The sequence below is a fragment of the Ailuropoda melanoleuca genome, chromosome 2 (genome assembly GCF_002007445.2).
Source record: "Ailuropoda melanoleuca isolate Jingjing chromosome 2, ASM200744v2, whole genome shotgun sequence".
Lineage (NCBI taxonomy): Eukaryota > Metazoa > Chordata > Mammalia > Carnivora > Ursidae > Ailuropoda > Ailuropoda melanoleuca.
The window spans coordinates 60,936,659-61,008,430 of record NC_048219.1 but is presented as its reverse complement, the minus strand read 5'-3'; the positions used below and the strand labels follow the sequence as shown (position 1 = coordinate 61,008,430).

The 71,772-nt window shown below is 42.6% G+C and overlaps 1 protein-coding gene and 1 pseudogene across 1 annotated transcript; one reads left to right on the top strand and one right to left on the bottom strand.

The window, feature by feature from the left end:
* The first annotated feature begins 4,151 nt into the window (after positions 1-4,151).
* BARHL2 (BarH like homeobox 2) lies at positions 4,152-9,921 on the top strand. The gene is made up of 3 exons (XM_002927858.4): positions 4,152-5,434; positions 7,279-7,504; positions 9,274-9,921. Exons 1-3 carry the CDS (start codon positions 4,816-4,818, stop codon positions 9,584-9,586), a joined length of 1,158 nt encoding a protein of 385 aa, XP_002927904.3. The 5' UTR covers positions 4,152-4,815; the 3' UTR covers positions 9,587-9,921.
* A 4,942-nt stretch (positions 9,922-14,863) lies between these two features.
* Positions 14,864-50,695, bottom strand: LOC100477254 (annotated as a pseudogene).
* Between the last annotated feature and the right edge of the window lie 21,077 nt (positions 50,696-71,772).

Sequence of the window (71,772 nt, the reverse complement as noted above, 5' to 3'; positions counted from 1 at the left end):
TCTACTTTACCTTCCTCTCTCCACTCCCAATCTCCACTCCCCTGGTTTCTGTCTATTTAAGGGACTCAATTTCAGTATTTTCATATCTTTCTCTTTGCTACATTATGTCTCTAAGCAAATATGCATCAAGTCCTTAAGCAGTTGGAAATACATTTATATACTGAAAAGAAAAAATAAAGAAAACTTCCGACGTTTCCGTAGCTTTGAAATGTTGAGAGGTCACGCTACCATCAGGGAGCCAGCCTTAGAAGAGGGAGAGCTTATTTGTGCATCTTGCATCTTTTATAGAAAGAAACAATAGCCGGCTTTCTCGGCTCGGGGCTCTTGGCGCCGCCCAGTGGAGGGAAGCGCCTTTGCACTTCATTCCCGTCAGTTGGCATTGTCATCATGGGGACACTCACAAACGTTCAAAATAAATATGATAGGAAGAAACACCAATTCCATATTCTTCGTAATCTATAAGTGCATTTCTTCAAAGTTCACTTCCTTTAAAAAACTGATGCTCCAGTTTAAATGCAACCCCAAATATCGCTTGTTAAAGTGAACGAAGGAGAATATATGTATTAAGGAACAAAACTTGTTAAAATAAATGAATGTTTGAATCATTATTTGTGGTGGGGAGGGAGCACCTTAAGTGGTAATCAGGACTGATGTGTCCTTCAAAGCAGAAGGGAAAGTTTGTTCTCTATTATCCACATTTGGCAAATAACTGCTTTCTGTGCAAGAATTCCAAAAACTTCCAAAAATTAAAGACTTTCTTTCTTCACGTGTCTTTTTTTTTTTAAGGAAATGAAGGCCTGAAAGTGGAAGATCATTTTCAAACTTATGTCGCTTTAGAGACTATATTGTATCTTAAATTCAGTGGTAAAATCCGACATTAAATCCAGTTAATGCATTTCTTTCCCCTACATGAGAATTGAAAATGTGAGTAGTCTACACCCTATTCTATTTCCGAATTTATATTTTTTAATAAAAAGTTAATTATGTTTGCTCCGCTAGAAAGTATCTGACTTCTTGGGCATATAGATTATATATACTCTCGGGGGAAAAAAATGGCAAAAGAGGAATGGAGAAAAAAGAATTCAGAAAAGTTACGAAACAAAAGCCCAGCTCTGAAGAATTTGTTTTTCATTAAGTTTGTGATCTGGTCTTTGAGTCTCTCTTTTGGATATTCAGGCCACCACTGCACATTCTCTCTAGTAGGGACCCAAAGATCGGAGCCTTGATGAAAGTCAAGGTTATATTATCCCCTCACAATTGAGATGCGGAAATCTTTTCTCCTAACATCCCACCCAAAGAAACCTCCTATGATCTTAACCTTTTCTTAAGAAAACATGATCTGAGACCTTTACAAGGTGGGGCCTACTGAGCTTCCGTTTTCTTTGCTTTAGAGTTTTCATAAAAGGAACACTACTCTTCTAAAACTTCACCTTTCTCCCACCCTTTCTTTTTAGATTTCATTTTTTTTTCGCAGGGTCATATTTCTATCTCCCCTGCTAATGTTGTGAATTATTCTAAGCAAAAAATCCTGTTAAACTGCCCAACACAAGCTGTGCGATCAGCCTTTTGAGCTCTTGAGTCATTTTAGGCGTCGGAACAAAACAAAAACGGGCTTAAATGAATTATTTATCAAGGTCGAGAATAACTGATTTGTGCAGTGCTGGATCTTAAATTTGTTTTCTCCTCCTCCCCACTTCCCACCCAGAATAGTCAGCGAGGAACGTGCGGGTGGAACCTCAGGTTTGGGAGGAAACGCACTCCACTTAGGGAGTGGTAGGTGATGTCAGAATGAGAAGAACCCTAACTGACATTTGAAGGCAGAATAACGTGTAGCATACACCTGTAGTCTCGGGCGGTCCCAGCGCCCTTCCCACAGAAGCCAGCTGTGCTAGGGGTGCGCGAAGGTGTTCGTTCGGCTCCGCGGGCTTGAGGGTGGGACACTTCGGCCTTCTGGAAGATAGATGCCCGCGCAAGTCCCGGGCCGGTGGTTCCGAAACACCCGCCCGCTGGCAGGCGGAGGCCGAGTTGGCAGGCTCCCAGGAGGGTCTGGTCAGTGAGCAGTTGCCGCTCCAAGGGCGGCCGACTCAAGCCCTCTCCAGGCATCATCCAGGCCCTCTGCGGCTTCCCAGGCCAAAGGAGCTCAACCCCAGCCGGCGGGCCCACGGCGCGCTCCCGAGGGGCTCCCCGCACGCCCTCCGGCCCCCTACGGCCTTTGCCCGCAGCTCGCCCCGCGTCCCCGCCTCGGCTCACCAACCCCGGCTCCTCCGCCAAACTCCCCTCGCCTTATGAGAAAGGCGGGAGCTGCCCGGATTGTACATCTCCTCGCCTTGGTCTTTTCTCTCCCTGCTGTTCTCCTCAGAGACAGACCCGTGAAAAAACGGCACAAAGATAAGAAACAGCTCAACACATCCTTGAAATAGCGCGGGCTTTTTCTGGGTCAAACACAGAGAGTTCCCTAGGAAAGGGCAGGCAGGATGACTCTCCTACCCCCACCTACCCCCTCCCGGACCGAGGGCTCGCACGGGTGCAGTTCGGACAGAAAGGCAGTATCTTGTCCCAGGAGGTCTTCTGCCTCCCTGACAGCACCCGGTCCTCCGTCCTCAACGGAAAAAATCTGTTCCGCAGAAAGGGACCTTCAGAACTGCAACTAAACCCCAGATTTCGGCCCAGCCCTTGGAGACTGTACAGGCCATTTTCTACCATCATTCTGCACCTAGTCACGGAAGCGATGCCAGCCACTCAGATTCATAGGGTTCTTAAAATGGTAATTTGGAGTAAAATGTAACTCAAAGAACTTTGAATCATTCATTAGCACCTTATAATTACTCTGCTAATTAGGTTGACACGGCACTTAATCAGGAGTAATACGCCGTCTTGTCACTGGCACTTCCCATTACTCTGACATTCAACAAGAGACAGGTTGGAGACGTCCTAGAGAAAATAATGTAAGTTGATACCCTCCGACGAAGCGTCACAGTCATGCCACGCTCCAGGTCCCAAGTGGATCCACAGTTGCTGTTGCCTTTCCAAATGAGCGGCCGGATGGGGAGGGGGAGGAAGAGGAGAGGGAGAGAAGGAGAAAGGGAGAGAGAGAGAGAGAGAGAAGGAGAGAACTGGCTGGTGGTGAGGCGGAGTGCGCGCGGCGGGCCCGCCACCTGGGTTCCTGAGCCCCGTGCCAGCCTGACAGTGCCGCGGACCATCGCCGCTCTTGCCATAGAGAACGCCTCGGGGCATTATTTACCCCGCTCGGGAGAAAGTGTCTGGCCGGGCATTTCTTCCAACACGGGCCCTGATTGGTGACCAGACTGGGTCCGCGGTTTGAAGCAGCAGGCCCCTTTCTCCCCACGCTTCCCGCGAGTGCCGGGTGGATACGCTCCTTCCCCCCTCAGGGACCCGCCGCCTAGAGGGCCACAGCTCGGGGGTCTGAGCTATTTGGGGGAGAAATCAGAGCTCGGAGTCCGCCCGCCCACCCACCCAGAGGTCCGGCTGCTGGAGTTACACACTTTCCCGTGGATTCCTTCAGGGATCCCCTTCCTCTGCTCTGTGTCCTTGGACCATACAAGCACGTGTTAGGGGATGCTGCGAGGGCGGCCGCGCTGGAGTCGAAAGGTAAGGCGGCCAGATTCCTTTCCCCTTACTGTCCTCTTTCTCCTCCCTCCTCGGACTTCTTAGGAAAAGGGACAAATCTTTACTTCGTGGATTTTTTGTTTTTAATTCTACCCCCTCGGTTCCCTTCTCTAGTCTACCTCTGCTCTCCTCTCCTCCCTGCCTTTGCCGTCACGCGTGATTGTGGACACCGGGAATCACTGTAGGACTAGGCGCTCGGCTTTGGGCTGCAGGCAAAGCGTTGAGCAGGTTCTCAAAAGAGCAGCGGGGCTCGAGCCGCGCTCGCTGACGGGCTCGCGAGTCGCGCGTCCATTGGCTCCCAGTACGTCGGCGTCGCTCGCTCGCGCGGGCGCGGCCAATGGGAGCGCGGGGCCCGGCGCGCGGCCTCGGTGGCGGGGGCGCGGGCCCCGCGCGGCGCGGAGAGCGGCGGCAGTGGCCGTGACGTCACGTGAGGGGGTCGGCGCCGCCCGCTAGCAGCCGGATTACAAGCGAACGCGCCCGGCAGCGGCCGGAGTCGCTCGGCGCCGCGTCTCCGCCGCCTCCTCCGCCTGCGCCAGCTCCTTCATTTCCTCCTCTTCCACTCCGTCTCGTGTTGCCGCGACCACCGCGGCGGTGTCTGCCCCGCAACTTTCCAAGAAAGTTCAGAAACTCGGCTCCAGGGCGGCCGAGTCGCGCGCAGCAGCCACCTCAGGGAGCGGCCCGGGAGCTCCGAGGGCGCGCGACCGCCTGGGCTTCGCGGTAGCTGTACCTGCCAGGTCCGCTGCCGCCGCTGCCGCCTGGTGCCAGGCTGTGGGCAGACCCAAGCGGCGGCGGCAGCGGCAGCGGCGGCGGCGTCGGGGTCACCTCCCGCCGCCTGCGTCTTCGTCTGAGTCCCCTGCGCCGCCACCGCCGCCCCCACGTGCGCGGTCGTTTCTGGAGCGCAAGCTCCGTTCTTTCTCAACAATTTTTTGTAACTTTCCGGAACCCTCTCTCTTCCTTTCTCCCCTTCTCCCCATCCCTGCTTTATGAATAAGGAAAACAAAAAGTGTCAAAAGTGTCCACCGATTGCCACCCCCCGCTTATCCTTCCTTCCCTTCCCGCCCCACTTTTTTTGTTTTTTTAAAGCCGCGACAACATTGTTTCGTGTTTATTTTGTTTTACGATCGATAGCTTCCTTTGCTTGGTCGGGGCGGCTGCTGAGCGGCGAAGTGGCGTGGACCTCATGTAGAAATGACAACAATGGAAGGGGCCAGCGGGTCGAGTTTTGGAATAGACACGATTTTGTCCAGTGCCAGTTCGGGCAGCCCCGGCATGATGAATGGAGATTTCCGCCCGCTCGGCGAGGCCAGGACCGCGGATTTTAGGAGTCAGGCCACTCCGTCCCCCTGTTCGGAGATTGATACCGTAGGAACGGCGCCTTCTTCTCCCATCTCGGTCACCATGGAGCCCCCGGAGCCGCATCTGGTGGCAGAAGGGCCCCAGCATCACCACCACCTCCACCACAGCCAACAGCCACCGCCGGCCGCGGCAGCCCCCACGCAAAGTTTGCAGCCTTCTCCCCAACAGCAGCCGCCGCCGCCGCCGCAGCAACCACCCGCCCAGCAGCTGGGCTCGGCCGCCTCGGCCCCCAGGACTTCCACATCTTCGTTTTTAATTAAGGACATCTTGGGCGACAGCAAACCTCTGGCGGCGTGTGCACCCTACAGCACCAGCGTGTCCTCTCCCCACCACACCCCGAAGCAGGAGAGCAACGCAGCACACGAGAGCTTCAGGCCAAAGCTCGAGCAGGAGGACAGCAAAACCAAACTCGACAAGCGGGAAGATTCCCAGAGCGACATCAAATGCCACGGTGAGTCGCGCCGCGTCGGCCGCCTGAGCCATCTAGCTGCTTCTCGTTCTCTGGTTCTCGGTCTCCCCTTCAGACTCCCGCGAATCTCTGCTGCGGAGTTATTCCGGGAGCTTCTGGGCCGATCGCTCCGCGGTCAAAACCTGCAAGCGGGAGGGAGGCCTGGGCGTGCGACACGAGGACTGGTCCGAAGTTCGGCTTATTGTTACATTGCCACCTCTCAACCTTCACCGCCATCCTGCTCCTTTCTTTGTTTTACTTAATTTCAATTTATTAGCAATAGGGCGGAGGCGGAGGGGATCCGACCGGAATACTTTCGTTGATAAAAGGGAAGGACTGGAGATTTTTCTAGCTGAGACCTGGGGGGTGGGAAGGAGGGGAGGTGGGAGAGAGAAACGGGCTTAGCTAGTGTGGTGTCTAGGGGTGTGTTCACAACGTGGCGTTTATTCTTTAATGCAAATTATTACAGTCCCCCTACGCACCGCATTTTCTAAACACCATCACAGGAATCATCAGATTTAATGAGGAAAAAATTTCCGAGTTGATTAACGAAGCAACTTTTTTAAAAATTAGATTGTAGCTAATATAGGGAAGCCCCTGTGGTAAAAATTTATAATCAGTTTTTCAGTTTTTAAAATACCCTTCTTGCTCCATGACCCCAACCGAATATTTGTATTTCAGTATGATTTTGCTTCCCTACAAGTAATTGGGAAATAGCATTTATGAAAGTAAAATCTTATGGAGTTGGATTTATTTATTTTTGCAAAATCAGAAGATAGCAGTTGAAACTGTGCGTCAACTCCCTTTTTCCATTTTCTCCACAATTTCATAAGGAAGTGTTCTGCTTAAAAGAGTTTTAACATACCAGGAGAATTCTTTTTTTCTTTTACTAATAAGTTTATTACTATTATTAGTATTAACCTTTGCCATTTCTGGGAAAGATGTGTGCTGACTATCTGAAAGGTAGGATATTGGCTCCTCATTTTACTATTATAACATTAGCATAATAGTGCCCAAAACAGATGTACAGTCTGGTCTGGCGATTTTTTGTGCACCAACCTCCCCAGTGGGTCAATTAGAGAGATTATTGTTCTTCCTGCAGGGAAGATCAAGGAGCGCAGCAAAAACGGGTACAAACAGAGAGGGATTGACATATCGATTTCCCAGCATTTCAGTAAAAAACCAAAGTTGACAAATAGAATCCGGAAATCTCTGGGCTGTCACCTGGATGGGCTCAGTGATTTTGAGCTCTACTTGGTGTCTGGGTGACATATTCTTTCTGAAGCTTTCAAAGACTTGACGCAAGCAACTTCGGAGAACTTGATTCCACCATTTCCCAAGTGCATCTAAAAAGGGAAAGCAAATGCCTGTAACTTCCAGCGAACAGAAAAAGCAAAATGAAAAGGGTGCCCCTTCCTCGAAACGAAAAACAAAAAACAAACCAACAACGGAGTAGAAAGATCTTTTGAAAAGTACCAAATCAGAAAAAATAAAGTCATAGTGAAAACAGTAAAGGAGTGGGACAGGATCTCCACCCCCCCCAGTGAAGGACACAATAACAAAAGGACCCTATATTGTAAAATATTTTTTATCTTTTTAACTTCCAAATATGAGATCAGACAACCTTTGAGAACACTTTTAGGAGCTCTGCACAAAGTTTCAGACTCCTTGGCCAGAAATTGGTCCTCTTCCTCCATATTGGCTAAGGTCTAAGTATGTGTGTGATGAGGGTGGCGGAGTATGGTCCCCCAAGACCCGCAGCTGGCTTGGGAATGTGGAAGTGTGTGGAGGAGGACATGCCACCCTTCCTGTTCCATACTATCTTAAGGCTGTGGTTTCTGCCGTAGGAACAAAGGAGGAAGGAGACCGGGAGATTACGAGTAGCCGAGAGAGTCCCCCAGTGAGAGCCAAAAAGCCTCGCAAAGCCAGAACAGCTTTCTCTGACCACCAACTCAATCAACTGGAGCGTAGCTTTGAGCGGCAGAAGTATCTGAGTGTGCAGGACCGCATGGACCTGGCAGCTGCACTCAACCTCACGGACACCCAAGTCAAGACCTGGTACCAAAACCGCAGGTAAGGGATGTTGTGTGGGGAGCAGAGGCATCTGGCCTCCAGGTCAGGACCACCGTGCCACTCTTCCCCTCTCCTGGCCCGGGGAGACTCTAGGGACTAGTGGGCCCCACAGTGGGCCCCCGGGGGCTTTCGGGCTGGAGCAGGGATTAACCACACCCCCAAGGTGAGAGGGACTGTAGGCAGCTGGAGTTTGGAACATTTTGCACTTCTGAGTGTCTTAGCATATGCTACTTTTCTTCTCAAACCCGAGTGGCTGGAATCCTTCCCCCCACTTTGCCCCCAAATCGATCAAGCCACACCTTCTCAAATTGAGACATCTGTGCAGCTGACACTCAGGTCTGGAGAGCCTGTGCCATGCACCCTCTGGGCCTGCCCCCGGCTGGTTCCGAATGTCTACAGCTGGCCACACAGCCTGGCTGTTTCGATCCAGGAGGAGCTGCCCCACTGGCCTCAGCTTAAATGTCCTTGCCTTGGCTTCTGAGGCAGCCAGCCAGACATCCAGACTGAGGGTCTGTCCCCTATATTTGTCACCTCAGAGCCTGCCAGGAACCACTGCCTCCATTGAAAGGAAATTCGGAAAGGGGTTGGCAGCTCTTGTAGCCCCCCCAACTGTAGAGCGAACCCAGGCCAGTTGAGGCTGAAGTTGTGCTGTGTTTCCAAGCCTGGCAGTAGACACCCTTGTCTCGATTTTTTCTCCCCCTCCTTTTCTCTCATTTGTCTTCTAATCGTCCATAAGTGCGGTTGGAAATGCCCATCCAGTTGTCATCTTTACCATAATTTTCTGTCTCATTACATACGGTTTCAGCCACCCTAATTCTGTCGGAAAACATTAGTGTCATTTGTAGCCAATTTAAAATGGGTGACATGTTTATTAATTTGGCTGAAGCTGCTGGGTATGGATGGCCCACCAGCCCTGAGTTCCTTCATGGGGCATTTGAGCAAAGGCCTGTTCGCCTCTTCTTTCTAGCGGGGTACCTTGGGGGAAGGAGGAGACCGAGAAAAGCTGATCACAGGTTTTAATTGTTACCCTCTCAGAGGAGAAAATAGCTTGAAATGCATTCCCCCCTCCCTGAAATGGCCCCGAGGTGCTGTCACCTTGGGAGAGCCCTCCCTCAAACGAATTCCATTTTGAAACCTTGGTGTCTTTCTTGCCCCAACCCCCCCACCTGCTGTAAGGTCCTGTCAGGCTGAGGAGAGGGACGTGTCTACACAGCTCTGGGGACTGAGAGGGACAGGGTCCAGGGCCTAGGAATCTCTATGTCCTTTTGTTTATGGTTTCTTCTCACTCAGCCTGGAGGAAAGAGGGAGGGGCAGAGAGTGGACACTGCGGGATTGTGGGGGCCACTTGGGGAAAGGAATTAGAGGAGGAGGAAGAAGACCGCCTATAGAAAGAGTAGTCTCCGTTGGTCTTCAGGAAAGTTCCAGGATGTAGCCCAATTATAAGGGGGCAACAGCAGAACAGAGGATCAGGAAAAGGCAGCAAAGCTTATGGAATTTCACTTATGAATGTCTCAGACATTAAGGGTGTAATTTATGAAATTGACTTGAATTTGGGCCATTCCAGAGTGGGGAGGAGGACTAGCAGATGTGGTTCATTCCTGGTTCTCAGAACTCTCGCAGTCTTCCTGTCGAGAGAGAGAGAGAGAGAGAGAGAGAGAGAGAGAGAGAGAGAGAGAGAGAGAAGTCAGGAGAGGGCGAGAGAAGAAGAGGTCTGGGTGCCTGGAGTGTGCCTACAGCCGCGGAGTGCGTGCATGCCCGCTTTTTTTCAGGACCAAGTGGAAGCGGCAGACCGCGGTGGGCCTGGAGCTGCTGGCCGAGGCGGGGAACTACTCGGCACTGCAGAGGATGTTTCCATCGCCTTATTTCTACCACCCAAGCCTGCTGGGCAGCATGGACAGCACTACGGCCGCCGCGGCTGCCGCAGCCATGTACAGCAGCATGTACCGGACTCCTCCCGCGCCCCATCCCCAGCTGCAGCGGCCCCTGGTGCCCCGCGTGCTCATCCACGGCCTGGGGCCTGGGGGACAGCCGGCCCTCAATCCCTTGTCCAACCCCATCCCAGGCACCCCGCACCCTCGGTGAAGAATGAACGACTGACAGCGCTGCAGTCCCTTCCCGTCCCGTCCCCTCCCCGACTGACCGGACAGCTCCCCCTCCTCTCCCCGCACGAGGCCGCAGGGCCTCTCTCGGGAGTGACCCCGGGAAGCGGAGAAGTAAGAGAAGAAGCCGCTCACCAATGGGAGGGGGGGCCCCCAAAGAGGAACCAGCCCTCAGCTCTCTAGCTCCCCACCCCCAGAAACAGGGCTGGAAAGCGCCCCACAGCAGTGTGACTGGCGAAAACGCTGACCCCATTCAAAGTGCGACCAGTAAGTGAAAGCATCAACAAAAACAGACCTCAAGCTCTTTTTAAAAATGACTTTAGGGACAAGCAGGAGGGAGGGGGGGAGGGGTAAGGAGGGAAGAATGAAGGGCACGGAGAGAAAGCCGTAGAGGCAGAGAGAATTGTAGATGGACAGACAGCCTCAAATTCTGAGGCACAGGGTGTTGCTGTGGACATTCCGTCTGCCCCAGAGAAAAGAGGAGGGTAACTGAGAACTTTGCACTGATTTCTCATGACCTTTTTTCTTTTGGAAAAGTGGCATGCTCCATAATATGAAAAAAATGTACATTTGAAAGACTGAGTGATAAGTGATATATCATATTTATTATATGTTGTCCAAAAAAGAGTCACTTATATACGTTAGTAAAACATGATTTTTCTTTTCATGTCTTTTTGATTCAGTAAAATAAATGCTTAGACAAAAATATAGATTTTTTTGTGATTGAAAATTACAAAATAAAGTTTATCTTTTTTTAACAAGCGATGAAATTCAAGGGAGCTGATTTTACTATGTACTATGATAAAATGCCTGACTTGGTTTAGGGAAAAAAATCCCTCCGATAATATTAGGAATTTATAAAATCTATAAAGACTTTGGGTTGACTTGTATAAAAACAGCTCCAGTTTTCATGCTGGCCTCTTCTGAGCCGCTATTTGATGTGTGAATTCCTTTCTTTTTAAATGGATGGTTTCGGAGCAGCCCTCCAAGCCAGGGGTGAAAAAGTCTCTGGTTGTACGCTGTTCGTGCCGGCTAAGTGGGCGGCCAACTTTCCCTGCTCCTGGCTTTCCTGGCAGCCCCAGCTAAACCGGGTCTGTCTGCCCTTCCTCCTCCTAGGTCTCTTCCCCGGGGCAGTGAGGGTCCCCAGCGCTGGGCAGTGGGCGGGTGGACGCTCCTCGGGCGTCACAGCTGTTCTGCAGCGCGCAGCCCGGCGCCCACGCGGCTGGACAGCCTGCGAGCGGGCGGCGGCAGGAAGCGCAATTAGGACGCCCGGGGGACTCGGAGAGGCCCGGCTTACTAACCCTCCTCGCGTCTTTGATCCCTGCCTTTTCATTCCCCAGCGGGCACCCGACCCCCAGCTCCGGCCGAACCTCTTGTCTAGTGAGTTCGTTGTGCTGGGATGCCTTGGAGCAGGAATCCGAGTCTGGCCGCGCCGTGCCAAGCTTTTTATCAGCATCCTTGCAGGAGTTGGGACCGCAAAATGGAAGGCCCTGCCCAGAGGGTGGAGGAGGTCCACTGCCTGCTCTAGGAGTGTGTGTGTGACTGGGTGTATAAATACTCATAGCACCTCTGCCAGGGCTGCAGGTGCACCCCACCAGACTGGCTCCCCACTAGGCTCAGCGTTCAAGACTACATAAAGAAACAACTGAACAGGGGTTCAGTTCTGGGGCTGCTTCTATCTTCTCCAGCCCCAGGGTCATTTCCTGAAGAGCCAGCGTCAGATCCCCCGTCTGGGTATTCTCATATCTCTAGCCTCACTCCTGCCCTAGTACAGTGTCAAAGGGATAAAACACACAGCTAAAACACATCCAGACCCATCCTCCAACTTTCTCTGATGTGGAAACTTTTAGAGTTAAAAACATTTTTTTAAAAAGTGGAGTGCTGTGGGAGTGTGTATTGGGGAAGGGTGGGAAGGAGGAAGGGAAGAAAGAGGTGAAATCCAGGAAGAAATTGCCTCGGGCACCTTGATCAGAACTTGGCTAATTAGGGAGTGGTTTGCAGATTTCTATCTAGCTCATCAATTTGCTTTAAAAGTGGTCTTGGTCTTGTTTGATTCTAACAAAAGGGTCTGGATTGGCCCTTCTCATTTTCTTCCTGCTGAGCCGGGCAAACTCAGCTGTGTTGGTCTGGAACCTGGGCACCGCTGTGTCCAGCAGGGAATGCCCAATGCCTGGGCACTCTAGCAGACTCACCTTCTTCCATCTTAGCTGCTACTGGGTTTTACAGTCACGTTTAAATAGTTCAAAAATGGTCTGCCTGGGCCTAAAAAGGCACTCTCCAGGGCTGGGGGGAGGGGGCGGCTACTGCTTTTGTCTGCACTTGTCCCAGAGCCAGTCAGCTTTGAGCACAAGAGGGACCTGGGAAGTCACTGGAGTTCACACATCACATATTCCCTGTGAAGAATGACCTCAGGTCCAGTTGGGAAAAACACATAAACAAACCTACAAATACAAACAAGGCCATAGAATCCATCTGCTACCAGCAGCCAGCCAGCAGCTCACCAGCCACTCTGGGGGAGCCTGCCTGCTGTCCCTTCATTCTCAAGGCTGAACTTGGACTCCCTAGATGGACAATGCAGGGGGAAGCACTGTGTCTATAGAGACTAAGCTTTCTTAATTAGCCTTATATTCCACTTATCCACTAGAGTCCGCCTAAATTTGCTTTTCTTCAAAGTCATGTTTTCCTCAGCCCCCTAAATTGGGCAGCTAAAAGTGTGGATTCCCCTCTAAATGTGTTTTGGTTATTTCCTGTTGCATAGAAGTTGGCAAATTGGCTGTTGGGGGTGGGTGTTGTTTCAGGAGGAAAATTGAGCGGCCGAATTTTTTTTTCATTCTTTTCTTTCTGCTGCAGTACTGCGAAGGGCACCTCAGCAGGTGCCCTTCTGTTCAAACGTCCCCAAACTACTGCTTAAAAGTCAAATGCAAACACATCATTTTCCTCAAAAGGGGTCCCGAGGAGTGCAACCCCAGGTTTCCTGAAAAGCACGGAACAAAGATTACAGGCAAAGGTCTTTTCTCATGGGAGATGTGGAGTCAGATGTGGAGGCCCAGAGGACAGCTGTCCCTGGGAGCTGTGCTCCTTTTCTTTTCCCCTAGTTTCACTTGGCGTCTGACGGGCACTCCACGGTTAGACTTTATTTGGATTGCTCCTGTGATTAAGTTGGGGACTGGCAAAACAGGGTCTTGGAGTGGCAATCTGCTTCCTACAGAAACCCAGGAAAACGAACTTGTTTCAGAGAGGTGTTTGAACACCCACAATGACCCCCTTAGATTTGCCCACCCCAGTGTCAGCTTCGGGACCTCAACTAACCTAAGAGAAATCTGTAGTGAGCGTGAAGTGAAAAGTCGACTCCCTGGCCAGCAGCCAGCCAGTCTAGTCCAAACCAGCAATTTTCAATGAGTTGTAAAGTAACGATTGCAGCTTGTCTCTAGCCTCCAGCAAATATACTACCACCTTGTATCAGTTTGTTTTTGCTCCACCCCTTAAAATGAAAGCCCACACGGTGGCAAATTAGGCAGCGGATTTCCTCTGTTGCAAATAAAACCCACTTACCCTCAAACCAAGACTTCCCTCCTCCTTTCTCCCTGCCATCTGACTCCTTGCCTAGGCAGCCCTTCCCCAGGAGTCTGCTGAATCCCACCTCCCCTCTTTAAACGGGTGGCTTGTGAGTAGTTTGTTTTGTTACATTTTTAACTTTCTAAAAATATTTGGAAAAGCTCTCCCCAGGGCTAAGGAAACTTTAGTTCCTGTTAAGCCACGTGGTTACAAAAATATACTGGAAGAGAGCTACTTAGTTTTCTAAAAAAGCCAGGCACGGCTTCAAGTCAACATGCTTGAGAAGAGACTGACTTTTCACTACTGGTGGGAATGGGCAAGGGCAGGGTGGAGACTCCAAGGCGACTGATGTTTCCTGCATAGCTCTGAATCCTTAGTGAGGGAAAGCTGGCTGTTGCCTTGGCTGTTGGCTACAGAGGTGTGGGCAGAAGGATGAGTGGGGGCTTTCCCAGGTTTTACCCCATGGACCCTGGAAAGTGCCTCTAGGCTCATTGAGTCTCCCACTAGGTCTTTGTCTGGTCCCACTTTCTTGGACAGTTCCCAGCCTGCTTGATCCTTTCCCTGGAGTTGGGGCGCATGGCTAGGGCCCACTGGACCTCCCTTCTTCTGGCAGGCTGAACACCCCCAGGGCTGAGTAGGGGTAAGTGTGTAGGGTTGAGGGTGTGTGCTTTCAGAGAAAGGGAGGTGTCATTGGCCTCTTGCATTGGAAAAACAGGTCAGCTGCCTCAGGATGATGCGATGACCCAGAAGGGACTTTTTTCTTCCCCTCCTTCCGGCTGAATTTTGAAGGTCTTTATCGGTCTGAGCGTTGCTGGGTGGACCGTCTTGGCCAGCACGGCATTCTCAGTTTCTTTCTTCTCTGTCTCTCCCGGTTTCTTCCCCGGGGCCTTCGTCCCCCGAGTTCTCTCTCCTAGCACCACAGACAGCTCCCAGGGCGCGCGGTGGAGCGGAGCTCCGGGGGCTGCCGGGTTCCCTGCAAAGCCTAGGCGACCGCGAGGGGCGCACCGGGGAAGGGTCGACGGCGCCCGCGGGGGAGGTCCGCAAGGTGATTACAAAGAGCCCTCCCTGGCAGCGTTTCCTGATTAGCTCTAAGTACGGACAGGGTCACATTCCAAAGAAGAAAATCTTCAGATCAATAAAGTAATTCAAAAACCCAAAGATCTCGGGGTAAGTAGTGCTCAGTGACAGATCAACTCTAAACCGTCCCTATTTAATAAGTTCTTAGTGGAAGCCGACTGGGGAGGAGCGGGGCCTCAGGTCTGCGGCTTCGAAGCCCTTGCGCCGCGGCCGCAGAGAGGTCGCCAGTGGAATCGCTCTAAATGGCACTTTTTACTTCCTCCGCTCGCGTTGCCCGGACTGCTCCGCGAACCGCCGCCTCGGCGGACGGAAGCTCAAGAGAAGCGCTCCCAGCGCGGGTGGAGCGGAGGCCGAGATCCTCACCGCTGCTCCCAACCCGGTCCTCCTCCCCGCAGTCCCGGGAGTCTCCCGGTTGCCGCCACTACCCGGTCCAGGGCAGCGGTCGCCTCCGCGGGAGCTCCAAAGAAAGAAGAGTGCCTTCCAGCGCGCGAGATTGAACTTGATTTACGATAAAAGGCCTTTGTCACTTTGTGGAGCTGATGGTTCCCGCCCCCCACCCGCCCCTATCTCTGGCCGCCAGACTTGATTCTTCAGTGCAAAGTCCCTAGATGTGGCGGTCCTCCCGCTTTCAGCTAACGATTGGCGCACACTGCAGCCGCGGTTTGAGCCGAGGCTCCCAGGGCCCGCCGCAGCGCTCGGGCTCCAAGCGGGGTCTCCCACGGTGCGCGCCCCAGCCGAGACTCTGCGCTCCTCCGCCCCAGGACAGCCCCGCGGCCACAAGTCCCCGCACCCGGTTACCTACCGTGTTTCAGGGAGGTATGCATGCATTAGGACAGGGACCCTATAGAACAGGGACAGGAGTCCATATGCTTTCACGATCGGTGCTAGGACTGGGTCTACAGAGCAGGGCCCCTCTCTCACATCTCAGTGGGCTCGGGAGAGAATATGAAGGCTTCTCCTTCTCCGATAACGATAATAAATCTTTGCCCAGGTGGATGCCCATATCTGCATTCCGCTCCATTTCCACCTCCCCTCAAAAGGCCTCCTGGCTGCAAATGACTGCCTTCTTCAGATTTTCCCCCAGTTCTTGAAGCCATCTCCTCTTTGTTGATTACTTGCCCCATCTCCTTTACAGTTGCAGGGTGGAAATGCTAAGTGGAATTTAGGAGCTGAGAGAGACTTGCAGTGTCATGGATTTCCTACATTTTGAAGGTTCTGGCGCCACTGGGGAGCCCCCAAAGCGTCAGGGGCCTGGAGGAAGAAGTGTTCCAGGGTGTGCAGCTTTACCTGAAATGGGAGGGAAAGTTTTCTATAGAGCAATATGTATTTATAATGCCGCCTCAGGAGAGAGGAGTTAGGCATGGGTGGTACTTTGTTTCTCCACTCCTATGCGACAAAATCAGAGTGCTCATCCTGAAAAACTAGTCTACCTAATGTCGACGTTAAAAAAAAAAAGGAAAAAAAAGAGGCAAGCTCAAAATTGTCAAAAAGATGACTTTGGGAGTAGCAGAGGAATTGCAGTTTGGGACATGCTAACTGTAGCAAGCCGCAGGCAAGTGTATTGAGGGTTTGGGGCAGGCCATATTTATGCGCAGAGAATGTAAAGAGGGGAGAGCACAGTTAGCATCTGTTAAAATAAAAACAAAACCAAAAAAAANAAAACCAAAAAAAAAAAAAAAAAACAACGGAGACCAGCTTTGAAAATTTCCTGAGCAGACAAAACCGGTCCAGTCATACACATAAAGCTCAATCCAGCTTATTTTGTGAGATCAACGGTACCTGGGTCATTTCTTGTTCATGTCCCTGGAAACCGTAAGCAAAAATTTCCCAAGGTTGATAATGAAGCAACTCCTGACCAACTCCTTATCAACTTAAGAAAATTCCAACATTATCAGTTTTTTATAAATCAGGAGATTAAGGGAAATTGGTCTCTCAGCCCCTAAATTTTGTTTTCCTGAGCCCACATATATAAGATTTTACATTTTATTTTATCTTTTTAAAGATTTTATTTATTTATTTGACAGAGAGAGAGACAGCCAGTGAGAGAGGGAACACAAGCAGGGGGAGTGGGAGAGGAAGAAGCAGGATCATAGCGGAGGAAGGAGCCGATTTCAGGGCTCGATCCCAGGACCCTGGGGTCAGGCCCTGAGCGGAAGGCAGACGCTTAACGAGCGAGCCACCCAGGCGCCCCAAGATTTTACATTTTATATCCTTTGGTTCCATGTTAGATTGAAATTCTTTTACATCCCCCCCCCTTTTTTAAAGATTTTATTTATTTGGCAGAGAGAGACAGCCAGCAAGAGAGGGAACACAAGCAGGGGGAGTGGGAGAGGAAGAAGCAGGCTCTTAGTGGAGGAGCCTGATGTGGGGCTCGAACCCAGAACGCTGGGATCACGCCCTGAGCTGAAGGCAGATGCTTAACCACTGCGCTACCCAGGCGCCCCAACATTTCCCCCTTTTGATCAAGATCTTTCATAGAAAGTACCACTGATCAATTATGTCATTCAGGTGTTGCTTGTTAATTTCTGTCAGAAGTATAGTACTTTACAGGTGGATTGTATTGTATGTCCTATGAAGGTGAGAAGGACCATCCTCAGGTGTCTTGTCTCATGGAGGAAGGAAATGATATGGAATTTCTTTGGGCTCATTTGAACAAGAGGATTGAAATGAAAAATCTCAGTTATGTCCCTCTAAGGTGGACCATTTAGTTTCCATGGTCAGTTGAGTTTCAGTAAGGGTCAAAGGAAAATAATTTTATTTTGTACATACATTTGGGAAGAAGGCATTTGTTTACTAATACAAACCAGTAGAAATTTAATTAAAAAGATCAGACTGAGGACCAAAAGCCCAATGATAGTTATTGATTGAAATATACCTCTCAGGGCACCTGGGTGGCTCAGTCGGTTAACTGTCTGCCTTCAGGCTCCGGTTGTGATCCCAGGTTCCTGGGATCCAGCCACATTGGGCTCCCCGCTCAGTGGGGAGTCTGCTTCTCCCCCTTCCCCTGCCCCTCCCTAAGCATGTGCTCCTGGGTGCATGCGCTCTCTCTCTCAAGTAAATAAATAAAAATCTTAAAAAGACAAAAGAAATATGCCTCTCAACCAGTTTCCCAATTGTCTATGTTAAATAGATTGAACATGTCCCAAGTTCTGGGAGGTTGGCCAACTTCTGCTAGCAGCTTGATACTGTCTTTTGTTATTTTTAGTTCTTGTGTTATTTTCCATGATTTATTGACATAAAAATAACATTCTTCTCCAAGTAAGGTGAAGGATCCCCCCTGTGGAGCAGTGAGGAGGTTTAGGGCTCTGTGGTTTTGTAGGATTACTTCCGCAAGGCTATCTATTTGTGTTTGTTGATATTCAAAAGCTTGAATAGAAACATTGGAAGTGGTAGACATGACTGTAGAAGGATTGTGAATTGCTTTTTCAAGGTTTGCTATTCTGATCTAAGGAAAAAAAGCTCTGACAAAAGCATGCCCCAAATCCTTTCTGTCGACCATAGGGTTATAGCTAGGCAGCCACCCAAAATTATAACATTCCCAGTTCCAACATGCCCTTTTAAGTTGCTAAGAGAAAGACCCCAGAGTAGGTATTTAAGCAGCAGAAGGAAGAGTTTTTCTAATTTTGTCATTAAGGGTGAGGGTAATGATCCTATAACCTCTGTGCCAATGAAGGGGAAGGGTAGAATATATGTTTCTTCCACATAAAAGAAACACCCAGTGTCTTCTAAGAGTAAGGCCTAGTTGGGTNGATCACGCCCTGAGCTGAAGGCAGACGCTTAACCGCTGTGCCACCCAGGCGCCCCCCTTTGTCCAGATTCTTATTCCTGGAATGAAAGAGGAAATTTCATGATCAGAAATAAAATCATTTATATAGAACACATGATAATCTGGTTTATGAACATTACGGGAATGGTTACATGGGCATCTTAAATATCTGTAGAAGTGGAAGAATGTATATTTGAAATAACAAGTAAACTGATCTAGTATGAGCAAGGTTTTGGTGGAGGGCTGGGAGATATCTAGGGAAAAAGTAAGTTAAGTTTCCACCATTCATCAGACTTTTGGTCAATTCCCAATGAAGTACCATTGAGTGAGAACATATTAGCTTCCCATTTTGTGGTATTATTATGTTTTTCATTGCCTCACCATAGAGATATATTAATGGAAGAGATGATATGGTCTTCTGGATTCCAATTAGGAAGTGAATTCATGTTCATTTGGATCATTTAAAATACTATAGTCACAAATATTTAATGGGAGATATCCTAGAATATTGCCATTTCTGTCATTGTTTTCGAAACATGAAGAAAAAATTGGGATAAGAGTCCAGACCTGAGTGAGAGATAATCCTTTATGGGTGAAGGCACCCAAGGGAAAGCCATAGTATTTGGTACCAGTCTTCTAGAAGGAAGGACATGTGTGGCTCCGAAGTTACCAAAGGAAAACCCTACATCTTTACCAGATTGATTTTGTCATCCTTCTAAACATAGTGGCCAGGCCACCAATTCAAATTTATCATGGGTAATATTTGCTCTGGCACAAATTAAAAAATCAGTAATTTTAGCAGAATCAGAGAGTTTTTGTAATGTGGGGATGAAAGGATGTGTTAAACTTCTAGTAAAGGACAGTAGAAAAACTAAAAGAACAAAGTCCTGAAAGACATGATTTAACTAAACATAGAGTAATTTTAAAAAGAACAGGAAAGTTTTATAGGTCTGGTCCAGATATCTTGAGTAAGCTGTCTATTCCAGATGCCATCTGCTTTAGTTCCTAGAAATTTTCAGTTCCAGGTCACCACGTTGGTGTATAAGTTCATTCAGATTTGGGGGCTTTCTTTACATGTGATACATGAATCCCAGGCAACTATTCCTTGAAATCTGGCTGCACAGGGATTAGTTAATAATACAAGGTAGGGACATTTTCAGCAAGGTTGAAGAGTCTTTTTGGAGATGTCTTTTCCAATAGACAAAATCTCCAGGCTATAAGGTGTGATGTTTGATGTCTTCGTCTCCAGGGAGTGCACTGTTGAAAGATTGTTCTACCAGAATGTGATTATTCTCTATGGACTTGATCGGGTCTTTGCAAAATTAACATATACCCTCCTCCTTTGTTAGTTGTGGGTTAAAAGAAGCAGGGGCTAAGTGCATTGGCTATCCCGTAATTATTTTATTTTATTTTAGATTTATTTGTTTTTAGAGAGAGAGAATGAGAGAGAGAGAACATGCGGGGGCAGGAGCAGAGGGAGAGGGAGAATCTCAAACAGGCTCTGCTCACAGAGTCCGACTCGGGGCTCAACCCCATGACCCTGAGATCATGACCTGAGCCAAAATCAAGAGCTGAAGGCTTAATCAACTGAGCCGCCCAGGCGCTCCCTGTAATTATTTTAAAAGGTGAAAGTTTATGCATACTAAAGGAAGTAGATCTAAGATTTAGAAGAACGAATGATAATGCTTTTCTCAAGAAACATCAAGTATTTTGATGGTTTCCATTAATTTAGCAGAGTCAATAATTCCATTTGTATGTTAGACCAGTCCTGAAGATTGAAGACGATAAACACAATGAAAGTATTGCAGAACTGGCCGGACAGCACAGGTTTGTCAAAGTATTTGACCATAAAATGGATTTCCTGGTCTCTTTGAAGACCAAGGGGGAATAATCTTTTCCAACAGCATTTTAGGTACAGAAAAGTTACCTGCCTACACGGGAAATCTTCAGTCCAATATGAAAACATACAAACCATTACTGGAACTGGAATATATTTATATGCATGAGATGGGGGCAATTGTATGATATCCATTTGCCAAACCTCGAATGGTTCATTGGGTAAACTAAAATATTGGGGGGCAGTATAGATGAGTTTCCTTCAGTTAAATTTAGGACAGATGGAACAAGCAAAATAAATACTTTTTTGTGTCTTGCAGATGTTTTCCACCAATGTGGATTCATGATCATTATCATTTTATTAGTTGACCAGTGATTTAATTCATGTACAGTAGTTATTAATGGAAATTTTAGGTTTTCAGGCAGGACTAGAAGTCAGAACCAGAGTTTCTTTTCTTGATGACACCAACAGCCTTTAGATCTCCAATTTTGTTTTTCTTTTTTTAGGGGCCAATTGTTGTATATCTTTGGTTAATTCTCTTAGGTCATCACCAGGGGAAGTAGTTTTGTGGACCATGATGGGGGTTTGGTCTATGGATCCCATAAGAGCAGCATTTTTTGCGAAGACATTGTGTGTGGTTTCCTTTGGTTTCCAGAGAATCAGACTTAGAATGCCCAGGGACTTTAATAATAGCCAGAGCTGCTGGCAGGGGTATAGCATCTAATAAGTCTTGGACACAAGGACCATTTTTAATTTTGTCTCTGCGGGAAGTAAGGAAAGTTTGTTGTTTCCATAACATTCCAAAATCATGGGCTACTCTAAAAGTATATTGACTACTAGTATAGATGTTCGTGGTTTTACCTTTAGCTAGAATACATGCTTGAGTAAGAGTGTGTTAGTCAGCTTGTTGGGCTGAAGCTGCCAACGGTAAGTGTGCAGCCTCAATGACCTCCAAGGGAGTTGATATCGCACATCCAGCACACTACTTACCATTTTCATTCATCCGGTAAGAGCTATCAGTAAATCATGAGAAATCAACATTTGCCGAGGAGGTTTCATGTAAGTTATCATGAGGGGTTAATAGGTCATCTGTCAAAGTCAAACAGTCATGGTGATTTCACCCATGGAATAAGGAAGAAGAGTAGCAGGTTTGAGATTGGTACGATGAACAGGAATGATAGGAGAGGAGGTTGGCAAGGGAATTTCCTAAGAAGGGGCTTGCTGAGAGGTGTTGAGTGTGATGTGAGTTCAAGAGCGCTTCAATGGCATGAGGTATAAGGATGTCAAGGAAGATACTAAAAATGATTTTTTCAGGGCGCCTGGGTGGCTCAGCCATTAAGCGTCTGCCTTCGGCTCAGGTCATGATCCCAGGGTCCTGGGATCGAGCCCCGCATCGAGCTACCTGCTCGGTGGGAAGCCTGCTTCTCCCTCTGACACTCCCCTTGCTCGTGTTCCCTCTCTCGCTGTCTTTCTCTGTCGAATAAATAAATAAAATCTTAAAAAAAAAAAAAAAGAATGATTTCTTCAGTGGTCTTTCCCAGAAAGGCAGTGGAAGTGACAGCCCTAAGGCATGGAGAGGGGGATCATGGGATCTAATTGTTGGCTGTGGTAACCTAGAGTTTGGTTTAGTAGCCTCCATGTTTTTGGGTAAGTACTCTGAGGGCATTTCCCTTCTTGTCATATACAAAAAGGAAAAAGGGTAGCTGATAGTTTCGATGTCCAAAGACAGGTGGATTTATTAAGATTTCCTGCAAGGTTTGAAAAACCAATTCATCTTTGTTTTCCTAGGTAATGGGGTCGGGTTTAGTAGTTTTTAATAAGACACACAGGGGCTGGGCCATTAAGGAGAAGTTTGAAATCCGATTGCAAGGGTAACCAGCTCATTCAAGCAAACTCTGTAATTGACATTTGGTTTTCGGTTTAAGCTCAGGATGCCATGACGCCTACCAGGTCCTAGCTGTGACCCTGGCTTTGAGATTAAATGTCCTAAATATCGGACTTGAGTTTGAACAAATTGCAACTTTTTCTTTGAGACCTTAGTATCCCTTAGTGGCAAGAGTTTTAACAGGTGAATATTATCTTGTGAGGAGGCCTTAGAGGGGGAGCAGAGAAGTAAATCATCCACATCAATATTGTGGTAAGGTGGAGTCCAGAAAATTTTCTATTGGCTAAGTCAGCTTTTAAAATTTGTGAGAAGTACAAAGGACTTTCACTAAAAACCCTGGCGGCCTTATTGTCCAGGTATACTCCTATCTTTCCCAAGTAAAAACCAAAAGATGTTGACTAGCCTTATGGATGGGAATACTAAATAATGTGCTGCGTAACTGGATTACGGTGAAAAATTTGCCTTTGGTAGGGCTGGATGCCACTAATGTATGGGGATTAGGAACAAGATGGCAAGGAAACACAGTGTTATTAATTATTGCTCAGAGGTCTTGGACAAATCTCTACCTTTGACCATTAGGTTTTCTTAAGGTAAATTAGGCGTATTAAAATGACTGGTGCTGGGGATAATAAATTCCCGTACTTTACAGTCTTCTATGATAGGTTTTACGTAAAGTGTCCATGTTTATAGGGTATTGATTAATTTTGGGAAGAGGTTTTGAGGAATCGATTTGGATTTTAAGGGAAAGGGGGGGGGCACTATGAATTCTGCCTATGTCCATGGAAGAGTTTGCCCATAGACTAGGGGACACTAAATCTTTTTTTTTTTAAATGTTTTTTTATTATAATATGTTAGCACCATACAGTACATCCCCGGTTTCCGATGTAAAGTTCGATGATTCATTAGTTGCGTATAATACCCAGTGCACCATGCAGTATGTGCCCTCCTTATTACCCATCACCGATCTATCCTATTCCCTCACCCCCCTCCCCTCTGAGGCCCTCAGTTTGTTTCTCATAGTCCGTAGTCTCTCGTGTTTCATTCCCCCTTCTGATTACCCCCCTTTTCTTTATCCCTTTCTTCCCCTACCGATCTTCCTAGTTCTTATGTTCCATAGATGAGAGAAATCATATGATAATTGTCTTTCTCTGCTTGACTTATTTCACTTAGCATTATCTCCTCCAGTGCCGTCCATGTTGCAGCAAATGTTGAGAATTCATTCTTTCTGATAGCTGAGTAATATTCCATTGTATATATGGACCACAACTTCTTAATCCAGTCATCTATTGAAGGGCATCTTGGCCCCTTCCATGATTTAGCTATCGTGGACAATGCTGCTATGAACATTGGGGTGCATATGGCCCTTCTCTTCACTATGTTTGTATCTTTGGGGTAAACACCCAGTAGTGCAATGGCTGGGTCATAGGGTAGCTCAATTTTTAACTTTTTAAGGGACCTCCGCACTGTTTTCCAGAGTGGCTGTACCAACTTGCATTCCCACCAACAATGTAGGAGGGATCCCCTTTCTCCATATCCTCTCCACCAATTGTTGTTTCTTGCCTTGTCTATTTTTGCCATTCTAACTGGTGTAAGGTGGTATCTCAATGTGGTTTTGATTTGAATTTCCCTGATGGCTAATGATTTTGAACATTTTTTCATGTGTGTGTTAGCCATTTGTATTAGATTATTAAATCTAACAATGGAAATGAGTCTGAAGTTTGATCCTCCCTAGTTTGTAAAGTACGAGAAAAAGAAAAAGGGTTTGGATGTTCTTGAGGATTTGGTTCAAGGGACTTTAGTTCAGGAGATTTGAACTTGAGTTATTTTCTCCCAAATGGCAGCATGATGTTTTTCTAGGAAATCTCACCCTAGTAAGTGGACCCGAGCAGATTTATTGAGGAGAAATGGGTGTTTATCTTGCAAAGGTCCCAAGCAAAGGGGTGTAGGTTTAGAAATAGGGTCACATTGTGGTTTATTTGAGATCCCCACTATTTGAATAAATGTATTACTCTGAGGAAGGGACTGTTGTTTTTGTTTTGTTTTGTTTTGTTTTTAGGGACTGTTTAGTTGTAGTGGGGTTGATAAAGTAGCTCCTGTGTTGATTAATATTGTGAGGGGTTGGTCCCCAACCTGCAGAGTAGTTTCCCCTAGCCTATTTAATGGTAGAATGGGAAGCAGCCCTTGTGTCTCCTCAGAGCCCCATTGGGATGAGTCTGACCCTTGGCTGGTGAAAAGCTGTGATTATCTAGACCTTTTTTGTTTGTAGCAGTCCTTTCTCCAGTGGCCGGGCTTTGTTTTGGATCTTTCTTTTTTCTTTCTTTTTCTTTCTTTCTTTCTTTCTTTCTTTCTTTCTTTCTTTCTTTCTTTCTTTCTTCTTTCTTTCTATTTTTATTTATTTATTTTTAAAATAATGACAGGGTTTGATAGGGAGGGCTTGGGAGATTCCATCTGTTGAATTTGGAAACTTAAATTTTTAATTGCCTTTCTTTTGGATTCATCATCTGGGGTGCAGGTTAACTGATGAGCTAGACTGACAAGATTAGGGGTAGACCTTGTTTCCCAGTCTATGTGAGTTCTAGTGACTAACAGAGATAGATCTCTGTTTAAACCATTTATAAACATTGAATTAAAGGCTACACCGAGAGACTCAACCTCTGAAGGTAGTCCAGAATTTAACAACAATGCGGAGTCTACTGTGGCAAGCATGAACAGATTTGGCAGACCTTTGGGTACATGCCTTAATTCTGTTCCAGTCTACTGGTTTAGAGAAAGCCCTTGGGATGGCGAGACGCAGCCTTTGACTATGGCATGCACTTGGTCATAGAAAAGAGCTGGTGGTTGAGTTACTTGGAATTCTTAAGATCGTTCAGGGCTTTCCACATTCGCAGTTTTTATCCAATGCTGGGCTTGGCCTTCTCCAACAAGCATGTAGACTAATTGACAAAGAGGAGAAGCGAGGCTGATAAGTCTGAATTAAAATATTGAATTCTTCTGCAAGTCTATGAGGACCCTCAGTTACCTTGGGAAAATATTTTACCATGTGTAGCTCTAAGTTCAGATTTGGTCCATGGGACATAAGAAATTAATGGTTTAGCTGGATCCTCAGAAGGCCTAATTTTAAAAGGGAGAGTTTTAACAGGTTCAGTCGGTAAGGTTTCAGCATTAGAGAAGAAGGGGAGTTCAGATAAACGAAAGGGTTAGAAGAGGACAGAGGCGGATCTAGAAGAGGTGAAACAATGGGGTTGGGGGCCTGGGCCAGTGCTGCCATGGAAGAGGCTTCAGATTTTTAAAAAATCTCCTTCTAGTAGTTTATTTGCTTCAGTTACTTAGAAATAGTATTTTGTAAAGGGGCAATTTTAGAATCTTGAATACGTTCAGAAGCCTCTAGGTACCAATTAAAATAGCTATCCCATTTAGATTGTTTAATTCTATGGCTGCAGTCTTCTCATTTAGTCTGGAGAAAAAGCAAGTTTGGGGAGATCAAAAGTTCCCCATAATGGCCACTGAAGTTCTAAATTACCTTTAGTAAGATTGGTCAATTTAGTTAAAAATGCGCATGAGGAGAAGCCATAATTTTTTAACATAAAATGGGCCAGGGTCCCTGAACAAGAGCCACCCTTAGAGCATTTTAGATGATTGGGATCCTATATTTTAGAGGTTTCCTTGAGAGCAAAAGAAAAAAAAAATAGCCTTACATAGCCTGATGGGTATGCTTTCAGTGTTGGGAATTGTGTTTTGTTTTGTGGTGTGTTCTTCACGGGATACCGTTCCTCGCCCTCCTAGCTGGTCTAATTGTCTGACCCATGACCAGGTGTCCCTTGTTGTGTGGAAATTATGTTGCGTTTGGCAGGCAACCGAATGTCAACCTGGTCTGTCCCTGATTACCTTACCCTTTCATGGGAGCCTTTGGCTTTGGAGACCAAAGTCTTTCATAATGAGGTGGCAAGCACTCTAGTAGCACTTATTTGCTCAACCCATGCCCACTGATACCATGTTTTAAAAAATTCGTTTTGCTTAAGAATTCCAAAGAAATTATACTGAAATTCTAGTGTGCTTCTAACAAGACAACAAACAAGTATTCACCAAAAGACACAAAGCTTTTAAACAGATCCTAAATAAAGTCAGAGAGCTCCAAACATGAGGAGTTTGGAATCTAAGAAAAGACTTCACAAAACAGAAAACAGACTACGACCCACGGAGGTGATGAATACAAGGGACTCCTTGTGGACATGCCTCTGGACTCCAACGGTTGCTCTTCGAGGGTCACCTCCTTTGGATACCACTTCTGACGCCAAGGAATGCCAACCTAAAAATGAGGTAAACTGAGTCGAGCTCAAAATTGTCGAAAATATGAGTTTATTTGGGTATAGCAGAGGAACTGGAATTCAGGACCTGCAGACTGCAGCAAGCTACAGGTAAGCCTGCCGACAGTTTGGGGCAGGCTGTATTAATGGGCTGGGAATGTAAAGTGGGGAGAGTTCAGTTAGAATCTGTTAAATAAAAAACAAACAGAAACCAGCTTTGCAAATTCCCCGAGCAGACAAAACCAGTCCAGTCATACAAATAAAGCTCAATTCAAGTTATTCTGTGACATCAACCCACCCTGGGCCATTTCTCGTTCATGTATCTGGAAACTGTAAGCAAACGTTTTCTGAGGTTGGTATGGGGTAACTCCTGACCAACTTCCTCTCTGAAAAGACAATCCCAACATTATCAGTTTTCTGTAGATCAGGCATTTATGGGAAATCTGTCTCTCAGTCCCTACATTTTATTTTCCTGAAGGCACATGAATGAGATTTCCCATTTTTTATCCTCTTGTTCCATTTTAGATTGAAATTCTTTCACAACTTAAAAACCAATTTGCTGATAGTGTTAGGAAAAGGATATGGAAGTCGGTGCTACTTACTTCCTACTGTAGGGAAGCTAAGCTAGATGTGAAAGCGAAGTCTTCCCAGCAAATGGGCCATAGTAGGTCTCTTACTCAGTAGGCTGGTTTCCGGTTGAGTCAACTGCTCTGAGATCACTTTCTAATAATCTAATTTGAAGCTTTTGATTTTCTATTATCTCTCATTTGATAAAATTGGCATGTCATAATTTCTGAAAGATCAAATGTTTGCTAATACCACTGAAGGAGCTCATTGCCCAACTTTCTCTTGCATCAACTCCTGCCTCCCCAAGGTGGGCATCTATTTTAGTGGGCAGGGAAGTCCTAGCCCAGATATCAACAAAGACAGAGTTGTGCTCTGAAATTGGGTGTATCAGAGCCACAACATACCAGTGGCATTAAACATACCAGTATGTGAATAAATGTAGAATTGTCGAATAATCTTTCATTGTTATGCATCAACAGATTTGCCCAGAAAGTCACATAAAGCCCAAATGGATAAGCGCGGCCATCGGGGTGTTTAATTTTGTCTTTCTTCTGTTCTGGATTGCTTTAGAAATTTCTGGTGATCCGTATTTTGGATTCTGCCACGAAATTCTCTACATTTATGTTAGAGCTGATTAACAAGAACCAGCTCTTTGCAGCTGGAGACAGCTCCACCCCTTCTTATCACGTGTCAGCCTTCGGCTGCCCTCCCCCTCCCACCCCTGTCCACTCAGAGCTCAGGATGGAAAGCAGCTGCGCAGTCCCTGGGGTTTCCCCTTCCTCTGCCTGCTCTTCACTCTTCAGCCCCCGGGGTGGTTTTCCCCAGTCGGTCTGGTTACAGAGACCTGGCCCAAACTTGCCACTTCTTTCATCTACCCCTCTGTCGTTACCATTTTTGACTAAACCCTTTGCCCTTGACGGTGCCTAAGGAGCGACGTTAAGCAGCTCTGTGCATGCCACCATGCGTCTCGTGGCCGATCTATCCCTGAAGAAGGCACAATTAGTTTCACGTGTCCAAAGTCCTTCCACGAAGATGTTTATAAGGGTAGGATTCGATTAGAATTTATATAAACGTTAAGACCTTTCCACCCCATTTAGTAAAGCAATAACGACGGCTTTCATTTCAGGAACTGGTAACAGACGTGATGGCCAGCAGTCTGGTGAGAGGTGTCAGGTGAGTGAATTCCACCGCGGAAAGCTTTAGGCCGCTTGGAGACTTTGCAGGCCTGCGTCTGTAGAGTCCGTTCTGTTCTCCATTCTCACCTCGCTTTTATCCTCTGATTTTTGCTTTGCCATTTTATATGCCTGGGATGTTTTTAAGGGGGAAAGGTGATGGACCAAGCATTGCTATTGAAGAATGTCAAAGCTGAAAAGTTGAATTAAGCTTGTAAATTTATTTATTGGTTATTACTGTTTTGAAACAGGATTTTAAAAAACCCAACTGTTGAAAGCGTGGCTTATTAACAGTATTTAGCAGTATTTCATACCCCCACCCCCTTCCCAGGGCATTTCAGGAAGGATCCCCTTTATTTGGCAACAGGTTTTATAGGCTTTTCCTTCCATGAATGATATAGCCCCTTAGGCAGGCATAACTCTTACTTGCTCAGAAATTTGGCAAAATGGTATTTTCCAACATCCACATTAATAGGTAATTGGATTTTAAGCAGAACTGATTTCTATCCAAACCCAAGATTGGAAGGAATCTCAAAGGTCATCTAGTTTAATACCTACTCTAAGCTTTAGTTCTTTCTACAACATATTCGCTTAGTTTGTTTCTATTTTTCCTTTCACCCCCTACCTCTTCTCCCACTTTTTTTCTGTGAAGATAAAGGGAAGGAAAGAGATACTGCAGGATTACCACATTTTCGGATGATTCTTGACTTTCAATTTTAATGGAGTTAAAATTTATGTGGTCAAATCCTACTACAAAAGAAACTGAGACTCTTTGTAAAGATTATTAAAATAACTTTCCTGTTGTAAAAGTAACACATGCTCACCGTAAAAATTTTATAAAATACCGAAGAGTAGAGAGAATAAAAAACATCCGTCTTCTGTCACTCAAAGAAAACCACTACTAATATTCCATTTGTTATTTCTAGCTTTTTGCTGTGAATTTTTATATAGTTATGATCTATTTCATCTGGGATATCATTTATGTTTTTCCCATGCAGTACGAGCATTTCTCTGTATTTTTTAAAACTCTTTGTAAATATCATACTTGCTATATGTATTCTCTTCCATAAACGTGTCACAATCGAGTCAAGTCTTCCTCCATCGCTGGACATTTAAATTGCTTTCCTTAATTTGAGATAAATAATGCTTGAATGAGCATGAAAGCAAGATCTTGGTGATTGTGTTCTAGATGTTATTTGGTGATCACATTATTCTTATCTTGTTTAGGGTAGTGGAAGCAATGAAATAGCAAGAGGATCAGATCAAGAGGGGAAATGAATTTCTCCTGAGCAAAGGTAGTGGTCTCGGTGAATCGTGTAGTCACCCTTAGTGAACTGAGAGCTACGTGAGTTAGCCCATATATGCTGTGGCAAAATAAGCGAGGAACCCCACTTACCATTTATTTTTTAATGTGTATTTTGAGTTCCCCTGACTTTGGGTATGAATTTGGCAGCCTCCTCCTCAGAGAAGGAGACTTGGCTGACTGAAGAGGGAGGAAGAGGTTAGGTCTGCTCCCATTTAGGTTGGTAGTATGTTGCCTGGCTTGCTTGCCCTGCTGTTTTTGGGGCTCCAGCTATTCTGTGGGTAAATAGAAGGCTTTGCCTTCTAGGGCTGTCAATCTGGCACCTTTCATCAGAACTAAATTCAGGTTAAAGAAAAAAGAAAAAAGAAACATAACCCACAAAGAAATTTGAGGGTGGGGGTGGGGGCGGGGGAACAGAGGGAAATAGCAGTAGTCTACCCTTTCATTTACATGACACACATTAACCGTAACAGAGAAGTTCCAAGAGAACTGTCTTGTTCTCTTGTCTCCAGGAGCCCATGTAGGGCGCTTTAATTGCCACATTTTCAAACCGATATAATGGTGGGGATGTCTTAGTAATTACCTTAATGAGATAACACCTTTCCTTCCCTCAACCTACTCATTATCACGCCTCTTGTTCAAATTTCAACTACAAAGAACTATACTTGTAAAAAAAAAAAAAGTCTGAAATGTATTGTTCCAGGTCTCATACCCTTAAAATAATCACATTGCACATATCTTAAAAATATGAAAGAAATAGTACACATAGGCAATTCAAATATGTTAAAGGAAAGGCTTGAGATAAGTAAACTAAACATCTGGGTGCCCTTTAATTATTCTTGGTTGGATTCTTTCTCTTGACCTATAGTGATGCTAAGGTGCCAAAGTGATGAATTTTAAGATGTTGGGCTGTGAAGACGTGCAGCTGCAACACTGATGGATTTAGGAAGGGATGGTAACAAGGTTAGCTGCATGTGAAGTGTGAATTGAGATTTTTGCAAAGAGACTGTGATTGCAGATGGGCATAATGTTGTACCCTTGCATGAAATCTTGCTATTATTGTATAATGGTCAGACAGAGTGTGAAATGACTTATTACTTTTCTTTTATTCTTTAATGAAGTTGGTTAGAGTAGCAGTACCACTGCTAGTCAATAGTGGTAAAGCACACACACAAAAAACTATATGACAGGTGCTGACATATTAAATATTTATTTAGTTTTGACTTTTTTCCCCTAATTTTCATGAGTATCCATATGCAAACACAAGCATCTCTTTATCTATATAGACCAATTTGCACTGATTTGCGAATCTGCACTTAGCCTTATTCTCCTGTATAAATATCTATACAAGGCCCCGATGCATATAAAAGATTGCGACGTCCGTGAAAATCTCATAGCACTTTTACGTGTTTGAAAACGCTGCCATGCTTTGGGGCTGATTTCTACATGGAATTCAGATTTGAAAACTCTATTTGGAGTTATGTGGGTAACATGAAATATCAGTTTATCACTCTGGTGACTAGAAATGCTTTATGGAACAAAGCATAATAAAAACCCATTTCGAGGCACACTCTGTAACATGTTGAGTTATGGGCGAGATCAAATCACGGTTCTTCTGTTTTGTAATATAGAGTACCTATCTTTCACTATATCACAGAGCCCATAACATAAATGTGTCCTTACTTTCCAATATCACCATCACAAAAAGATAATACTTTAGGCTTTACAAGTCAAAGGGAAATAATGCTATGATGTTAAAAACAAAACAAGGCATGTGGTCCATATATACAGTGGAATATTACTCAGCTATCAGAAAGAACGAATTCTCAACATTTGCTGCAACATGGACGGCACTGGAGGAGATAATGCTAAGTGAAATAAGTCAAGCAGAGAAGGACAACTATTATATGGTTTCTCTCGNCTATGGAACATAAGAACTAGGATGATCGGTAGGGGAAGAAAGGGATAAAGAAAGGGGGGGTAATCAGAAGGGGGAATGAAACATGAGAGACTATGGACTATGAGAAACCAAACTGAGGCCTCAGAGGGGAGGGGGGTGGGGGAATGGGATAGACTGGTGATGGTAGTAAGGAGGGCACGTATTGCATGGTACACTGGGTGTTATACGCAACTAATGAATCATCGAACTTTACATCGGAATCCGGAGATGTACTGTATGGTGACTAACATAATATAATAAAAAATCATTAAACAAAACAAAACAAAACAAAACAAGGCAAACAAAAACCCCTTTCCCTCTGCAGTCAGTCCTCTGGTTCCAGATGTTTGTGTTAGAAACACTAAGAAATATGCATTTAAAGAAAAATTTGGGGGGCGGCTGGCTGGCTCGGTCAGTAGAGCATGTGACTCTTGGTCTCAGGGTTGTGAGTTCAAGTCCCACATCGGCTGTAAAGCTTACTTTAAAAAGGAATATTTGGTTTTGGAGATGAGGGATTTTATTCATTATAGAATGATTTTTATATGGTCTATAAAATTTGTAATAATCCTATTTAAAAATTTTATTTAAAATCAATTAATTAACGTATAGTGTATTATTTGTTTCAGAGGTAGAGTGTAGTGATCCATCAGTTGCATATGACACCCAGTGCTCATTACATCATGTGCCCGCCTTAGTACCCATCACCCAGTTACCCCATCCCCCCACCTGTAATAATTCTTTTTTCAAATTTTTATTTTAATTTTACTTTTAGAAAGAGAGAGAGAAAGAGTGCATGCATGCATGTGAGCGCGGGGAAGGGCAGAGTGTGAGGGAGAGAGAGACTCCCAAGCAGGCTAGACGCCCAGCTCAGAGACCCATGTGGGGCTCGATTTCACAAACCTGAGCTGAAATCAAGAGTCAGATGCTTAGCTGACTGAGCCACCCAGGCACCCTGATTCATAGTAATTCTTAATGCATTGGTTTGATACCCTTGATATGAATAAGAAGTGTTTAGAAAAGACAGAAAAATTTGTTTTTAATATATCTCTTTAAATTGAAAATTTAGCATTCTAAAAGAAAGCTTAATTCAGTTTGTTTGCATATTTCATATTGTTACGTAGTTGGACTCTGGTATAGTAAAAACTCTTGTTCTGTGTTTGGAATATACTGAGAATTAAATGATGTTCTTCAAAGCAATGCATATCAGCTCTCAGAAACAGAACTGTTGGCTTAGAAAAACAATGTTTAGCAGAAATTTACTGACCTTTGTCCCACCCTTTCTTTGGCTCAACTTGCTCCATAGGGAGAAAGAGTTTCCTGACTGTGTAGTTCCTCATCACTCAAAAGATAGAACGACCAAATATTTATTTGGATGAAATCTGGGAATATAGCATACTTTTTTTAAAAAAGGATTTTATTTATTTATGTATTTATATATTTATGTAACAGAGAAAGGGAGGAGGGGCCGAGGGAGAGGAAGAGGGGAAGGATCCCAAGCAGACTCCCCAGTGAGCGTGGAATCTCGTGACCCTGAGATCATGACCTGAGCTGAAACCAAGAGATGGACACATTACCGACTGAGCCACCCATGTGACCCAATATATACCATACTTTTAAAAAAATTTCTTTTTATGGACACATTTATCTTTCACCAGGAGCCTCTTGGAGTGACTAGTCTAAGACCAAGTGGAATGAGTATTGGAGCTCCTCAAGATTGTTCTAAGAGTACATAGAGTATGGAGTACTGTGCATAGGGCAGACTTTTTGGGGACTTGCACTTACGAGGTATCTTAACCCCCTATATTTGTGATGTTAGTTTCAGGAAAGACATACATTCCCACTGCTTACGTGGTGACTTGGCCACATCTATAGAAAACTCAACTTTGGGCTTTTGGCAGCTGTAATTAGTGACCCTCTTTATCCTGTATTCCCTAGAGAGAAGTACTGTGACTGGCTTGCAGTCTAAGTCTGGCCCTTCTGTAATTATATGGAAACACATCTGTGTAAGAGAATCCCTTATGTGACGTGGGTGAAAATCTGATGTATTACCTTATCAGTTTCACGTTTTTAAAAAATTGGTTGAGCTGCATCAGTTGCAACTTTTTAGGACTCTGCCCCACCTTAACACCAGCGTTGTAAAGCACTGACTACTTCCTCATTAAGAGGAGGTTTCAGCCTACCATGAATACACAGTATGGACATAAACATTTATTTCAACTCATTTTTCAGTTGATAGCTTTACCCTTGAAATTTCCTTTCTAATTGCATTCTAGGATGAGAGATATTGGTCTTTATGTTTGAAAGTGCTTAATGGTAGTTTGCTTTAGCAAGATGAGAAATATTCCTCGTGGATTGGTCAGGGAATGATGAAACGAAACACTCAAGTCTCTAATTAAAGAAAAGTGTCATCACATCTCTCTCTAAGTGCTGGTTTCTAAATTCTGGGTTGTTGTCAAGAACATTAATCTGTGTGCACTTCCTGATCATAGTTAGTGAATCATCATCTAACATTATTCTCAGTATGTGTTACATGTGTATCTTTTTGTCTCCAGTCCCTAGGTCAGGGCCTAGTGTAAAGTGGGGACTCAAAAAAAGTTTATACAATTGAATATGAAGTCATCGATTAATTAAGAACAGCTTATCCAAGGGATGTTTGCAAGTTGAAATATATTTCTTGAAGGGAAGAACCACATCTGATCTTTCATTGTGCTTTAAGTACCTAGCATAATCTAGGGATGCAATGAATGTTTGTTACCACTGTTGACTATAGTAGTATAGTGCGGATTTTCAAAAATCTGATTTTAATTTTCAGGTGGTGGTTGGCTAATAGCTCGTAGATGTCAATAAGAAGAAAGCACCTGGTAAAATTGTGCCAGTTACAGGACATCAGCTTATTCTTGAAATAATGGTACTTCTGGCCTACATTTTATTAAACTCCCCCTTTTATCGTAGCTCCAAAGTAGTTACTTGACTCTCTAGACTTACTTGTTGCTGATAATGTGTAGCAAGTGGAGAAATGCACAGAATACTCCTCTCCCAACTGTTTTCTAGAAATGAGCCTCTTCAATAGGGGTAGGAGAGAAGGCCGATGTCAGGAACTGACTCCTCTTTCCATTGGATCCTATATTCTAAATTGTATTGGTACGTAAATTCAGGCAGCTACATAAGCTAGGACAAGGAACACAGGGACCTTTAGCTTATCAACAATATTCTTAGCAGGGTAATGACAACTGGGAAAATAAATTGAGTTGGCAATTTAATAGGTAAAATTCAGAGTAAACAGAAGCAGCTAAATTTCATGGTTAATAGTAGTACTATTGAAACATGGCTGTTGGAAGACGCTGTTAATGAAAACAGTGACTTTCAAAATGAAGCTACGTTTAGCAACTATTTTTCACTAGAAGTATTTGGCATGATGTTTGGGCTCAAAATTACTACTCTGGATCGCTTAATGCACTGTTAACTGAAATCTGAAATGTGCGTGGCAGGAGAAGAGAGAAAACGGATTTTTTTTGTGTAAGAAAGCTCACATCTAGATTGTCTCTGTATTTTACTACACCCGTATTTTAAGTTGCTTAGAGAACAAAAGCATACCACCAATTGAGAAAAATCTGTAACATCTTGTCAGGTATTATTTATGTATTATTGTTTTGTTGGAAAAGATGTGAAAATATGAAGAATTAGAAAATAGAACCACTAAAATAAGTTATAATGAAGCATATCTCAAAAAAAAAAAAAAGCACACACGAGGGCATAACAATGTTGCGAAAACACATTTTCATTATTCTAAAAACAAATTCTGTCTGATGGTTGGTTAAACCCTATTAATTGGGTATTTTAGCTACTTACTGAAGGAGTAAGACTGGAATAACTAGCCTTTCCTTCTGAGGTATCAAACGGAACTATGCAGGGCGCCTGGATGGCTCATTGGGTTAGGTGTCTGTCTGCCTTCGGCTCAGGTCATGATCCCAGGGTCCTGGGATCAAGTCCCACGTCTAGCTCCTTGCTCGGCAGAGAGCCTGCTTCTCCCTCTCTTGCTCTCCCTGCTTGTGCACTCTCTCTCTGACAAACAAATAAAAATGGGATCTTTAAAAAAAAAAAACCAAACAAATGGAACTAGTGTTATTTTATTTGGTGATATTGTGGTTCTCTTAAGCCATATCTGTTATGGAAAGAGTGAAGAATATGTGGAGAGAAGGTATTATTAATGTATTTCATATGGCAACTTCAAATTTCCTAGATACTTTCGATACCAAGGTATTTGAGGAAAAAAATTGAAGAAACTAGTAAGAACTTTAGAGACATGGTAACTATCCCCAGAGTACTACAGTGGTCCATATTTCACAAGAGAGCACGGCTCAAGTGGATCATACTTTTTATTGTACAAATGGGATTAATACTGCACGTCATAGATATGACATGTTCACAACAAAGGATACTACATTTCAGCCCCCTCCTACTGTGCGAAGCCTTAGGAGAGACAACATTAGAATGTTTTTTAAGCTTCCAAATAAAAAAAAAAAGGACCAATGGTTGTTACTGTCCAAAGATGGAGATAATTTTGGAATTATTTTAGTTCATTTCTTAGGGTGCTGAGGTCTACTCACACTGTGTAACATCGCTATGATTCATATTTATAGTTTGTGAAACACTGAAATGTGTGATCATCTTTTCAACTTAGAAATTGTCTTGCTGGCATACAAACTTAGAGACTATCAGTTCCTTGACTAAGTTCTAATTCTGGGAATGAAGAGGATCCCTAAGTATTTATTTGCGTGCACTTCCGAGATGCCTCTGTGAGACTTCCGTGGACAGCAAGGAGCAGGGCTGGGTAGATTCTTGCATGAATATGTATGTGGCACTGGAGGCAGCTTCTGGAGTCTTTCTACACTTTCCATTCTCTATGTCAGTGCCTTTTCTCTGCTTGCTTTTTTTTTTTTTTAAGGTTTATTTATTTATTTGAGAGAGAGAGAGTACATGCACAAACGGGGGGAGGGGCAGAGGGAGAGGGAGAGAGAATCCTCAAGCAGACTCCCTGCTGAGCACAGAGCCTCATGCAGGGGCTTGGTTCCAAGACCCCGAGATCATGACATGAGCCGAAACCAAGAGTCAGACGCTTACCTGACTGAGCCACCAAGGCGCCCCTCTCGGCTTTCTTTAACTTGTTTCCTTTCTCTTCTGGTTCTTTCTACTGTCATTTTGAATCCATTTTACCTCTGTTTAGTACTTTCGCCATTCTTTTGTATAAGATATTTGATTACTTGTCTGTTTTTCTCCTTAGACTGTAAGCCTTTTGAGGACATCTAATACATGTTTAAGAAATTTCCTCAGTGCCTGTCAGAGATGCTCAATAAATGTTTATTAAGCTCCCACAAACTAATATTCTTATCTTGCAAATTATGTACGAGGCTGTCAGGATTATTAAACTCTAGAGTAGGGATTTTTTTGTTCTTCTTGGTATCTGCATATATGAATTTAAATTTCTAGTTTATTTAATTTAGACATAATATGTAAGGGCGATTGGTTGGGATTATCAACACAGTGCTAACGCATGGCACATTAAATGTTGGGCAGGTCAGAGTCCCCGTACAGCTTCGTATTTACCAACTGGGGCCTGTGGTTTGTGAATCTTCTTCTCCAGAACATAAGACTGGAGATTAATCTTCTATTTATTTTCTATGGCAGCCAAGGAAAACTGGAATATAGGATCTTTGAAAGGGAAATTGGAGCTGTGAAATCTTATGAGCCAGCTCTTTTCTAAAAAAAAAACCTCATAATACATATATGTATGTGTATATATACAATGTAGATATGTAATATAAATATATAAAATATTTAATATATAATTATATATATTTATGGAGAGGGCAAGAAAGAGAAAGACGTTTTTCATTCATAGGCTTTGGGAAAATTTAATAAAATTTATTGGTGAAATGTCTAAGAGATGTAACTGTTGGCATTCACCAACTATTTCGACTATGTATTCTGACTATTATGAAGTCATTTTTGGTGTTTATTAAAATGCTCTCTTGGCTCCCAGTTTATTACTGGTTCATCTAATTTGAAGGGATAATTGGATAGGTCTGACAGATGAATGTTAAAATGTGTCTGGTTTCCTTATATGTTCTGCTCGGGTTCTGTCCAGTGTTTCTCTGCAATGCCAAACGACCAGGGAATCTTGGCAAAGAGAGTCTCCAGGCTTTGGCAATGGAGGATGGGCCTACATTTTCTCAACTGCCCAAATACTCTGTGATTTCGGTCTCAGCAGGCATCCCCTTCTCTTCCATAGCAACAGTACATTTGGGGGATTACTGTGTGTTTTTTTCTCCTACCTCCTGTGGGAGAATACCACTCCTTCTAAGCTGGGATAAATCAGGTCACTGGCTAGAATTCACTATGGTCCTGTTAGATGCTGTTTCTAGAGTTTGATACAGGCCTTCTTTGGGGGATAGAGGGGAAAACAGAAGCAAATTCAATATAATGTCAAGTTCAAGCTTGTATTTTCTTTTCCTGTTGGGGGTGTGTATCAAAGATGACATCTCTCCTTTACAAAATAAACGCAGATGCAAGTAGTGTGTCAAGAACGAATCCTCAAACTTAAGATCATTTCCTTAGAACACTCTTTTATTAAACCAAAAATTACAATGGATAAGGGTCAGATACCTAAAATGACGCAAGACGACTTTTTTTGGAGGATGTCACTGAAAGCATTTTGTGGTACATGGATTGTTTTACTGTGAACATTCCCAGTGATTGGTATAAACCTTTGCCAATGAATGACAAATTTACATACACATCATGTCAGCCAGCAATATTTTGCGGCTTTAATTGCTTTAGCTTCAGGCGTTCCATGTCAAAATAGAGTGTTTAATGTCCTGCAAGTTGCTCTGCTTCTTGCAACGTTAAATTATTCTGTAATCTGCCTGTTTTCTTTCTAATGCATTGTCCATTAAGTCCTTTAATAATTTATAATAGAAGACGTATGATGCAACTTTAAATAGCATGTGCAGCTTCCTTTTTAGAAAGTTCTAGAGAACACTACATCAAAAACTAATGATGTACTATATGGTGGCTAACTAAACATAATAAAATAAATACATAAATAATGTTAAAAAAAAAAAAGTCCTGGGTGTCAAGAAGACTGGAAGACCTGAAATGAATTTGCATAGCGTTTGCTCCTACTTATATCTCAGTTAAAGAGAGCCTCTTTTGTGGTGTTAAAGTTTTGTCTTAATGTGAAGCTTTGTGTTTATACTAATAGGTATGTAATATTATACTAATTTTTAATTTCAGGTAAAATAGTATTTTTACTTAAAAAGTGCAGGTGGGCAATAAAGAATCCATTAAAAGGAAATGGATATTTTTCTATGTAGCCAAGTAATTTTAATGATAAAATTGATTTTATTCAGCAAAGTCTGAGAGAATGAATGAGACTAGAAAAGTTTATTTGTGACCATTTAGTTAAGCCAAGTTCAACAAAGATGTATCAGCACAGAAACACAATGTGTTTGATGTGTCTTTGGTTGTTATAGGTTTGAAGCATATTGAAAAAATAATCTTCAGCTTACATCATATCTGAGTGTTATCATTTTTTAAAAGATTTATTTATTTAAGTAATCTCTACATCCAGCGTGGGGCTCAAACTCATGACCCCAAGACCAAGAGTTGCACACTTTGCTGACTGTGCCAGCCACGTACCCCTGAGTGTTAACATTTTTAATGGTTAGAATCTTATCTGATGTCCCTTTTTAAAGAATGACCCTTTCTCGGTTCCTGTTTCTGATGTGGTATTGCTATGTGCTTGTATATTGTGTCTTAGGTATTAAAATAGCAAAACTCAGATAAATGTATAAACACTAAAGAATGTCAAACACCTCTTCTTCTCTATGATTAATGCCATGTTCAAAGATAGCCTATTCCTTAATTATGTACTATATGATTGTTTAAAGTAAGTTTCAAATGAATAACAGTGACACATTCCTCAGTGTGTAGTCAATATCTCCTTGCTCAAAGTAGCATTAGAGTCTTAAAAGACCAAAAAGGAATTATCTTTTCTGTTTTCAATACTTACATTTGCCAAGATGAAAAGTTTTATTTAAAACATGAAAAATGAAAATGTATATATCCACATGTTATAAAGTTACCTTTAATAGTACCCCCCTCTTGTGCTTTCCTCTAGTCATGAGGGTGTTTCTTCGATGATTCTATTTACGATCAAGTTCCCACAGTGCCCTTGGATGAGTTTAGCTATAATTTGGTTATCGGGCCTTTGTGATCCTTAAAACAGATTCAGACAATTATATAACTGGTGTCTTAAGAATTTTGGAGGGCTAGAAGGATGCCTGGGTGGCTCAGTCAGTTAAGCGCCTGCCCTCAGCTCAGGTCATGATCCCAGGGTCCTGGGATGGAGTGCTGCATCAGGCTCTTCTCCCTCTGCCTGCCGCTCCCTCTGCTGTGCTCGCTCTCTCTGACAAATAAATAAAATCTTAAAAAAAAAATAAAAGAATTTTGGAACACTGCAGCAATTTCTAGTCTAATCTTACCTAATGATATATTCAAAGCTTTTTATAAATTTGTATTTATTTTTATTTTTAATTTATTTATTTTTAAAGATTTTATTTATTTATTTGACAGAGATAGAGACAGCCAGCGAGAGAGGGAACACAAGCAGAGGGAGTGGGAGAGGAAGAAGCAGGCTCCCAACCCCGCAGGAAGCCCGATGCGGGGCTCGATCCCAGGACCCTGGGATCACGCCCTGAGCTTAAGGCAGACACTTAATGACTGAGCCACCCAGGTGCCCCCATTCCTTTTTTTTTTTTTTAAGATTTTATTTATTTACTTGAGAAGAGAAAGAGAGAAGCCCAAGCAGGGGGAAGGGCAAAGGGAGAGGGAGAAGCATACTCCCTGCTGAGCAGGGAGCTGATGCAGGGCTTGATCCCAGAACCCTGAGATCATGACCTGAGCCAAAGTCTTGACCAACTGTGCCACCCAGGCGCCCCTTGTGGGAGTAGTATCTTAAGGGAAAGGTTGACCAGAGTGTATATTTTGAGTTAGTGTAACCTTAGTTGATCACTTATTAAGAAAATACCTATTTTTTTTCTTTTCAATTTATTAAGACGAGAGGAGTAAAAGAAAACACATGTGTGGAAAATGAACACTGTAGCATACCTGGATTTGGTGGGCTCAAATTCCATGCTGATTTAGAACATGGAGTGAGGAAACTGTATCTTCCTGGACCTTTGAAAGCCCAAATTAAATGTTACAGGCTTGTGGTTATGAGCTTTTTCAACTTCATGCTTCCCGAAGTGCCTGGAATAAATTCAGAAGAGGTAGGAACATACCTTAACCAACAGCACGCTCCTTTACTGTATCAGAAGAGAGCAGATTTACATTATCAGGCATGTGGGGTTATTGGCAATAACATAGATGTTCTCTCATTTCTCTGTTTATTCCATTTCCGATGGACACTATGGCCAGAACATTTTAAGAAGCCATGTTGAGATAAATGTGGCCTAGCAGTTCTAAGAGGAAACTCCCTAGCGCTTTTGCTAATTTCAGATTGTCCGGGGTAATTAGAACAGTCCTCCACCAAAAAAGGAGAAAGCCCTGTGAGTAAAAATCCCTTATTCTTCTGCTTGCTCCTCGAGGCCCGTGCCTTTTTTCCTTGCTATCTTTTTGGAATCCTAAGGAATAACGTGATACTCCATCACATGCCTGGGGTGGGGAGGGCGCAGGAAGGGTGAGGAGAGGGGTGCTTGTGGCTACATTTCTGTATTGAATTTAATTTTTCATTGATAATTAGACTCTCAAAGCCACCTGATATTTTTGACCAGCAGGAAACAAAAGCCCACTGATTGACTCAGGGGATGCGGGGGAGCGGCCCCCACTGTGCTCACTCAGCTTCTCCACAAAGACTAAAAACAAGAGCTGTGGCAAATTGGATCACCATGCAAGTTCCAACTGGCCCATTGTGTACAAGTAGTAAATTGGGAGCTGATATTTCTGAGAACTATTTATTAGCAAAGCTCGGTGTTTTACTCCCTCCCTCCCCCGCCCTCCTCCCTCCTGCTCTTAGTTGTTTTTTTTTTTTTCTTTCTTTCTTTCTTTCTTTCTTTCTTTCTTTCTTTCTTTCTTTCTTTCTTTCTTTCTTTCTTTCTTCTTTCTTTTCAGCAAACTGCTTTTTACCAAGTTAAGTGAGCAATCTAAAGCACTTAACAAAAAATTCAGGTAATTATCCAAAGAGTTGGCCAGACTAGAAACAAACTGATTATATGTGACAAATGAAATACAATTTTTTTCAGTAATCTTAACAGGTATTTATGTGTGCATAATTGCACAAAAGGCAAAAATGGAATGGCATTTGCAAGAGTTTACTGAAATGCAAGCAGATAGAAAAAATTCTAAAAATTCAATCTTATTGCTGCATATATTACGATTTGTAAATGAAGATGTCTCGGTGACAGCTTCTGGTGGAGTGATCAGTTCTAACCATTTAGTACAAGAAAGGTGTGAAAATACCAGCCTGTGGCCAGTTAGCAGAAATTGTAGTTATACAAGCCTAGACCTGCATGTCTTACAGAAGAATTGATAACTCTGGAGTTTTTTCAATTTGAGTAATACAGAGAGGGAAAAATGGAGTCTGTTTCATTAGTTGCTTATATATGTCCCATCTTTGAGAGTTTTAGCTTTCGTTGAGTTGGAAATATGGTATTATTTCTACTACCAATATCATAGAGAAAATGTATATAGAAGGTTATATGACTGCAAAAATAAATAAAGTTTCTATTAATGTTTCACAGCAAAGTTTTTGAGATGATACCGGCTCATTTTACGTGTACTTATTCATTTGACCTTTTATGGACAGTACCACATACGGTGTATTTTTGTTTCTGTGTGCTTCCATTTTCCACCAGTGTGTAATAAATTCTATGACTTAATGAACTGATTTGGTGAGAAGAGCTCAGACTAACATGGTTAAATCCCGGTGTTCCAGCCAGGCAACGTCATGAAGACGCTCACAGCGAGGATGCAAGCAAGCTCTGGTCATTATTTTATATCTGACTATTACGACTCAACCATCAATTATTAAGAAATGTCTGTGGTGTCCAATAATGTCTTAGGTGTTGCAGGGGATGAGAAAAGTATGATGCTTGGTTTCAGACATTCAGAAGTTTATCATTTGATAAGTAAACAGAAGTTAACCAACAAAAACAATGAACAAACTATTCAATGACGGAGGTTGTGAGTATGATATTGCAGAGCTATGGGGATTTGAATGCCTATTTAGATATTCTTCTAGAAAGAATTGAAGTCTAGCCTTTCTTAACCTGGTGGCTAGCATAAGGTGGGCGGGGTTATTGCGCCCCAGAAAATCATACTAGAATTCAAAGGTATCTTGACAGGTTTTTTTTGAGAAAAAAATTTCATTTTGGGTGTTATATGCAACTACTGAATCATCAAACTTTACATCAAAAACAAATTAAAAATTAAAAAAAAAAAGAAAAAGAAAACGAAAGAAATTTCATTTGATTCTTGGAAACCAAAGCAGACAATAGAGACTCAGGATTCAGGGTCAATGAACAATCTCAAAGATGAAGGGGATGTTCTTGGAGTATGGTACATTGTAGAAAACTATTCAGTTTTTGCCATCACAGATTTTTTTTTTTGATGGAGAGAACTTGAGGACAAGCAAAATGAGGTATATTCGTAGTAAGTTCCTGATTGGGTTGCTGTAGGATTCAATGAGATAAGGCTTATTAGGTGTCTGGCACATACTGTGTTTTCAAGAAATATGAGTTGTTTTTAAAATAGAGCTGTCAGGAAAGGTGGTAGTTTCTCAGGGCCTGGGAGTAGAGAGTGAGACGGAAGCAAGCTTTGGCTCTCTGGGCTCTGATGGGTAGATGTCTGTCCCATGTGCTCCTCTTTGTACTCTCCTTACCATCTTAGTGTTGGTTTCTAATATCTGCCCCCCTTCCTGTCAACACAGGAAGTAGACCTCATTTTCAGGTCCCGTGGATTCTTCTCTGCAGCATTTGACATTTTTATTTTTCTTTGGGATCTTCTAAAAAACAAAATCCCCCCTTTCCTTGGTTTCTGTGATAATCACTATTTCTCATTTCCTCCACTTTCCTCCCAGTTTCTCTGATGAGCTCTCGAGTTCTCATCTTCCAAAAGCATGCACATCCCTCACTCTTTTTTTCCAAACCGGAGTCCTCTTCTCAACCGCCTTTTTCTTTTACTCTCCAAATCCTCCCGAGGAGATTCTCGTCCTCTCCTCCCATGACGTCAGTTCTCATTGGATGCTGGACAGTTCTCCGTATCCAGCTCCAGCCTCTCATCGGGCTCTAAAAATGCATTTCTGGTTTTTTCCTTAATGCGCCTGTAGTTGTCTTAAATGCAGCATATCCATACAGAATTTATTTGCCACTATATTCCTTCTCCTGTATTCTGTATTTAAGTTAATGGTATTCCTACCACAGGGCATTCAAATGTCCCTTAAACTGGGACTGAGGGGTTTCCCAGGACACAAGACTTTCACTGCTCCAACTGCCAAAGTCCTGGGCAATCCAGGACTAACCAGACATATCTGAATTTTCCTCTACTTTTCCGTTTCCTCATCTCTTACCTTTGAGTAGTCAGCACGCTCCGAGTATCATATCTCAGGACTGTCTTGAAGCCTACCCCTCTTTTTTTATTCTCAGTGCGACTGCCTGCATACAGGCCTTTGTTATTTTGTATCTGGGGTGCTGTAATGGAATTGCACCTGGAGTCTCGACTCTAATCTCGCTCGTCTTATACGCTGGCAGAGTAGCCTGAATAAATGCAGATCTGATAATCATGGCGCTATTAAACAAGAGGCCAAAACGTTAGGAAGTGAGAAATCCATGGAGAAAACTGAGTTCTGCCGTAGAATAGAGGGTTTTGGCTCTTCAACCCGACCGCAAGAACCCTGTGACTCTGAAAGGGACTGATGGTAACCTCAGTATAATAAATCTCGGTTAGAGATCAACACAATTTTCTCCTCAGCTTCTGGATCAATTTCCCCCCTCTGCCTGGACAGCAGTACTTGCTTTTTAAAATTTGCTTTGGGAACATCAACTTGCATTAGAGTTGAATCAAAATAAGACCAAAAAAATTCCATGATTATCTGTATACAAAGAACTAGGTATTAGTGATAGGGAAAGGAGATAAGAAAGAGAAAATATAAATTGTAACCAAGAGACAAATTAGAAATTTTTCTGCTCGGGAATATTATCTTAAACACCCAAAGCAGCTCACCTTCCCACACCCTACTCTGGGACCTGTCTCTTGTTTCAACTACAGTCTTACTAGTGGTGATGTCATGTTTTGCTCACTAATAGCATGCTCCTTCATTGTGTCAAGTACATAAACTTGGAGTGGGGGGGGTTTAAATATAAACTTTATAAAGTCTTTGATATTCTTTTTTTTTTTTTTTAGATTTTATTTTTTTATTTTTAAGTAATCTCTACACCCAACGTGAGGCTTGAACTCATAACCCCAAGATCAAGAGTGGTTTGCTCCTTTGGCTGACCCAGCCCGGCGCCTCCTGTCTTTGGTATTCTACCCTGTAAGATGTGGCGCTCAATTCTCTTCCTCTTGAACATGAGCTGGACTTAGTGGCTTGCTTCTAATGAATAGAGTATGTCAGGAGGTGTTTTCTGAAACTAAGTCATTAAAGGCATTGTGACTTCTTCCTTACTCGCCCTCGGATCACTCACCCTTGCGGAAGCCAGCTTGCATGTTTTGAAGATGTTCTCCTTACGGAGCTGTCTATGTGGGGGCTGGGGCTTCCAGGGCACAGCCAGCGCTACCTTGCCAGGTGTGTGAATGAACTCTCAGTGCAGAAGCAGGTCTGCCACCCCCAGTCAAGCCTTCAGCTGACCGTAGCCTTCGTCTACATCTAGACTGCAGTCTCATGACTAACTCTGAACCAGAACCGCCCAGCTAAGCTGCCCCCAGATTCCTGAGCGGTGAAGCTGTGTGAGTTAATAGGTGTATTTTACTGTGAACCACTAAGTTTTGGGGTGATTTATTATGCAGCAAGAGGTAACTAATGCAGAGTAGTTTTGTTTGATCCTTTCTTTCCTATTTCTTTCCTTTTGGCCCTTTTCCCAATGATTCAGACCCTCAGATCATGATACATTTTGCCGATTCTTCTGCAAAAAAGCTATATTCTTTACCCCTCACTTACTGTATTTCCTGCTCTGTTACATTCCTTCATCTCTGAAGTCTTGACTTCCTGTCCACTCATTCCAAGGGTCTGTACAGAGACCCCTCTCCATAGGTCTCTTGCATTTTATGATATCTTGTGAGCAGAAAGACTGCCTGCCTTTTTGTTCTAGATGATCTTTCCAAGGATGCAGGCTTGCTTACTGTCCAGTATAATAAAATAATATCTTCTGGGGCACCTGGGTGACTCAGTTGGTTAAGCAGCTACCTTCGGCTCAGGTCCTGAAATTGAGCCCTGAGTCCGGCTGCTGGGCAGCAGGAGGCCTGCTTCTCCCTCTCTTTCTACCCCTCCTCCTGGTTGTGCTCTCTTGCTCTCTCTCAAATAAATAAATAAATAAAATCTTAAAAAATAATATCTTCCGGGGCCTGGGTGGCTCAGTAGTTAAGTGTCTGCCTTCGGCTCAGGGCGTGATCCTGGTGTTCTGGGATTGAGCCCCATATCGGGCTCCTCCGCTGGGAGCCTGCTTCTTCCTCTCCCACTCCCTCTGCTTGTGTTCCCTCTCTTGCTGGCTGTCTCTCTCTCTGTCAAATAAATAAAATCTTTAAAATAATTAATAATAATAATATCTTCCTCTGGCACGAAGATCAGACAGGCTTGCTTATTGCCCATTAGAGAAGATTTGGGTTTCATGAGTTCAGTGTTCCTCAGCTGTGATGCAAACCTACCGTATCCCTCAGCGGGATCCCCTGAGGCCCTTCTGTATCACCCCCCTGGCATTTGGAGAGTAGGGGTAACCAAAACCAAAATGGTGCTCAGGTGGCTGGTTTTGCCGTGAACAAGTAGGACCTTTGTCTCTGATACAGGAGCTCGTGGCTTCTGCAGGCTCACTTGTCAGCTTGCAAATAAGGTAAAAGTTCAGGCTCTTACTAGTTCTTGACAGTGTTAACCCATTCGCCTCAATCCCACCTGAGGCTGTAATCATGCCTCTTTTCTCCTCTTATTCATTCACCAAATGAAAACTGACTGTACGTTCTGAATCTCTAACTGCCTCCCATTTTGATTGCATTTTGTTTTGTTTCGATACATCTGAGTAAATGCTTCAGGCAAATCTCAACCACACTCTTCTCATTTCTGCCTTGGAACTCTAGAAGGTGACAATATCTTTATCTGTTACACCTTCCTGGTATTCTTCTCCGCAGTACCATGTCGCCTGCCCCTTATGAGATACACGTGTGAAACTTTCCTCTTCTGGGAAATAGTTACCCATTCTTCTTTCCCCTTTTCTGTTCATCATCTGAATCCCCCTTACTCCATCCTTGCTTTCTCCTGCTTCCCTCAAGTACTTAACTCCTCCATGTTACACAATGGTAGTTAATGGGAGACATCAATGTAGGTTTTTAAAAATCATCTGTTACCCTCTACAGATGTCTTTTTCCTATAGAGAGTAAAAAAGCCCTTGAAAGCAGGAGACTTGGAATTTGTTTTCTTAATAAGACACGCAGATCTGGACAGAGTATGCTTGACATCACGGTCCCTCACCCAGCGCTGGCAGACCCACATTGTCCGGCTTCCTGGGATAATCTGAATCTCATCTGGTGACATGGCCGTGTTTCTCAGACATAGGATTAGAAGCCCCGAACATGCACAGAAATCGCTCCCGTCCCAAGAAGCAGATGGCAACCCTTGAAATGGCCTCCGGCTGCTCCTGCAGAGCCGCTCCTCTTTCTCAGCCCAAACCTTTCTTACTAGTCTTAGCCTTTATCCATGACTTCTTGCTCTTTCCCTCAGGCTCCTGTAATGTAAGTAGTCCTCTGGAAAAAAAAAATATCACCAAAGCTCTTCAGTCTTTTGTCCATTGAATAACTCTTGAGTTCTCTTTCTTATGCCCCTTAATGCTCTCTCTCAGATAAGATTGGGCTCCTTGGTTTCATATTCTATTCTCTGCGGGAAAGCATTAAAAATAAGAACTAAACAAAAACTTACTCTGAGGAGAAGTTCTTTTTTTTTGTTTTGGTTTGGTTTTTTTTTTTTGGTCCCTTCTTTTCTTTTTGAGGTTTAATCTATTCTGCAAACAGAATCTTGCTTACTCTGTCCATCGCTCCATGTATCTGCACTCCTGGAAGTTTAGTCCTTGTGGGCAGATTTGTTTTTTGGTTTTGGGGAACTTTTATTTATAGCTTTTTAGAAATCGTCTCCCTTCTCCACACCCACTCCGCTGCAGGCTTGTGAACTTGAAGCCGTGTGTGTGTGCGCGCGCGTGCGTGTTTGCACGTGGACACACATTAGAAGGAGAAAAAGAGATTTCTTGCCAAGTAGGCTCTTTCCGGCATCCCCAGCTAGTTTTGGAATCTGTGAGGAAGCAGAGGGTAAATTTGTCTCCTGATTCACATGGCCAACAGCTTTGTCAATTCTGTCAAGTTATACAATAGAGGTTTTCCCTACCAGCTTTTTGACTTGCCATTTTAGAATTGGAACGGTCCTGAGGGCTAATATGTAAAGCAGTGAGAGATATGAAATTGTGGCTCATTTTCATGGGGTGGCCATGCAGCAGGGGGATTCATAACTACAGACATTTTATTGATAAAATGAAATAATATATGAAAAATGCAATATACAGTTTTTATTGTCGTCTTTTATTATGTATGAAATTGTCTTCAACATAAGTTACAACCTGATTAAATGCAATAGACATTTAAAAATCTATGTAAAGTCAAAAAAATTCTCTTTATGTACACTATCTTTTGTCTAGAGTCTAGCAAATATAGACTGTACTTTTCGTTGCAGGATTTGTGCTTAACCTAATAAGCAGAAACAACCAAAAAATACAAACCAAAGCAACTACGAACATCAATATTGAATAAAGCATTAAAAAGACAAACACAGGATCACTTTTTTTGTTTAGAAATGCAGAATGAATATTAAAGTTAGTGCCCCCCCCAAAAAAAAACCCCAAGAAAGTAATCTGCCATCTCCAGGGGGAAACTTTCCTGCTCAGGGGCACATGCTGACTCTCGATCTTCTCTCTGCTCCTGTGGAGAGCCCAGCACAGGGTCATACTGAAGACTGAGATATTATCACCACAGCAGTCCCGAAGCCCGTGCACCGATGAAGTGGGATTTGTTGTCAAAGACCTCTTTGATGGCCTCAGAGCAAGGCTTCACTGGGATGCTTGAGAGAAAATCCTTTTGGGGGCGGATGTCTGAGATAAATTGTTCTACTCCTCCAGCCACACCACAGTGGTCCAGTGCGGAGGGGATGGCTTTAGCGTCCCGCTGGGGCTTGTCCTCGGCTTTCAGCTTGTTGTAGGTATCCTTGTAAAACTCCTGGATTTAATCACCTCATCTTCGAGGGAATATCCCAGTGGCCTGTAGCTATTTTAATGGCAGACATCACCAAGAGGAAGCCAAAGAAGAATCCCTGCAAGCACTGGGGCTCTTGCAGCCCAGCAGCCCAGGAAACCCACCAGCATCCGGAGGGCACCGGCTGCCATCAGAATTGATCCTTCAGTGTAGAAGCTGGAGTGATGATTTTCTGGCTCCAAGATGCTCTCGGCCTCTGATTCAGTTCAGAGCTAAGTTCAATGACAAGGAATGCAATCCTGGCAAGCCTGAAGATGAAATTAAATCCAAAGAGCAGGTATTTGAGGCACTTGGTGCCTTTTTCGACTCCTGCTGTGGCTGCCTGAACTTCTTTTTGATACTATTATTCTTTCAGATTGCTATCAAAAACCTAAATGAAAAGAAACTCTGTTAGGAAAGTCTTTATCAGTTTGGTCTTGTGAAAATAGAATATTTGTTTTTATTGCAGAATTGTTTTTCTCTCTAGACTTTAAAAATATTTTTTACAAGTGACTTTCAGAAAAAAAAGTAGGTAAGTACATGTAGGCTGTTTCACTTGACGTCTCAATATTTAAAGGTTCCCCCCGCCCCTTGGGCTGGATTATTACTTGCTACATAGTATGAATTTTCTAGAAGTTATTACATAACTGGCAGAAATATTTGGGTTAAATTACCATGATATGTATCACATTTCTGCTACAGACAAGCATATATTTTTAGAAATTATAAAATATTTCAAACATACAGAAATAAAATAACTGATTCCCAGATTAAGCCTATGAACTTTTTCCTGCTCACGCTCCAAATTCTATTTTCCCCTCTCACTCCCTAGAGGTGAACTTAATTTTACTGTATCACAGGTGGGGTTCCCCAGGAAACAGGCTCTGAGACTCTGAGATTTATATGTGGAGGTTTTCTGTGGGGTGCTCTCAGGAGACACACCTGTGAAAGGTGAGGAAAGCAGTATTGGGGAAAACTTTCAGCATTTTAATTATCTGTCTGGGTGTGGTTTTCTTTAAATTTATCCCGTGTGGTTCACTGAGGTTCTTGGATCTGTAAATTTATGTCTTTCACCAAATTTGGGGCATTTTCAGCCATTATTGAAATATTTTTTTGGACCACTTTCTTTTTCCTCTCCTTCTGGGACTCTCCAGCAAGATAAATATTAGACCTTTTGATATTGTTCCAATACAAAGCCTCGTTTATTATTTAAGTTTTTCCCCCTGTTATTCAGATTGGAGTCATTTCTACTGTTATTCTGATTGGATAATTTCTACTGATCTGTTTTCAAGCTCACTCTGTTCTACTATTGAGGTCTGTCTGGTGAATTTCTGTTACTGTAATTTTCATTTAGTACTAATTTGCTGAAAATGCCTATTATTCCATTTGTTTCTAGATTGTTGTTTGCCCTTATTTCATGTGGCATAGTTATAATAACTGCCATAGCTTTTTTTGTTTGATAACTTCAATATTTGGGGTCATCTTAGTGTTGGTGTCTGTTGATTGCCTCTTCTTTTCAGTTGTTTACATTTTCCTAGTGCTTTGCATGTGGATTAATTCTGAACTGTGTCTTGGCCATTTTCAATCCTATGCTACAAGATTCTGGGCTCAGTTGAAATCTGGAGAGCGGCTTCTGCTTCTCTTTCTCCTCCTCCTTTTTCTTCTCTTTTTTTAAAAACAAGCAGTTAACACTACGAGATTTAGACTTCAAGTGCTGACCTGGTTTATGTGGGCTTAGAATGTCAGGTTAGTTTTTTCAAAGAGCTTGCAGTGCTATTCTGGTTACCACGATGTATGCACCTTCTCTGATGGTCTACACCACAGATCTGTTCTCACAGCCTTTGCTATGCTGATTCTGGTAGATTTCATGCAGGTTCAGGTTGAGAGTGAGTTTAAAGAATCACTTTCAGCTTCTTTCTTTCCAGGTTTATTCAGCATTTCTATATTGTTATAATGTATGTATGTGTGTTGGGGGGGTATCCATAGAAACTTGGCTTATCATTTTGCCAAAACCAGAATTCTACATAATTTCATTGAACAATTTATTATATTCATGTAATTTCTTTTTGATATTTAAAACTTTTATCAAAAGTTCATGTAACAGATGATGTTAATGCTCTCCTACTATTTCCTCAGGTCCCTTTACCATTTTGTTCATGTTGACCCCCAGAGGTTTCACTCCTGACAGCCAGCACATGCACTGTTTTTTCAGGAAGCTGCTTTCAGGCTGTGAGTGTCTAGTTTGCCTGTGGATGCCTGAAGAGTCTGGGAATGTGCATCCTCAGTGGACAGCCCTGGCACCAATGGCCAGTTGGGATGGGAGTGTAATACTTCCATCCCCTTGGTCCTGATCTGGACAGCCTTTAGGTGGAACCGAAACTGCACAGCTCCCTGGTGGAATTGAGTTAAAGTTCTCCCTCACGAGACTTTGCTGAGTATTGGCATCCTTGTTTGGCTCCCTTAACTTCCCTGCCCACTTCCCCATTTCTTCGCTGTTTTTTTCCCTTGGAAAACCTCTTCATAAATAACTTTCATATAGGTCATTGTTCCAAGATCCCCCTCTGGGACAGTGTAACAGATAGAAATTCTAAGATAGCCCTCAAGATTCCGTGGTGTATGTGTCCCATATAATCCCCTTCTCTTGAGCATGAGTGGGGCCTGTTTTTATGATGAGACAGCCACTCCTTTGTTTCATGATATGGCAAAGGTGATGGGATCATCACTTCCTTGATCATACAGGACTCAGCTTTAGCACTCTGGAGAGAGATATTCTGCTGGACTGGAGAGAAGTAAACTGTGATGTTGTGAGAGGGCCACGTGGCAAGGAACTGCTGGGCCTCTGGCAGCCAGCAGGAAAGGGGGACCCCGGCCCTGCAGTATAAGGAATTGAATTCTGCCAAGAGCCATGTGAGCCTCAGAAAGGTTGGCTCATCTTGTGATAGTAGAGCACGGTCAGAAGTATGGGCTCTGGAGTCCAGCCTCTTTTAGTTAGAGACCAGTTCTTCCTCATTCTTGTAGTGACTTTGGGCAAGTTGGTTAATCTCTCTTCCCTTTCTATTTGTAAAATTGAAATACTGATAGTACTTACTGCACAGGACCGTTGTGCGAGTTTACCGAGGACAGTGCATGGCACAAGGAAAAATGCTTTGTAAATGGGAGCTATTATGATAGGTAATATTGCAGAAATACATAAATTATTTAATAATAATAGTTACATCAATAGTTTTTAGTAAATAAAATATATTAAATGTATCAAAGTATAATGTTAAGAAATCAACATTTTAATAATACTTATGTAAAACATATGAAATATACCAAATATATCTCATAAAATACATGAGCTGTGATTGATCACTCCTTTAAATAATGAAATCGTTATTATCCTTTTTTAAAAAGATTTTATTTATTTATTTGAGAAAGAGAGCACAGGCAGGGTGAGGGGCAGAGGGAGAAGCAGCCTCCTCACTGAGCAGGGAGCCCCATGCAGGGCTCGATCCCAAGACTCCAGGATCATGACCTGAACCAAAAGTGAATGCTTAACCAACTGAGCCACCCAGGCGCCCCTGAAATTATAATTAATAGTGGCCACCTAGTTGTAATACATTACTTAAGAGGTGTGGAATTATGACCACTTCCTCCTATCCCTCTTTCTTTCTAGCCACTCTTCATGTCTTAGAGCCTATCCAACCTCTTGGGTCCAGCAAAAAACATCTTTTCTATAAATTCTTCTGTGATTCCACCTACACTCTGAAATTTCCTTAGTGTACTTATTTTTCTCTTATGGTATTTGTAACTCCTCTCTCATTGTTCCCTGGTTAAAAAGGTCTTATCATAAATTGCATATGTTAGAAACTCATATTTGTTAAATGGATGCATGAATTAAGAGTACTGATAGAACTTTTAAGAGTCCTTAAGCTATTCACTTAGTTTTGTCAATTAATTTCTCACTGGTCACACAGTGCTGTTCTAATTCATAACAAGAGCTTTCAAAATAAAGATATCAACTACACAAAACAGTATAAGTTTTCAGTTGTTCGTTTTGGAAATCTGTGTTCATAGGGAATCTCTGGCTGTCTTTTCTTGGACAAAATGGTACTGTAGAGAGTAGCCAGAGGGAGTTGGAGTGATTTGAAAGCATGGTAATGCAAAGTGGGGGCAGTGCTCTTTCTGTAGGTGGGAATGTTATCAGTATATTTAAAAATGATTTGGGGATTCTTTTCAAGTCTGATTTAAAAATTCTTTGTCATCTACCAAAGGCATGCCTTTGGATTGGAAGGAAACGTTTGCTTTGTGCATGGTGGAAAATGGTTTTGAGCCTTGCATTTTGGTGCTCAGGAAATGCTGATTTCCTAGGTGGGCATTGGGGCATCACGTGCTTCACCCCAAGATGTCAAGATGAGAAGATCACATTTTTCCTTGACAACAAGAGTATAGGAATGGGTAATACGTTAAATAGCTCTTACAGGGTATGAATGGTGTGTTTTTGTTACCCAGAACACGTGCTCGTTCTCTCGTACAATGCAAGATAAGTATGGCTGTAATTATCATATTACCTAGCCTGTTAGCTATTCTGTGAGACTGTGATTATGCAGAGTGTAGGGAGAACTTTATTTATGAACTCATTCTCAAGAAAAAAACAAAAGCAAAAAGCGAAGCCGGCACATCATCTAATTCTCCATGTAAAATAATGCAGAGGTGCGGAAGATGAACATCTGATTTGTCACATCTGATACACTAATGTTTTATCCAAAAGGAAGAACACATTGTAACTTGCTCAGTCATCTGCATAAACACCACCTGGCCCTTTACAGGCACCTACTCAAATAACAGGAGTCAACGAATGGCAGCTCTGCTCATAGCCTTTTCACTGGTAGAAATAGAAAAATCTCTTTTCTTTTTTAAAAAACAAAGCGTTTATGTATCAAAGTAGCAACATTTAATACATTTTTTTTTTCAACAGCATAAAACCTACATGGTTAAAGTGAAGCCACTGGAACCTTCCGTATTAGGGAATATATGATCACAAATTACCCAGTTTTTGAACAGCTAAAAAAATTCATTATCCTTTAAAAGGGGGTAGATCAAGCTAGTCCTTGTGCAAACCAGACCTTATTATTATTGCAACATGAGCCACTTTCTCCCCCGGGTATGTCAGTTAGTAAGTCTTGCATTGGAATAGCTACAGTTTTTAGTGTAAAATACTTTGCCAGAGATGGGAGATCCACCCCCCCCCCGCCCAACTGGCACATTCTGGTTGTATGCCTCAGTGATCTTACCTTCGTGCTACATGACACACATGGAGTAGAGGTAGCACCCACTTCCAGTTGCACTATTATAAAAACGAGGAACCTGGGTCACTAAACTATATTGTACCAGTTCACGTGTTGTCAAAGAAAGGGTTAGGAAAAACGAATCTCACTTGCCTTTACATTTTAGGTTCAAGCTGGCTAGCTACAAGGTGTCACCTACTTTAGTTTTTTCATTGAGAAAACCCTGCCAAAGTCTGCATGTATTTCTGTCCACAGAGGACAGTTGAGTAAGTCAGTCTTCTGGGCGTACCAGCATGTTTTCGTTTTATTTTAAAGAGGATACCGTGTTCAAGAGTCACTGAACTCTGCCCTTGGCCCATTCTGTTATTAAGACTGCCTTTGGGACATCCCTAGACTCCCCAAATTTCTATCTTTTTTTTTTCTTAAAGATTTTATTTTTTTCTTTGACAGAGATAGAGAGAGAGCACAAGCAGGGGGAGCAGGAGAGGGAGAAGCGGGCTCCCTCCCCTGTGGTGGGAGGACGGTGGGCTCCATCTCAGGACCCCGGGATCATGACCTAAGCTGAAGACAGACACTTAACCAACTGAGCCACCCAGGCGTCCCCCAAAATTCCTATCTTTAAATACACCTTTTAGTCATCTGTGACCCTAAAATTCTTCCTGGGGCCACTTGAAAAGGGACAGTGGGTAGCTCTTTCATTGATTGCTGGATCACATGATCTGAGTTCATGCTCTTATTAGTAGCCTCCTTCCACATGTATTTGGTGTTGGGGATGGTTGAGCCCTCCCTGTTTTTGATTTAATGCATCATGATATTATATAGTTTAATTGCCCAGGAAAATTGATGTCAACACAAGACAAAGGTTTAACTTTGTATACACTGTTCAAGTGTATATTTCATTTGTCTTTTCATGTGACATAGAATCTTACTTTAGCGGTGCGTGCGTGGCTTATTCAGTTAAGTGTCTGCCTTCAGCTCAGGTCATGATCTCAGGGTCTTGGGATCCAGCCCCACATCCGGCTCCCTGCTCAGTGGAGAGCCTGCTTCTCCCTCTCCCTCTGCTGCTCCCCCTGCTTGTGCTCTCTCTCTGGCAAATAAATAAATAAAATCTAAAAAAAAAATCCTATTTTAATTGTATCCCCTGATTCATGTTGGAAAAGTAAGCCATGAATTAGGGAGTGGGAAGGAGGTTGCTCTTTTCCCAACTCCCAGTGTAGCCTGGAAAGTCATTTCATTTTTTAATTTATCTTCCTAGCAAGTTTAAAGTTCTTACTATGTGCCAGTGTTGGAGAGAGAATAATGAAAAGTAGACATGATCCCTGCCTTCATGCCTTATGCTTTCTGGTCTAATAAATTTGAACAAATAGTCATGAAATTCCAGATTCGAGAATTAAGCGGCAGGGCTTTTGCTTCAGGGCCAGAGAGAGGGTGTCATTCCAGCAGTTAACATGAAATCACACTTTATTTATTTATTTTTAAAAATATTTTATTTATTTATTTGACAGAGACAGCCAGCGAGAGAGGGAACACAAGCAGGGGGAGTGGGAGAGGAAGAAGCAGGCTCCTAGCGGAGGAGCCTGATGTGGGGCTTGATCCCACAACGCCGGGATCACGCCCTGAGCCAAAGGCAAGTGCTTAATGACTGCGCCACCGAGGCGCCCCTGAAATCACACTTTAAAAAATACCTAATACCCACTAAACATTATTCACATGTTCTCTCATTTAATCTTCACTTACTGTACAAACTTACAAAGTGGGTATTATTAGTCTAGTTTCCCAGGTAAAGAAATTGATACACAGAAAATTTCTGTAACGTTCCCAGTGTTAGACAGCTACTCTGGTCTGTCTGATTGTAAAGCTTAATTATTGAGTATTTGTACTGATACCAGGAGCTGAATAACCTACTTCTGCAAAGTGAATCTGAACTTACACTATTTAGATGAATAAATAAAAAATACCATTTGTTTTTGATGCTGACCAAAAGTTATAAACTCAAATGTCTACATAGAAACCAGGCAGATATCCTAACATAGCAAAGCAGGAGGGTAATAAGGAGTGGTGGGGACTGGAGTAAATTCAAACTTACGTTGTTTGTCTGAATCTTCAGGTGATTGCCGCCATGTGGGAATGAAGGCCCAGAGTTGGTATCATTCTAGGCTGTGGAGTGCCTTTGTACAAATTAGATAAAGGCACGCTTACATTTTGTGTATATAGACCTGATACAGCAAATAGGTGTGTGTTGGATGTCAGCCCCCACTTACTCCTTAGGCTGATTCTCTGTGCAAAGCACAGCCTATTTGGTCTTTTTCAAGAGAAGCTGGATATCTGGATTTTTGAAGTGAAATTTCTTGATTTTTGAATGTTGACAGTGAATTCAAATTTAGGAAAAAATCACTGTATAGATCAAATAAAACTTATCTATATGCTGGATTTGGTCTCCTGGCCACCATTTAAAACTTCTGAATTATAGGTCAAGCCTCAGAAGTGAAAAGTAACTGTTCTGATTTATTTGGTCATCATGCTCCTCAAATATCTGGAGACAGAAGTATTTTCGCTTTTGATCCCGGAGTAAGAAGCATTTTAAGTATCTGAATCCTAGAGGCGAATTTGAAGAGAAATCATCTTTGTTTCTGAGAAGTCTAACTGTATTAGTCATGAAAATTCTCAGGTGTTTTGTTATTTGATAATTACCTATCTGTAACATGAGTACATGGGAATTAAAAATGCGTGAAGGTTGGGGCGCCTGGGTGGCTCAGTCGTTAAGCGTCTGCCTTTGGCTCAGGGCGTGATCCCGGCGTTCTGGGGCGTTCTGGGATCGAGTCCCACATCGGGCTCCTCTGCTGGGAGCCTGCTTCTTCCTCTCCCACTCCCCCTGCTGTGTTCCCTTTCTCGCTGGCTGTCTCTCTGTCACATAAATAAATAAAATCTTTAAAAAAAATGCATGAAGGTTAATTGTAAAAAGTAAGTAGAATTTGTGTAAATCTCAAATTACCTTGAACTGTTTTTATTTTTTTAGAGATACGGTATTAGTTGTGGGCTGTGATTGGTATTAAAATAATATTTGATGATGCTAATAAGATGAGCTAACACCAAAAAATTTACATTATCTCACTCATAATTTGTCTTTTGGTCATTGATTTAGGTTGTCCCCAAATAATTTTTCCATAGTCTGAAGTAATTATTGCTCATTTTAAGTTTTAGCTTGGTTGTTTTGTCTTTGTAATGATCCATTCTTTCTGTGTTATTTTATTTAAGCAAATAAACCAAACCGTGTCCTACTTGGGTCAATGGAATCATGAAAGATATGTACTGCAGTGAAAAGGGATAGGTACCAAAGGTGTACCTAACAACCCTTGTGTCTTCTAAGCTGGTACTTCGGGGAAATCTTGTCTTGAGGAATAATGGGAAGTTGCACACACAGAGAGAACAAATTGAATCTTTTCGTAGAGGTGGGAAGAAAATACCCAGTCTGTGTGAATGATTAGCAATGACCTCTTTTGATGAAATGCACTTCTTTTCAGGGACTAGAGTTGTTTGGACCTTATGTAGTCATGACTTTTGTGAAGTTCCATAAACATGAAGTCCTTTTTTATCCGCAGGGAAAATGGAGCATAGGTCAGTGGGAACACTTTATTTTTTCCCTTCTCCCCCACAAATGAAACTTCTGTAACTCTGTGCCTAAGTTCTCAAGGAACCCAAACTGCAAAACTGCAAACATTAAAGCTACACATGTGAGATTGCCACAAGCATATGTAGTTGTCTAGACTCTAGTGCTTTCTGGAGGAGAGTGTCCTTTTTTTTTCAGAGAGAAGCCTAGAACTAATTTCGATTGGGTTTCTAAAACCTGACACTGCATCAAAAAAGGTTTCATTAGAAAATAAGTTGGAGCTACGAAGTAAGTACATAGTTTTTCTTGATTATTATGACATCTGAGGACATGTATCTTTTGAATCAGTGAAACACACCTTTTAGGATATTCAGCTGTAGTTTTTCTCCTAACATGTTATTTTTGGCTGGACAATTAGAACTAGAAGGAATCTTAGCGATCCATTTCATTTCTAAACTGTGATACCCTGTGTTGCTTTGGATATGTTTCAGTGTTCCCCTAAGGGTTTAATTAAAATTTCATTAAAAAATACGTGGTCAATTCTGAAGTAACTAGGTTATCACTGGCAGGAAAGAGGAGGAAATTAGTAGTTAAGGCTTCAGAACCCCAGCTGCATTTCAGCCAAAGTGGCTTCAATTTTATTTATTCATTTATCAAGTAAATATTTATCTAGCGCCTGAAATGTCCAGGAACTATGTTGGGTGCTGGGAGTAAAGTGGTTGAACAAGGTAGACAAAGTCCTTGGTCTTATAGAGGGTGTATTCTGGGATAGAGTGGGACAGGGGACAGGAACGGATTTCCAGTAAGAGTACTTGAGGAATAACTAGAAGGCCTGGAGCACCTACCCACAGCATGTCCCCTGTGCTAGGGTACAGGGTACAAGGAGGAGAAAGCTAAGAGATGAGGTTAAGGAGGTATCAGGGCAAGAACATGTAGGTCCTTGAAGGCATGATAAGGAGTTTGGATTTTATTATAAGTGCAGGGGGAGTGACATGACTGATTTATAATTTAAAAGGATCATCCTGGCTTCACTGTAGCAAATAGGCTACAATGTGGCCAGAATGGAAGCAGCAAAGGCTGTTAGGAGATTTTTATAGATTTCAGAATTTGGCTCAGGATGAAGTCTACTTCTGGGGAAAATAAAGGTTCTAGTGATTGTGTGGGGCTGGGGTGACAAAATCCAAGACTGGAGATGTGTCGGAGGCATGGCCAGTTTCCATTTAGGACATTTGCTGGGTTTTGAGGCTTCACAGGAGATTAAGGAGCTAGCCTGAAAGCTTCTGAAAAGTAGAGTGAGATATCTTATAGTCTCGTGATGCTTAGGAAACAAAGACCATCCCAGGGGAGGAGGTCCAAAAGCAAAATAGGCAAGGGATGAATTCCCTAGAAAGAGTGGTGAATCGATCTACAGGTACTTTTCATCTGGGATACTTACTAAATCTGGGTGCATCTTGAGGTCGAAAATCGAGACCTGACTTTTGGCAGAAGACCGTTCCAGAGAGGCAGAGAGACCAGCAGAAATTTGGACTTTTAGGGGGTTAGAATTACAAAATGGGGAATTAAAGGAATCTCAGGCACATAGCTGATCTTTCCTTGAAGACATTTGCCCCGTTCGAAGCTGCGTGGAGTAGAAAGCTAAAGAGCTAAGCTGTAAACCTCTGAAGGCCAGAACTGAATCTATCTCAGACTTTCGGATTTGGGAAATCAAAGTCCTCCCAAGCGTATGATTAAAAGCCCTGGGAATTCATGCCCTAGGAACAGGATCAAGAGAACTAGATTGGGTTTTACCAAAACCTCATCACAGCCCCAACCCAGCTCAATTTTGGGTTGGCTTGAAAAGATTAGTTCCCCCAATAGCTGTCCTTGCTATTACCAGAAATAAGAAAGCCTTTCTGGTAGGCAGATAACATGACCTGGAGGCTCTATGGTTTTTTGGAACTGGAAAACAAGCCAATAGAAAATATCCAAGTGGAGGTGCAGAGAGAAAAATAATGCAAAAACAGATAAGTGCAAAGTGTGGGATGTTCTGAAAAAGACATGTAATTGAAGTCTCAGAAGGAGAGGAGGAGAGAATAGAGTATCAGTAATATTCAGAGTTAATGGCTACCAATTTTCCAAAAATATTAAAAGTATCAATCCACAGATTTAAGTAGGATAAATACAATGAAAACAATACCTGGCATCTGATATATAAACCTGCTTAAAAGTTAATCAGTAGAGAAAGTCTTAAGTTAGGCCAGAGAAAGACATTACTTTCAAAGGAACATAACAAGATGTACATCTGACTTCTTGATTTAGACCATGGGAGTCAGAAGATGGTAGATTAGCATCTCCCCCTCGCCTGGTTTTATTGAGAAATAGTTGACACACGTTGCAGTAGAAGACGTACAGCATGATGGTCTGATTTACATATATTGTGAAATGATCACCACAGCAGGCTCAGCTGACATCCATCTTCTCAAATAGATGGAATAAAAAGAAAAAAAAGAGTAAAAGAATAAAGGAGAAAATTTTTCTCCTTCTGATGAGAACTCTTAGTATTTATTCTTTTAACGACTTTCCTGTATATCGTACAGCCGTGTTAGCTATTGTCATCCTGTTGTGCATGACAACCTAATATTTATTTATTTCATAACTGGAAGTTTGTATCTTTTGGTTACCTTCCTCCAGCTCCCCTTCACTTCACCCCTTGCCTCCGGTAACCCCAAGCCTGATCACTTCTTCTGTGAGTTTGGTTTGTGTTTGTTTTTAGACTCCATGTATTACTGAGATTACACAGAGTTTGTCTTTGTCTGATTTATTTTACTTAGCAAAATGCCTCTAAGGTCCATCCATGTTGTCATAAATGGTAGGTTTTCCTCATTTTTTATGGCTGAATAATATTCCATATTCATTCATTTTTTTTCATCTATATTTATTTAGGATATTGGCCTGTAGTTTTGTTTTGTTTTTTCTAGTAGTGTCCTTTCTGATTTTGGTATAAGGATAAGTCTTGCCTTATAAAATGAGTTCATGAGTTTCCCTCCTCTGATTTTTTGAAAGAGTTTAAGAAGGATTGGTGTTAATTCTTTAAATGTTTGGTAAAAATCACTGGTGAAGACGTTTTGTCTTGTTTTTTGTCTGGGTTGGGAGTTTTTGATTACTGATTCAGTGATTACTAGTAATCAGTCTAGTCAGATTTTCCAGTTCTTCATTCAGTCTTGCTAAGTTGTATGTTTCTAAGAATGTTTCCATTTCTTCTGGGTTGTCTAATTTGCTGGCATTAAGTTATACATAGCAACTCTTGTAATTCTTTGAATTTCTGTGATATCGTAGTTGTAATGTCTCTATGTAAAAGACAGATTGTAAGACTGGATAAAAATACAAGATACAAGTATATGCTGCTTACAGAGAATGAAGAATGCAAATATTTGAGGACATGGAAAGGTTGAAAGTAAAAGGACAGAAAAAGATAAGCTTAAAATAAAACAAACAAAAAAAAGAGCTGTCTCAGCCTTCCTCATATCAGACAAAGTAGGCCCTTAAGGTAAAAAGTATTATTAGCAATAAGAGGAATATTTCACAATTGTAGAAGGTACAGTCCAGCCAGGAGGAGGCCACTGCAGTAATCCATGCCAGAGACGATGGTGACTTGGGCTAGAAAACCAGTTGTGAATGTAAGGTAAAGTAGTTAAATTCTGGATGCATGTTGTGGGTAGGTGCCAGTAGGACTTGCTATCGGATTTGGTATGGGATATGGAAAAAAGAGAGGTATCGAGGATGATTTCAAGGTTTTTGTCTTGAAGGACTAAGTAAATCACGGTGCTGTGTACCGAAATGGGGAAGTTTACTGAGGCTAGGAAAGAGAAATAAAAGTTATTTTTTTGCCCAGTGGAACAGAATTTGGGGAAATAGCAGTAATTCCGTTTTGAACATATAGAGTGATGGTGCTGAGAAGGCATTTGGATACATGAATCTGTAATCTAGTGTAACTCCCTCATTTTACATAGTGAGGCTTCAAAACTGGCTTGTAGGGTGCCTGGTGGCTCAGTCGGTTAAGCATCTGCCTTTGGCTCAGGTCATGATCCCAGGGTCCTGGGATCAAGTCCCTCATCAGTCTCCCTGCTCAGGGGGGAGTCTGCTTCTCCCTCTGCCCCTCCCCCAGCTTCTGTTCTCTTGCTCTCTCTCTCTCTCAAATAAATAAAATCTTTAAAAACAAAAAAAAAAACCCCAAAGTCCAATAAAACTGGCTTGTAGTTACACAGCAAATAAATGACAATGTCAGAACTAAGATCCAGATAGTTTGGAGCTAAGCCTAGTGTCTTCAACCATACCGTATGTTATTTCTGAATTCACTTTTGAACTGCAGAAAATAATTCACATAGAATAGCAGTAATTGGTAAAGTATATTGAGGGTTACTACATGCCAAGAATCATGCTAAATACTTAGGATACCTTTTCTCTTAAGGTCTATTTTTTTTTTCCTTTTAAAGCCCAACAAGGTAAATACTGTAATTATCCTCATTTTTACAGTTAAGAAAACTGAGCTTTTGAGATTAAGTGACTTTCCCAAGGTCATTGGTGAAGCTATTCAGATAGCCCCAGGGGTTCGACTCTTGTCCCCGTGTTTTAACCACTATGCTTTACCTTTTCCAGCATGCTAGGAAATAGACACGCGAACCGTGCTGTGTCCCATTTCATTCCCTTGATTCTTTCGTGGGCTTATGATTAGGTCCCATACAGACTATCTGTTTTTTTGGCCTCCTTTCCTTTAGATTTTGCATTTGACTAAGGAGCCATTTCCATCCAGTTACACTTAGGGAACTTACAAGATACTTCCATGGGCCTTTTTTCCCAGGGCCCAAGAGGAATGCTTCATTAGGACAGATCCTTGTTTCAGCAGCTGTGACTGCTGTCTTTTTGGAACAAAGGAGTAATTGGAAATCATTTGTAATAAAAGCCTCTTCTCTCTTTCTGACATAAGAGCCTTTGTATTTTGACTTCTTTGAAAATTACAGAGAAAATAAATGAAACCAGAAAAAAAAAATGCCAGAAAACCCAACACCTCATCCAAATTACCTCCCCAACCAAAACTGAAACACCTTCAGAAGAAGGAGCTTTTTTTTTTTTTTTTTTGTCTTTAATCTAAGGGTAGCGAAAAAGCCTAGGTAGTCTCTGGGACTACTTTAATCAACTTAATGCAGTCTGTAGACTTCAGGCTTTGGGCTAATACAAAGAGACACTCAGATGCAAGCCAGTGAGTGAATGCTTTCACAGGGCATTGGACGAAAACCAGCTCTATGCAATAAAAGGAGAGGTCCAACAGGAGTCAGTGATATGGTCCATTCCGGCTGGACTGATGCCGTCTGGAAATGGGTTATGTTCCTAAAGGTGTAGTGGCAAGAGCCAGCTGGTCCCCCCATCTAGCATAATTTCCTTCGCAAGTCGCTTGTGAGAATAAAAGTGCATGGTGATGGACCTTTGTTAGTTCAAAGGTTTTTACCTCTTTATTCTAAAGCCCCATTGTGAATTCACAGGGCTTAAAATATGTATTACTGTCCCTTTCATTTTATCGTTCTAAAAGAAATCAAAGACAAAACTTTTTTCCCCCAATGAGCTTGTCTGTTTGAAATCACAGGGTGTTTGTACATATGGTCTTCTAATACCTCAAGTGAATCTTTGCAATTTCTGTGGGAGTTGTGAGGCATTTGTCTTCCTTAAAGAGTTGCGAGGAGCCCTTGCAAAAAGACTGATTTGCTTTCTCTTCCTTTTCAGTAATTACAGCTTATTGTAAAATAAGACAGAATAAACTACAAGTACATTTTTAAGGGTCTGGAAGGCTGTTAATCGCCCCCCCCCCATGACAGTTGAGTAATTCATCTTGCTATAATCTCAACTCTTGAGTATTTCTGTCCACAACTTTTGCTTCAACAAAATTTCTGGTTAAATCAAATAGGTCTTGAGGGGCACCTGGGTGGCTCAGTCGTTAAGTGTCTGCCTTCGGCTAAGGGTGTGATCCCAAGGTTCTGGCGTCAAGCCCCACATCGGGCTCCTTGCTCTGCCGGGAAACCTGCTTCTTCCTCTCCCACTCCCCCTGCTTGTGTTCCCTCTCTCACTGGCCGTCTCTCTCTCTGTCAAATAAATAAAATCTTAAAAAAAAAAATAGGTCTTGAGCCTCAACATTGTGTACTGCATAGGCTGATGCTAGTAAAAATATGAAAATTTTAGTTGTACAGTGCAAATAATACTCTCCTGAACATCACTAATTGCTGTTTGCTGTGATTGGCCTGAGGGATTGTCCCTGAAGGCACATGCTTCATATTGTGAATTGCTTGCTCACTGGAGTCTCTATGTCCTATATTTTTTTGTCTGACACACAATCCATACTATAAAGTCTATCTTTTATCCACTCAGTACAGCTGAAAGTGTGATTTTGGTGATTGACAGTTTGTAAAAAAAAAAAAGAAAGAAAAGAAAAGGAGAAATGCTCATTTACTTAAAAACTGGAGAAACAATAATCTGTTACCAGTACAAAAACATTGGTGACACTACCCAGTTTCCCAAAGAAATATTTTGTTCATCATCTCCTGAAATGTGAATCACAACACTCGTGACAGGTGAACGAAGAGAGGAAAATTAAGATATGGGCACAAACAAAAGCAACATTAATAATTCAGGTAAATAAAATTTGTATACAAAAGAAAACTGTCAAGGTGATGGAGAATGTTTCTGCAAATACAGGACATTTAGGCAACGGGAAAATGAGCTGAGCTTTGAATGTTTTACATTCCACATAAGGGCTTTATGTAGTTTGAATTTCCTTTTCCTGATTCCATTGTTGTAGCAAACATTATTTACTATGATTTATAATCTTTCCTAGGTTAAATGAGTTGGAGTTTTTCCTTTATCCACATTGCTGGAATTTTAAAGGACCAACCACAGGTAGACCATGAACCGTTCTTTAATCTTTTATAGTTTATTTACATTAGCTTTAATTGAAAGCCATTCCTTTCTTCCTGAGCCGTTTGTACTAATTTTGTCACATCTCACTGGCAGAGTCTCCGTGGGTCTCTCCATGTAGTTTGGCTGCTTTAATTTTTTTTTAAAGATTTTATTTATTTATTTGACAGAGATAGAGACAGCCAGCGAGAGAGGGAACACAAGCAGGGGGAGTGGGAGAGGAAGAAGCAGGCTCATAGTGGAGGAACCTGATGTGGGGCTCGATCCCATAATGCCGGGATCACGCCCTGAGCTGAAGGCAGACGCTTAACCGCTGTTCCACCCAGGCGCCCCTGGCTGCTTTAACTTTTAAGGCACAATGTAAAGACATCNCCCATAACGCCGGGATCACGCCCTGAGCCGAAGGCAGACGCTTAACCGCTGTGCCACCCAGGCACCCCTGGCTGCTTTAACTTTTAAGGCACAATGTAAAGACATAATTCACCAAAGTTATCTTTAAGATGTGAGTTAGGAGATCAAGTGGCATTGACAACAATCAAAAGATGCATTGACAAGAATCACTGATTTCAAGAAAGATCTTATAGCAGATTGGAGAAATTGTCATTACCTGCATTGGAATGATACCTGGTTTTTCTAGCTTGCTTTGTTTATTCAGCAGATATTTACTGACATCCCATTGTGTACCTGGAACTGTGCTAGAATTTGAGGATAGGAAAATAAACAAGGGGCATATAAATATAAAGAGGTTCACAATCAATGACACAAAGGAATAATGGCAATTGGGTATGGAAGGGGATGAAAATGCTTCAGGAAAAGGGAACTGTGTGAGCCCTGCATAGTGAAACTGGGGGCCTGCAAGTGTTTGAAGTGGCAGGTTTGTGTGTTGAGGGGGAAGGGAAAGAGTGAAGGTGTGTAGATGAGGCCAGATCACATTTATGCGACAAGACAACTACTGACGAATTTTAAGCAGGGAAAGACTGATCAAACCGGAGCAGGGAAAGACTGATCAAACCGGAGCTATTGAGAGGTCACCTGGGCAGTTGTGAGATACTGNCCCTGCATAGTGAAACTGGGGGCCTGCAAGTGTTTGAAGTGGCAGGTTTGTGTGTTGAGGGGGAAGGGAAAGAGTGAAGGTGTGTAGATGAGGCCAGATCACATTTATGCGACAAGACAACTGCTGACGAATTTTAAGCAGGGAAAGACTGATCAAACCGGAGCTATTGAGAGGTCACCTGGGCAATTGTGTGGAATATGAATTTAAGAGATACTGGCTGCAGAGTGAGTACAAGGATCCTAGAGTAATTTGGGGGAAGTCTGATAACTGTGTTAATTTAGGCAGAGGGGATGGCTCGTTGGGTATAGATTCATGAGCAATTTAAGGGGTTAGGATTGATAGCATTTGGTGATTGGATATAGGGGGCGAGGGGAAAGGTAAAATCTTGTACAACTTCCAGGTTTCTGATTTGAGAGACTGGATGAAGGGTGGTCCCATTGGGAAATATGGGAACAGAAATGTCTTTGATGGTGGTTGGTAGTCTTGGGTGAGGTAGCCGGATCAGGAGCTTAGTTTTAGACTTCTTGAGTTGATTGTGTATGTCCCTGTGTCAGGAGAGAATTCTAGGTCAAGGATATAGATTGGGGAATATTTTATTTCTAATAGTAGCTAATGGTTCAGATAAAGATACACAACTTTAAAAAAATGTCCTTTCAATATTTTGTTTGTTTTTTAAATGGGAAAATACACGTGTATAGTAAAAATCAATCACATGGATACAGTAAAAAATCTTCCTCCTATCCCAGACCCACAATTTCTGTCTTTAGATGTAGCTGTTGTTCACAGTTTTCAGAAATGCACACAAAATTTCCTTTCCAAGTATAAGAATAAATGTGTATAAATAGATGTGAGTGTAAATACAAGTACGTGTATGTATTTTAAATTGAAAAGGCAGTATATTATATTTACTCTTCTGCATGTAATTTGGTGTTGCTTTTCATTATACCTTGGAAATCATGTCCTATCAACACATATGCGTTCTACTTCATGGTTTTTAATGGTTGTGTAGATTCCATTTCATGAGTGGACCTAGTGTCTTAAACCATTTTTTTTACTGGTGGCTACTTAATTTTTTTTCTTCAAGTTTTTATGATAAACAATGCTTCAGTGAACAGCTCTGCATATATAGCTTGGCTTATTTTTGCAAGTACATTGCTAGTGGATTTGCTGAAGGGTGAATTCCTGGCAGTTAAATTGCTGTGAAACGTAGAGTCAAATTGGTTTCCAAAGAGGTTATGCCAATTTACGTGTTCACCAGTCGTGTCTGAAGGAGCCCGTTGCCCCGTATTCTAGCCGATGTCGGGAACTACCGCAGCATGTTCTGAGCTCTACCAGTCTTGTGGTGAATAATTGCCTATCCTTTAAAGTGGATTGGTGGCCAGAAGCCCATGACCCTGGCTTGTTCCTGTGACTTCCCTCTAGAGAGATCTGTTTCCTGGAGACCCTCTAGCGTCTGTGTCTTTAGAACTTTTCTCTTACACTAGCAAGACCCTAGCGGGGTTGCAGGCACTCGTACAGCGTCCTGCGCGGAGAGTGAATGCTTGACTGCCAGTTTTCTAGGAGCCAAGGAGAGAGTCTGTTTTCAGCACAGAACTCATGCCCTTAACTGTACATAGGGTGCCCCGGCCAAGGACTTGGTTACCAGTCCTCCCCTCAAGACTGAAGCTCATCTTTTTTCCTAGATGAGAGTGGGGCAGGGATGGAGGAGGAGATGTGGGAGGATCCGGCTGCTTCTTAAACAAAGGTTTCAGCTAATTCTCCTTATTTTTAGTACTCTCTCCCTTCACCCCCCGCTTCTAGAAGAATGTGGAATTCCTACTTCTGATCATTGCAGGGATTCTGCCTTATGAATTCTGTTGGTTTGCTGTTTTCCCCATAACCAGTTTAAGATACAGTGCTCTGCGGTCTGCTGAGTCATTTATCATTCCCAGTGTATTTACAAGTTTGCAAAGATATTGTCCCCTCTCCTGTTCACCCTATCTCACTTAAATAAAATGAGTGATGTAACTGGGGGGAGCAAGAGTGATAGATGTGTGTTCAGTCTGATGTTTCATCTGGTAGTCTAGTAATCCCTCGAACTCTCAATGTCCTTATCTGAGGAAAAGGATGATGATAGCGTTTTCCTCAGTTGTGAGGATGGAATTGAGGTAATACAAGGAAAGTACAAATCATGGTCTCTCAATGAATGTTGGTTGTGAGTATAATATGTATTTATGTATGTTAGTATAATGTGTAACCTGTATGACTACATCCCTCCCACACTTGTGGAATATATTGCAAATATATTGGAAATAAATCTTTTTTTTCCTGCCTGAGTGTCACAGACAGCTGTTACCAATGGGTTGGAGCATTTGCCAGAGATTGAAACACTTGCCAGTACTGTAAGTGCTGGGCCAGAGGTTGATCTGAGAGACAGAAAGCACGCTATATTTAAAAAGCTGCCTTCTCTGAGAAAGGGAGCCCTCTTGCACTGCTGGTGGGCATGCAAACTGGTGCAGCCATTCTGGAAAACATTGTGGAGTTTCCTCAAAAAGTTAAAACTAGAACTATTCTGTGATCCAGCAAATGCACTACTAGGTATTTTCCCAAAGGTTACAAAAATATAGATTTGATGGGGTACATGCACCCTGATGTTTATAGCATCATTATCAACAATAGCCAAACTATGGAGAGAGCCCGAATGTCCATCAATAGATGAATGGATAAAGATGTGTGTGTGTGTGTGTGTGTGTGTGTGTGTGTGTGTAGGACTATTACTCAGCCATCAAAAAGAATGAAATCTTTTCATTTACAATGACGTGAATGGAGCTAGAGTGTATTATGCTAAGTAAAATAAGTCCGTGAGAGAAAGACAAATACCATATGACCTCACTCATATGTGGAATTTAAGAAAGAAAACGTATGAACATAAGGGAAGGGGGAAAAGAAAAAAAAGAGAGAGGGAAACAAACCATAAGAGACTCTTCACGATAGAGAGCAAACTGGGAGTTGATGGAGGGAGGTGGTTGGGGGATGGGCTGGTTGGGTGACGGTCATTAAGGAGTTCACTTGATATGATGAGCACTGGGTATTGTATGTAAATGATGAATCACTCAATTCTGTTCCTGAAACCTATATTGCACTGTATGTTAACTAAGTAAAATTTAAATTAAAAAACCGATGCCTTCTCCTCTGATCTGGATCAGATTTGTATGCCTTGCTCTCCTTTTACTGTCGACATTATAATGCGAGGAACTGACTTTTCTCTCTCTCTCTTTTTTGTTTTAAGATTTATTTATTTGACAGAGAGAGAGACAGCGAGAGAGGGAACACAAGTAGGAGAGGGAGAAGCAGGCTTCCTGCCCAGCAGGGAGCCTGATGTGGGGCTGGAGCCCAATGTGGGGCTCGATCCCAGAACCCTGGGATCATGACCTGAGCCAAAGGCAGACGCTTAATGACTGAGCCACCCAAGCGCCCTGGAACTGACTTTTCATTGGGTGGCCACAAATGTCAGTGTCTGTAGGTCTTTTCTTTTGGGCTAGCTGGTTTCCCCAAGGGGAAGTTTTTAATGTTCTACCTGGGAATGGCAACCTGTTGCTAGACCTTGGATTGCAGAACAGGATAAGGGCTCTGTGGGCTTGCTCTTCCCTACGTAGCTTTGAGTGGAAGCCCTGTTTGTCACTTCAGTCCTATCTTCAGCTGTGCCAGTGGCTCTGGGGTTCAACCTGCCAAGAAGAAAACCTCTTATCTCGTGCTGGGTGCGGGGAGCAGTTTCATGGCTCTGTGGGATGTGGGGGCAGTTCTGGGAGTTGAACCACTCTTTATAGCAATGCCTTGTAGCCTTTAATGTGTTTACAGATCACCTGGGAATCTTAGGCCCTGAATCAGTAGGTCTGGAGTGGTACCTGGAATTAATTAATTTCCTTCCTTCCGATTTATTTATTTGAGAGCGAGAGTGGGGGGAGGGGCAGAGGGAGAGAGAGAGAATCTCAAGTAGACTCTCCACTGAGCAGGGAGCCCAACCCGAGGCTCGATCTCACAGCCCTGAGACCATGACGAGCTGAAATCAAGTCAGATGCTTCACTGACTGAGCCAGCCGGGTGGCCCTGGAATGCTGCATTTCTAACAGGCTTTTTAGAGCCGCCTAGGTAGCTGGTCCACAGACTGAATAACAAAGCTTTCCATAGGCTACCCATCTGGCTCTCTTGGTGCCTTGTACTTCTTTGCTTTCTGGGGGTTCTGGTGGCATAACTAAAGTTGTTTTTTGTTAGTTTTTCCCTCTATAGGCTCAGGCTTCAGGTTTTCCTGCTTTGCAACATGACTCACCACTTGTTAATATTCATGTGAGATAAGAAAATCTCTTCTGTTTTTGTTTTCTGTCCTCTTTGTCTTTGTGGGTTTGTAGCTTTCCATTCCTTGTTTGTCATTTTAGTGAGGGGCGAGTGGGAGCAGAGATAACTATAGGAGTTCAAATTGCCATTCTCCGAAGTCAAGTAGACAATTGCAGGTGTCTGAAAAACACTTTCCGACTGTAAAGTTCTATAGAAGTTAGTTAAGAGATTATTTGTTGAGCCTACCAGGAGGTAATGGTCAGTGGTCTCTGTGTACTCTTATTCCATCAAGTACATAAGTACTTGGTGTGTATGGCTAGGATCCATCAGGTATAGAGCTGGGGCCTTGAAGAACAGAGGAGGGAAATAATGCATGAAAAGTATGAATGTGGTGAATTACCCAAAGGTAATTATGGATTCAGCAATAGCCAGTTTACTGTTGCATATCTATAGGAATTTTTCTACCTTAAATGTTGGAATAATACAACTTCAGTTCTGATTAAATTTAAGACAGCAGGTGTGGTTCTGCACAGGTAGAATCAGAGAAACAACCAAGGCTATGGGCCAAAGATTAGATCTATCATCTATCTCCTGTTTTTCTACCTACCGTATATGGATGTAAAAGGGTATATATCCCCTCCGGATGTATATTCATATCCTCTAGGATTTATTTATGCATCTGGGAGCAAATACAAATTATATTATTCTCCTCTTCTTTTAAAACAAAGAATAGCTGTTACGTATATTATTTTACACATTATTTTTTTCCCAATGCAGTATTTGGTATACAACATCATGCTTTTTAATAGTTTGCATACTATTCTACTCTATGAATGTACCATAGTTAATTTAGTACATCCTCTGTTGCACATCTGATATCCAGGTTGTTTCCAATCTTTTGCTTTTACAAATGTTGCTGAAATCAATGTGATTTCATATGTGTACTCTTAGATTTTTATGGTAAAATTTTTTAATGGAATAGATCACAGGGAACATTATATTTATAGATATTGCCAATTATTAGTTGTTCTCCATAAGTATTAAACAAATTTATACTGGGGCACCTGGGTGGCCAAGTTGGTTAAGCATCTGAATCTTGACTTTGGCTCAGGTCATGATCTTGGGGTGGTGAGATCAAGCCTGGTGTCAGGCTCCCTGCTTGAGATTCTTGAATTCTCCCTCTCCCTCTACCACTCCCCACTGTGTTCTCTCTCTCTCAAGTAAACAAATACATCTTTTAAAAAAATTTATACTTCTGCCAGCAATGCTGAAGAGTGCATATTATCTCACAAATAATACATTACCAGTTTCATATTGTTGCCAGTATGATAGCTTTTTAAAAAGGCATTTTTCTTGGTATGTCTGAGGTTGAACCTTTTCATATGTTTAAGGGCATATTGTATGCTCTAAATGGCATGTGTATATTTTGAATGTCCACTTACTTTGCCAGTTTTTCTACTGGATTTTTTTCTTACAGGTTTTTGGGGGAACTCTTTATGTATTAAGGAGATGTGGCACACATTCTAAGGTGATCCCTGTTGAGTGATGCCCTTGTGTAATTCCCTCTCCTTAAACGAGGGCAGAACCTGTGGTGGCCCGCTTCTAACAAAGAGGTCAGCAGTAAAGAGATTTTGCATATCTAATTAAAGTCCTTCCCCACTTAATTTTAAGTTAATCAAAAGGGTGATCCTGGGCGTGTCTGACCTAATCAGGCAGGCCCTTTACGAGGGAGTTTAGAAGGCAGAGGCTGGAAGCAGCAGAACGTGTTCTCTTTGTTGCTGGTCTTGAAGAAGGAAGCTGCCGTGGATTCTGGCTGCCATTAGCGGGAGTTTGCAAGCAGGTCCTTCCCTAGTCAAACCTCCAGATGAGAGTATAGCTTTTAGGTTTTGAGTCATAATTGGAAAGACTTTCCCTATTCTAAGATTATAAAAAATTTCTGCAAGTTTTCTTTGTCTTTTTTTTTTTTTAAAGATTTTATTTATTTATTTGACAGAGATGGAGACAGCTAGCGAGAGAGGGAACACAAGCAGGGGGAGTGAGAGGAAGAAGCAGGCT

Bases quoted from the DNA above. Each gene is read 5' to 3' on its own strand.
- BARHL2 (XM_002927858.4), top strand. From the start codon at position 4,816: ATGACAACAATGGAAGGGGCCAGCGGGTCGAGTTTTGGAATAGACACG. The intron at 5,435-7,278 runs GTGAGTCGCGCC...TTTCTGCCGTAG, and splicing joins GAGCGACATCAAATGCCACG to GAACAAAGGAGGAAGGAGAC. The intron at 7,505-9,273 runs GTAAGGGATGTT...GCTTTTTTTCAG, and splicing joins ACCTGGTACCAAAACCGCAG to GACCAAGTGGAAGCGGCAGA.